Below are 60,948 nucleotides of genomic sequence, written 5' to 3'. Positions count from 1 at the left end.
TTTCTGGAGGCTCTAGCTGAAAATCTGTTTCCTTGCCTTTTCCAGTTTCTAGAGCTTGTCTGCATTCCTTAGCTTATGTCCCTTTCCTTACAGATCTCCAATCTCTCCTTCCATAGTTCTGTGTCCTACTCCACCTCTGAGCTTTGTGCCTCCTTCTTATAAAAACCTTTGTTATTACATCAAGTCCACCTGGATAATCCAGGCTAGACTCCTCAGCTCAACATATTTAATCCAAAATAGTTTAAGTAGGGACTTCCCTGGTGGCTCAGACAGCAAAGAATCCCCATGCAATGAAGGAGACCTGGGTTTGATCCTGGGTCAGGAAGATCCCCTGGAGGAGGGCATGGCAACCCACTCCAGTATCCTTGCTTGGAGAATTCCATGGACAGAAGAGTCTGCTGGGCTACAGTCCATGGGGTTGCAAAGAATTGGACATGACTGAGTGACTACCACTTTTCACTCTCCCTGGTGGTCCAGTGGCTAAGACTCTACATTCCCAGTGTAGAGGCCCCAGGTTCAATCCCTGGTCAGGGAACTAGATCCCACCTGCTTCAACTAAAGATCCCACACAGGCAATGAGAAGATCCTGTGTGACACAAGGCAGATCGAAGATCCTGCATGCCACAACTAAGACCTAGCACAGCCAAATAAAAATAAGAAATTGGTTTAAGTAAATGTAATGTATCTGCTTCCCCCATTATTAGATGTCACTGTCAGAACAGGTCAGAACATAGTACATACTCACCATAATTATTTAAATGAATTTGTCAGTGAAAACAGCCACAAACGTGTGAATTAATTAAGCTATAAAATACAGCACATAGGAGCTGCTCAAAAATGATAGTTATCATTATTTCTGAACATGCCAAAAAATTCTATTTATTGAAGACTTGTTTTTGCAGTTTGTTTTGATCTTTTTTGTTCCTTTTAATCCTTCCTGACGTCTTTGAAATAATACTTACTAGTGCTTCTTTCTGTCAATGACTTTTTTTATATTTCTTTTTTTATATTTTATTTTATTTTTTAACTTTACAATGTTGTATTGGCTCCGCAACACATCAACATGAATCCGCCACAGGCACACACGTGCCCCGCATCCCAAACCCCCCCTCCCCCTTCCCTGCACCATCCCTCAGGTTCAATGCAGGATACTGGATGCTTGGGGATTTTTTTTCCTTTAAATGCAGAATGTAAGTAATGAGATGCTAAAGTAAGAATATCAGATGATATATGTAGTGAGACCTGCCTGTGCAGTCCTGTGTTGATCGTTACGTCACTTCCATCTCTTCCCCCTTCCAAGGGTGTAATTCACAGCAAGAAAGCTGTGCTTAATGTCTTTGCAAAAATATTACACTCAAGAGGTTTTCCTCAAGTGTATCAACTGCCTGAAAAAATTCATGCATTTTCTCTGGGGTGGGTTAGGAGGCCCCTCTGCAGCTAGGGATTCTGCTCTTGGCAGGGTTGTCATGCGGGAAAAGCTATTTAAATGGCTATTTGCTCCTGCTTGAAAAGGCTGAAATTGTAGATTTTCCCCAGCCAAGTGCCCCAGAAAGCAGTTCCATCAGTCAGGAGTTTTCACTTATCTCTTTGATGGGGTCTTGTAAAGGCAGGGAACTTTTTCCTCCAGTGAATAGCAGGTATGGAGATGACAAAAAGAGAAGATGTGGGGGAGAAGCACCAAGGTCACAGAGAGGTGGGGAAAGCTGGAGTAGAAATATGAAAGAGAAAGAAATATTTCTTTCCTTTCTCTTTCTAGGATTGGGGAAATAGTGGGGAAGGGGCTGGAAATGGGAGGGGAAAAAGAAACCCTCCAGCAGTGCTCTAAAAGTTTAAAATACAAGTTAAGTATTGAAACTTTTCCTGAAACTCAGAATCATTAAAATTCTTTTTAGCATCATTTAAGAGTCGGACACGACTGAGCGACTTCACTTTCTCTTTTCACTTTCATGCATTGGAGAAGGAATGGCAACCCACTCCATTGTTCTTGCCTGGAGAATCTGGGGTCACACAGAGTCAGACACGACTGAAGCAGCAGCAGCAGCAGCAGAGAAAGTTGGAATGAGAGGTCATCCAAGGATAGCAACTGCTAAAGGTCAGTACTACAGGGAGGGGAGTGAAAAACTTAAGGGGACACCAAAAAATTTAGCAATTATGATAAATAATGTTTTAATGCAGTATTTTAATCTAATCTAATCTAATTTTTTAGTCCATGATCAATAAAACGTCAAAGTTTTAAATAAAATTCTGTACCATGCCAAGTCATATTACAGTTTAGTGCAAAAGAAAAAAATGTGAACCCTTAGTTTTAATGAAAGCGAACTTATCAACAATATATTTTTAAACCTACTTTTTTGCTTACCTTATTTTCTTTCTTTTCTTTTTGGCCATACTGTGTGGCCTATGGGATCTTAGTTCCCCAGCCAGGGATTTAAGGATCAAACCCCAATCCCCCTGCATTGGAAACATGAAATCTTAACCATTGGACCACCAGGGAAGTCCCATTTATCTCATTTTCAGTTGAGAAAATTGCCATATTGGAGATTCGTGAGAATTATAAATAATTTATAATTAGCTGAAGTAAAATTATAATTCTATTATTATATAAATAAAATATTTAAATATAAAATAATAATGTGAGATTTAATACAATTACTTTTCATTTGTCAACATTTTCAAGTTATGTTAATGTTCTGCAAAACGTTAAGTATCAAAAAATGCATAAAAACATGTACATAGTGATGTACATTTTTCATTTTGCTTTGGACTCCAGTGTGGTTTGACACAGCTCTGGTTCAGAATTTTGATGTTCTGTTTGTCATGGATATTTTTGCATTGATTTTGACTTTTTTAAATATTGCATAAAAATGGTATCTATCCAATTGCTGTGAGTTGTTTTTTTTTAGCACCATCCTTATATTCCATTCCCAAGGCAAATGTCTTACTTGCCTCACCCTAGCTTCAGTCCTGCTGTTCATAGCATATGCTAAGTATGACAGTTAGGAAAAATGACAAGTTTGAGTCACACTGTCTTTTACTTGTTTAATGGGTTAATTTAATCTAGCTGAAATTTATCTGTAAAATAAAGATAATAGATAAAAGCTACTTCTAACTCTGTAGGGACTACATGAGGTATAATAATTAGAACAATTATCAGAATATCTGACAGACAGTAGTTTCGACTCAATGAAATGTATCATTGCAGGAACTAAGTGAAGAATACCATTTCACTTAGGCCACCATGCTGTCAATTGGTAATGCCACTTCCCCAACTTTCTTCTTGACTGGAGTTCCAGGGCTAGAAGATTTTCACATCTGGTTTTCTATCCCCTTTTGCTGCCTTTGTGTGATTGCCCTTTTGGGGAATACCACCGTCCTATATGTAGTGATCACAAACTCCAGCCTCCAGGAGCCCATGTACTACTTCCTGTCCATGCTCTCCACCACCGACATTGGCATAACTATTTCCTCTCTTCCCACAACACTTGGTGTCCTCTGGTTCAATGCCAGGGTCATCAGCCTGGATGCTTGCATTCTGCAGATGTTCTTTCTGCATGGATTCACCCTCATGGAATCTTCTGTGCTTTTGGCCATGGCTTTTGACCGCTTTGTTGCCATCCGCAACCCCCTAAGATATGCTATGATTCTAATCAACTCTAGAATCATCAAAGCTGGTGTGGTAATTTTTGTACGAATGCTGGTCAACCTGATGCCCTTGCTCCTGCTCCTTAAGAGGTTATCCTTCTGTGGTCCTAATGTGCTTTCTCACTCCTATTGCTACCACCCTGATGTGATTAAGTGTTCTTGCTCAAGTATCAAGGTCAACAGTATCTGTGGTTTAGTTGCTCTCATTCTGACCTCAGGTATAGATATTCCCTGCATTTTCCTCTCCTACATGCTGATCATCAAGTCCATCCTTAGCATCGCCTCCCCAGAGGAAAGGCGAAAGGCTTTTGGCACTTGCATCTCTCACATTGGGGCTGTTGCCATCTTCTACATCCCCTGGGTCATCTTGGCTTTGGTACATCGGTTTGGGCATAGTGCTCCTCCATATGTCCATACACTGATGTCAAATCTCCATTTTCTATTTCCCCCAGTGCTGAACCCTATTATATATAGTGTGAAGACCAAACAAATCCGTAAAGCTTTCTACCAACTATTTCCAAACACAAAGTAGCAAGTCTGATCATGCAATGTCCTAGATAGAAATAACCTTACTTTCTTCCTCCCTTCCTTCAACATTTTATTGTGAGTAACATTACACTTTTCCTTAGTGGTGGTAATACAAGTTTATATAAGAAACATCCTTGTCCTCTATAGTCTAGTTTATATAGTCTAGTGTCAGGGACATAAAGTTAAATATATATAATAATGGCAGTGAATAGGAGTGTTACCAAAGAATTATATCCAGAAGGCTATATGACACTGAAGAAAATATCTAGATCAAATTGCAGACTCAAAGAATTGTTTGAAGAGCTAACTACTTGAACTAAGAATAATATGTAACATGTGAAAACGTAAGGATCTTCCAGGCCCAGGGCACAGGTCTCTGAAGTCAATGAAATGTGACATAGCCTGATACACCAAGGATTGTACATGGTTACTATAGCTGGAGTAAGGGATGCGTGAGATGGTGAAAGGAGTAAGAGAGGTTATATGTGAGGTTATAAAATAACCTTTGTGCCTGGTAAAGTGACAGTATGAAAGCTTGAAGAACAATCAACTGGAATTGGAAGTTTTATTAGATTCTCTTTTTAAAAAATCCATGATTCCCTGGAAAAAAAAATTATCTCTTTATTCTTCTGATTTGAGGGAATCTAAGAAATGTTAACCTTCAATCCCTTAATGTCATATAAATGTATTTTTTGTCCTGGTTTATACATAGGGATTCTATAGTTCTGGCATTATGATCTACTATTGCTGAACTTGAATTCTAAACTTTCTAGCACCAGCTCTAATTCTTGGGTACTCAAGGGTAGATAATGAAGATTACAAGACTCTAAGAGGGAGGATCCCATGGAGAAGGAAATGGCAACTCACTCCAGTATTCTTGCTTGGGAAATCCCATGGGTTTTGGAGTCTGGAGCACTACACTCCAAGGGATCACAAAGAGTTGGACATGACTGAGCAACTGACACACAAGGGAAAAAACAGAAACGGTAGTAAAATTTAGTGCTTTCCTGTCTCTGCTGACAATATTATACATCACCTTTCAGTTCAGTTCAGTGGCTTAGTCATGTCCAACTCTTTGCGATCCCATGAACCACAGCACGCCAGGCCTCCCTGTCCATCACCAACTCCCGGAGTCCACCCAAACCCCATGTTCATTGTGTCGGTGATGCCATCCAACCATATCATCCTCTGTTGTCCCCTTCTCCTCTTGCCCTCAATCTTTCCCAGCATCAGGGTCTTTTCAAATGAGTCAGCTCTCTGCATCAGGTGGCCAAAGTATTGGAGTTTCAGCTTCAACATCAGTCCCTCCAATGAATACCCAGGACTGATCTCCTTTAGGATGGACAGGTTGGATCTCCTTGCAGTCCAAGGGACTCTCAAGAGTCTTCTCCAACACCACAGTTCAAAAGCACATACCTTTTATTCCCTCACAAAAATCTTCTGACATAAGATTAGCTTGCCAGGCTCCTCTGTCCATGGAATTCTCCAGGCAAGAATACTGGAGTGGGTAAGCATTCTCTTCTCCAGAGGAATTTTCCTGACCCAGGGATTGAACTCATCGCCTGAATTGCAGGCAGATTCTTTACCGTTTGAGACACCAGGCAAGCCTCAAGACATACGAAAGAAGGATTAGAATTGGGTAAAGAGTATGAAATAATGCACTGAAGGAAAGATATTGTGTGCCTTATTTCATATCTTGTAGAAATATTTACATCTTAAGGTGACTGGATTTAGGAGTTTAATAGCATTTGAGCTTTTTGTAAACAGTATTAATTGTTTCCTTTGTTATTTTCCCCTGAAAGTTAGTAAAACTGAACAATGGTAGAAAAATGATGTTAGTAAAGTTGTAATATTAATTATGTACATACAATTGTGCCTCTGTCACCACCTTGCAGCTTCTATTATGCCTTACCCTACTTCCACCCTCCACAAATAAAGTCTTACACTTTTGTTTGTTTTTCTTCTGTTATAAAGTCTTTATATATTTCCTCTTCTTGCCATTTTCTTCTCCAACAAATGAAAAATAGAGATAAAGCTAAAACTGGGCTTAGAGAGAAATTTTAGTAGAAAATGAATGTTTGTTACTTAGTCACTGTCATGTCTGACTATTTTGTAACCCCATGGCCTTTATAGCCCACTAGGCTCCTCTGTCCATGGGATTTCCCAGCCAAGAACACTGCAGTGGGTTGCCATTTCCTTCTCTAGGGGATTTTCCTGACCCAGAGATCAAACCTGCATCTCCTGCATTGGTAGACGGATGCTTTACCACTCAAATCAGATCAGATCAGTTGCTCAGTCGTATCCGATTGTTTGTGATCCCATAAATCGCAGCACGGCAGGCTTCCCTGTCCATCACCAACTCCCGGAGTTCACCCAGACTCACGTCCATTGAGTCAGTGATGCCATCCAGCCATCTCATCCTCTGTCCTCCCCTTCTCCTCCTGCCTCCATCCCTCCCAGCATCAGAGTCTTTTCCAATGAGTCAACTCTTCACATGAGGTGGCCAAAGTACTGGAATTTCAGCTTTAGCATCATTCCTTCCAAAGAAATCCCAGGGCTGATCTCCTTCAGAATGGAATGGTTGGATCTCCTTGCAGTCCAAGGGACTCTCTAGAGTCTTCTCCAACACCACAGTTCAAAAGCATCAATTCTTTGGTGCTCAGCCTTCTTCACAGTCCAACTCTCACATCCATACATGACCACAGGAAAAACCATAGCCTTGACTAGACGAACCTTTGTTGGCCAAGTAATGTCTCTGCTCTTGAATATGCTATCTAGGTTGGTCATAACTTTCTTTCCAAGGAGTAAGCATCTTTTAATTTCATGGCTGCAGTCACCATCTGCAGTGTTTTTGGAGCCCAGAAAAATAAAGTCTGCCACTGTTTCCACTGTTTCCCCATCTATTTCCCATGAAGTGATGGGACCAGATGCCATGATCTTCGTTTTCTGAATGTTGAGCTTTAAGCCAGCTTTTTCACTCTCCACTCTCACTTTCATCAAGAGGCTTTTGAGTTCCTCTTCACTTTCTGCCATAAGGGTGCTGTCATCTGCATATCTGAGGTTATTGATATTTCTCCCGGCAATCTTGATTCCAGCTTGTGTTTCTTCCAGTCCAGCGTTTCTCATGATGTACTCTGAAGAGAAGTTAAATAAGCAGGATGACAATATACAGCCTTGACGTACTCCTTTTCCTATTTGGAACCAGTCTGTTGTTCCATGTCCAGTTCTAACTGTTGCTTCCTGACCTGCATACAAATTTCTCAAGAGGCAGATCAGGTGGACTGGTAATCCCATCTCTTTCAGAATTTTCCACAGTTTATTGTGATCCACACAAAGGCTTTTGCATAGTCAATAAAGCAGAAATAGGTGTTTTTCTGGAACTCTCTTGGAAGCCCAAAAAATGAGTCTAATAGGAAATAAAAGAAACTCTGAAAACAAGTTAGTTAAGTATTTACCTCCAGAATTTAGAAAAATAAGTAAAGAACACATCTTCCCCTCCCCCAGGAAAAAAAAATGAGATAAAGTAATAAATGTTAGTGCAAAAAGATTTGTTTAAAAACTATTAACTAATAAATAAGATTAAAAAGACAAACGTTAACTCATTAGAAAGACTAGTAAACTTGACTTGAAAGAATTATCAATTATAGTTGAGGAAATGCATAAAAAATCAAAATTAGGAATGAAGAAATGACATCATTACTAATTCAGCAGACACTTTTGAAGATGTAAAAGAAAACAATTTTTAAAACCAGGGTACCAATTTTTTTGAAAATTCAGATAAGATGTGAAAATATCTAAAACTCACAGTTTTGAATAGTAATAAAAGAGAAAAAAGGCTCAATAATCCCATAATTATCAAATACATTATATTCATATGTACAAACCAACACAAAGACATAAAAGTAGAAGGGAAGAAAGATAGACAAAATGAAGAAAGGAACGCAGGGAGAGAGAAAAAGGAAGGAAGAGAAGGACAGTAGGAAGGGAGACGGACAGAAAGAAAGCACAGAACAATTTGCTTTAATTTCCAAACTATAGGCTCCAACTACACAAACTCTTTGAGAGAACAGGAAAATAAGGAACACTTCCTAATGAGTTTTATAAAACCAATTTTATTCAACACCGCAAAGAAGAACCCAGCCAATCCAGGCACCCAAAGGGAAGTAACACACACAGAGAGAATAAATGGAAAGGAAAGAAGAAAAGTAAATACTATTATTTATTGAAAGCCTTATAGATTAAGTAGAAGACTGAAATGAATCAACAAATAAGATTTATGGTATGTCACCACAGAAAGAATATTTTTCATCTTTTCCACCAACAACCGTAAGAGTAGATTTAAAGGATTACTGTTTAAAATACATGAAAAACCACATATTTAAGAATAAATTTCACAAAGGTATAAAATGCTTCTACTCTGAAAACTATAAAACAGCATTGAAACTAAAGAAACCAAGTAAATGGAGGTATAAATCATATTCATGGACTGAATAATTCAGTAAAGTCTTGTGAAACATTCTCCCCGGGATTGTCCAGTGTAATCCCACTGAAACCTCAGAATTCCTGTGTAGATTGGTGTGTGTGTGTGTGTGTGTATTAACTAGTTATTCTAATGTCACAATAATTTTTTAGAAATAAAGTTGTTTTACTCTATTCAATAACAGAACTGTTACAAAGCTACAATAATTATGACAATGTGATTTTTTCCCAGAATTAGACAAATGTAGTATTAAAGCAGAAAAGAATCCAAAACTTATACACTACATATATGGACACTCTATATGGAGCCATATAACAGTGGAGAAAAGATGGGTCTCTTCAATGAAAGTTGCTAGGTTAATTTTATATTCCTATAAAGAAAATAAGCATCACCTCCACCTCATACCTTAAACAAAAATCTCTTCCAAATAAATTATAGATGTAAATGCAAACAGTAAAATAATAAAGTTCCTATAGATAACACTGTGAAGTATATTTAAGTTGTTGGAATAGAAACCACTATTTCTTTAACATATAAGGCACTAAATATAAAGCAAAAAAGTTTGCTCTAAATTAAAATGGGAAATTCCATCCATCAAAACATACTTTCAAGAAAATGAATATTAAGAAGAGGATATATAAATAACTCTATAAAATTGATAAGAAAAATCAAACAAGCCAATAGAAAAATGGAAAAAAGTTTGGAATGAACACTTCATAAGAAACTAGATGAAAAGTGCTTTGGGGGAGGGTTTACATTTTATTTTATTGGAGTATAATTGCTTTACAATGTTGTACTACTTTCTGCTGTTCAATGAAGTGAATCAGTTATATGTCTACATATATCCCTTCCCTCTTGGACCTCCCTCCCAGCACCCCTCCCCCATTCCACCCATCTGGGTCATCAGAGAGCACCAAGCTGAGCCCCTTGTGCTGTACAGGAGCTTCACACTTGCTATCTATTTTACACACGGTAGTGTATGTCGATCCATCTCTCCCAATTCCTCTCACTCTCTGTCCCTTGTTGTGTCCACATGTCCATTCTCTATGTCTGTGTCTCTATCCCTGTGTCCTGCAAACAGGCTTATCTGTAGCAAAGTGCTTAAACACATGAAAAGATATCTGACGTAGCTAAACAATAGATACTGGAGAGAGTGTGATGAAAAGGGAACACTCTTACACTGTTGGTGGGAATGCAAACTAGTACAGCCACTATGGAGAACAGTGTGGAGATTCCTTAAAAAACTGGAAATAGAACTGCCGTATGGCCCAGCAATCCCCTTGCTGGACATACACACCAAGGAATCCAGAATTGAAAGAGACACATGTACCCCAATGTTCATTGCAGCACTGTTTACATAGCTAGGACATGGAAGCAACCTACATGTCCATCAGCAGATGAATGGATAAGAATGGTACATATGCACGATGGAATATTACTCAGCTATTAAAAAGAACACATTTGAGTCAGTTCTAATGAGGTGGATAAAACTGAAGCCTAATTTTACAGCGTGAAGTAAGTCAGAAAGAAAAACACCAATACAGTATATTGCACACACACACATATATATGGAATTTAGAAAGATGGTGATGACAGCCCTATGTGCAAGACAGTTAATGAGACACAGTTATAAAAACAGATTTTTGGACTATGTGGGAGAAAGTGAGGATGGGATGATTTGAGAGAACAGCATTGAAACATGTATATTATGATATGTGGAATAGATGACCAGTCCAAGTTTGATGCATGAAACAGGGCACTCAAAGCTGGTGCACTGGGACGACCCAGAGAGATGGCATGGGGATGGAGGTGGGAGGGGAGTTTGGAATGGGGGGACACATGTACACCTGTGGCTGATTCAATGTCAATGTATGATACAATTTGTCAATGTATGGCAAAAACCACCACAATATTATAAAGTAATTAGCCTCCAAGTAAAATAAGTTAATTAAAAAAAAAAAAGGTAGCATCTCAAAGTGACCTAGAAATTATACTTGTAGAATATAACCAACAAAAATGTATATAAGCATGCTTGAAAGACATAATAGTCTTCATAGCAGCATCGTTTTTATAACCAAAACCTGAACACAATGAAAGTGTCCAGTGAAATAAAAACTGATAATTTTGAGTATGTTCATACAATTATAAGAATTGAAAAGAATGAACAATTCCAACACTGTGAGCAGGAATCCCCTGGAAGAAATGGAGTAGCCTTCATGGTCAACAAAAGAGCCTGAAATGCAGTACTTGGATGCAATCTCAAAAAATGACAGAATGATCTCTGTTCATTTCCAAGGCAAACCATTCAATATCACAGTAATCCAAGTCTATGCCCCAACCAGTAACGCTGAAGAAGCTGATGTTGAATGGTTCTATGAAGACCTATAAGACCTTTTAGAACTAACATCCAAAAAAGATGTCCTTTTCATTATAGGGGACTGGAATGCAAAAGTAGGACGTCAAGAAACACCTAGAGTAACAGGCAAATTTGGCCTTGGAATACGGAATGAAGCATGGCAAAGGCTAATAGAGTTTTGCCAAGAGAATGCACTGGTCATAGCAAACACCATCTTCCAATAACACAAGAGAAAACTCTACACATGGACATCACCAGATGGTCAACACCAAAATCAGATTGATTATATTTTTTGCAGTCAAAGATGGAGAAGCTCTATACAGTCAGCAAAAACAAGACCAGGAGCTGACTGTAGCTCAGATCATGAACTCCTTATTGCCAAGTTCAGACTGAAATTGAACAAAGTAGGGAAAACCACTAGACCATTCAGGTATGACCTAAATCAAATTCCTTATGATTATACAGTGGAAGTGAGAAATAGATTTAAGGGACTAGATCTGATAGAGTGCCTGATGAACTATGGACGGAGGTTCATGACATTGTACAGGAAACAGGGATGAAGACCATCCCCATGGAAAAGAAATGCAAACAAGCAAAATGGCTGTCTGAGAAGGCCTTACAAATAGCTGTGAAAAGAAGAGAAGCGAAAAGCAAAGGAGAAAAGGAAAGATATAAGCATCTGAATGCAGAGTTCCAAAGAATAGCAAGGAGAGATAAGAAAGCCTTGCTCAGCCATCAATGCAAAGAAATAGAGGAAAACAACAGAATGGGAAAGACTAGAGATCTCTTCAAGAAAATTAGAGATACCAAGGGAACATTTCATGCAAAGATGGACACAATAAAGGACAGAAATGGTATGGACCTAAAGAAGCAGAAGATATTAAGAAGAGGTGGCAAGAATACACAGAAGAACTGTACAAAAAAGAGCCTCACAAGCAAGATAATCACGATGGTGTGATCACTGACCTAGAGCCAGACATCCTGGAATGTGAAGTCAAGTGGGCTTTAGAAAGCATGTTGATGTATGGAAAAAGCAATACAATATTGTAAATTAAGTAACCTCCAATTAAAATAAATAAATTCATATTTTTAAAAAATAAATAAAAATAAAATGTTTTCACTGCTATGATCAGAATGAATTAAGAAGTAAAACAAAACAAAAGAAAGCATCACTACAAACAAAGCTCTTAGAGGTGATGGAATTCCAGTTGAGCTATTTCAAATCCTGAAAGATGATGCTGTGAAAGGGCTGCACTCAATATGCCAGCAAATTTGGAAAACTCAACAGTGGCCACAGGACTGGAAAAGGTCAGTTTTCATTCCAATCCCAAAAAAAGGAAATGCAAAAGAGTGCTCAAACTACTGCACAATTGCACTCATCTCACACACTAGTGTAAAGTAATGCTCAAAATTCTCCAAGCAAGGCTTCAGCAATATGTGAACCATGAACTTCCAGATGTTCAAGCAGGTTTTAGAAAAGGCAGAGGAACCAGAGATCAAATTGCCAACATCTGCTGGATCATCTATAAAGCAAGACAGTTCCAGAAAAAACATCTATTTCTGCTTTATTGACTATGCCAAAGCCTTTGACTGTGTGGATCACAATGAACTGTGGGAATTCTGAAAGAGATGGGAATACCAGACCACCTGACTGCCTCTTGAGAAACCTATATGCAAGTGAGGAAGCAACAGTTAGAACTGGACATGGAACAACAGACTGGTTTCAAATAGGAAAAGAAGTACATCAAGGCTGTATATTGTCACCTTGCTTATTTAACTTCTATGCAGAGTACGTCATGAGAAATGCTGGGCTGGAAGAAACACAAGCTGGAATCAAGATTGCCGGGAGAAATATCAATAACCTCAGATATGCAGATGACACCACCCTTATGGCAGAAAGTGAAGAGGAACTAAAAAAACCTCTTGATGAAAGTGAAAGAGGAGAGTGAAAAAGTTGGCTTAAAGCTCAACATTCAGAAAATGATCATGGCATCCTGTCCCATCACTTCATGGGAAATAGATGGGGAAACAGTGGAAACAGTGTCAGACTTTATTTCTGGGGGCTCCAAAATCACTGCAGATGGTGACTGCAGCCATGAGATTAAAAGATGCTTACTCCTTGGAAGAAAAGTTATGACCAACCTAGATAGCATACTCAAAAGCAGAGACATTACTTTGCCAACAAAGGTTTGTCTAGTCAAGGCTATGGTTTTTCCAGTAGTCATGTATGGATGAGAAATTTGGACTGTGAAGAAAGCTGAGCACTAAAGAATTGATGCTTTTGAACTGTGGTGTTGGAGAAGACTCTTGAGAGTCCTTTGGACTGCAAGGAGATCCAACCAGTCCATTCTAAAGGAGATAAGCCCTGGGTGTTCTTTGGAAGGACTGATGCTAAAGCTGAAACTCCAATACTTTGGCCATCTCATACAAAGAGTTGACTCATTGGAAAAGACTCTGATGCTGGGAGGGATTGGGGGCAGGAGGAGAAGGGGATGACAGAGGATGAGATGGCTAGATGGCATCAACAACTCGATGGATATGAGTTTGGGTGAACTCTGGGAGTTGGTGATGGACAGGGAGGCCTGGCATGCTGCAATTCATGGCATTGCAAAGAGTCGCTCATGACTGAGTGACTGAACTGAACTGAATGTTGAAAAATCTCTTAAAGATAATGTGAAATGAGCCAGAAATAAAAGTATGCTGCTGCTGCTGCTAAGTCACTTCAGTTGTGTCTGATTCTGTGCGACCCCATAGACAGCAGCCACCAGGCTTCTTTGTCCCTGGGATTCTCCAGGCAAGAAAACTGGAGTGGGTTGCCATTTCCTTCTCCAATGCATGCATGCATGCTAAGTGGCTTCAGTCGTGTCTGACACTGTGCGACCCTATGGACAGCAGCCTACCAGGCTCCTCTGTCCACGGAATTCTCTAGGCAAGAATCCTGGAGTGGGCTGCCATTTCCTTCTCCAAAATAAAAGCATACATACTGTATTATTCAATGTATATATTTATATTTCATTATATTATAGATGAAAATTATGAGCAAAACTAATCTAGGATGTTGAAAGTCAAGATAGTAGTTACTTTTGGTATAAGGGGATAGTTAATGGGGTGGGCTGGAGCTGGAGTACTAGAGGTTATCCAGTAAGGCTGTATATCAGGATTGGCAAAGTATGACTTGCCTGTCTAATCTGCCTGCCATTTGATTTACGAATAAAGTTTGATTTGAAAACCGCCATGCCCATTCAGTATGTTCAATGGCTGGATCATACAACATCAAAATTAAGTAGTTACTACAGAAAACTGTATGACCAGTAAAAGCCTAAAATATTTACTATGCAGTCTTTACAGAAAAGAAAAAAACTCCGTAGCCTCTATTCCATATTATTGGCTGGGTGTCAGTTGCATGTGATAGATCAATGAGCAAGCAGTATGCTCATGAAATGCATAATTTGCTGAATGAATATTATCTTTCTATTAAAATATTATTTATGATTCAGTGTATTGTTACTTTCTTCCTATGGTTATGCAGTTGTGTTCAGCTTGCTTTAGATGATTCACAAAGGATAAAATGCACAATCTTTGTTTTCAATAACATCAAAGCCTCAATAAAGACTCGTGGCATATCACTCAGGGCAGAAGTAAATGTCACCCTGTGTTTTAGTGTTTTTACATTCACTGGCAATCAGAGATAGTAAAACAAAGAACAACCAAAGCAGATTTTATTTTTAGCTTTTAAATAGAAGTTATTTATCACTTCATAACAATTTACCACAAATGCAGTAGCTTAGAAGTGTTTATCTCATAGTTTCTGTAAGTCCACAGTCTGGGCACAGCAGAGCTGAGTCCTCTGCAAGGCTGTAAGCAAGAGGTTGTCAGGGCCAGGGTCTCTTTTGAGGATCCACTGGAGAAAAATATTCTTTCAAGATCATGTAGCTGTTGGCAGAATTCAGTTAGTTCCTCACAGTCTGTTGGATTGAGGAACTGTGTTTCTTGCTAGCTGTTGGCTAGAGAAGGCAGCACTGAGTTTCTAGTTGGTTGCTGGCTGGAGACAACCCTCAGTTCTTTGAGTGTGGGCCTGCACAACTTGGCAGCTTATTTTATTAAAGCTAGATCCTATGTGACATCAGCACAGGAGTCATGCCCCACTATCTCTGCCACATTCTACTGGCTAAAAGAAAGTATAAATCCTACCCACAGTCAAAATCAGATAATTACACAAAGGCTCAAGAAAGAAGGGGCAATCAGAGACTATTTTATTATTTCATAATCTGTCTTCACAAAAGGATGTAGATGGAGAACCTAGTTAGATTCTAAACTATTGGAATTCAATAGTGGTGGACTTTTCATTCTTAACACTGACATTAGATTTCAAACATTAATTTGGTTCATTTCTGTTGTTGAAGTATCAGTCCAGACACTTGGGGTATGGAGTGGGGGTGGTAGTTCCAGGAAGAATTACAGTGCTTGAATTAAATCCCCCTCACAGTTTCTGCCATTAAAAGTTCTTACACAAGGAATAATAGCCAAATATGCATTAAAGAAAAATAGCTACATGAGAACACATTATTGGATTTATTGCTATCTAGGCAAACAAGCAGAGAAGCCGATGGCACCCCACTCCAGTACTCTTGCCTGGAAAAACCCATGGATGGAGGAGCCTGGAGGGCTGCAGTCCATGGGATCATGAAGAGTCAGACACGACTGAGCAACTTCACTTTCACTTTTCACTTTCATGCATTGGAGAAGGAAATGGCAACCCACTCAGTGTTCTTGCCTGGAGAATTCCAGGGATGGGGGAGCCATTTCAGGGGTCACATACAGTTGGACACAACTGAAGCAACTTAGCAGCAGCAGCAGCAGGCAAACAAGATGCCCTCTATTGTTGTGAGGCTTCTCTATAAATGAGATACATGATATCTGGGTGTGAATTTTCACCTTTCCTATGGATCTAGAATTTCTAGGTCCATACAGTAGTCTGTGTCCATTGCTCAACTGGCCACAGTGACAAGGATGACAAATTCTCTCCAGAGTCTAGATCCTTACACTGAGTACCACAGGAAAATGGCAAGTAAGACAGCAAGAACACATACACATGAAGACTAATCATTTACCCAAAGTGACCTCAGCCACTAGCAAAATTGGACCCAATTAACATAAAATACAAAATTCTCCAAGTCAGACTTCAACAGTATGTGAACTGTGAACTTCCAGATGTTCAAGCTGGATTTAGAAAAGACAGAGGAACCAGAGATCAAACTGCCAACATCCGTTGGATCATCAAAAAAGTAAGAGTCTCACAAAAACATCTACTTCTGCTTTGACTATGCCAAAGTCTTCGACTGTGTGGATCACCACAAACTCTGGAAAATCCTTAAAGAGATGGGAATACCAGACCATCTGACCTTCTTCTTGAGAAATCTGTATGCAGGTCAGGAAGCAACAGTTAGAACTGGACATGGAACAACAGACAGGTTCCAAATAGGGAAAGGAGTATGTCAAGGCTGTATATTGTCACCCTGCTTATTTAACTTATATGCAGATGAAGCACAAACTGGAATCAAGATTGCTGGGAGAAATATCAATAACCTCAGATATGCAGATGACATTACCCTTATGGCAGAAAGCAAAGAAAAACTAAAGAGCCTCTTGATGAAAGTGAAAGAGAAGAGTGAGAAAGTTGGCTTAAAACTCACATTCAGAAAACTAAGATCATGGAATCTGGTCCCATCACTTCATGGCAAATAGATGGGGAAACAGTGGCAGGCTTTATTTGTGGAAGCCTCAAAATTACTGCAGATGGTGACCACAACCATGAAATTAAAAGATGCTTACTACTTGGAAGAAAAGAAATGACCAACATAGACAGCATATTAAAAAGCAGAGACATTACTTTGCCAACAAAGGTCCATCTAGTCAAGTTTTTCCAGTAGTCATGTATGGATGTGAGAGTTGGACTATAAGGAAGGCTGAGCACCAAAGAATTGATGCTTTTGAACTGTGGTGTTGGAGAAGACTCTTGAGAGTCCCTTGGACTGCAAGGAGATCCAACCAGTCCATCCTAAAGGAAATCAGTCCTGAATATTCATTGGAAGGACTGATGTTGAAGCTGAAACTCCAATACTTTGGCCACCTGAAGCGAAGAGCTGACTCATTTGAAGAGATCGTGATGTTGGCAAAGTTTGAGGGCAGGAGGAGAAGGGGATGACAGAGGATGAGATGGTTGGATGGCATCACCCACTCAAAGAACGTGAGTTTGAGAAAACTCCGAGAGTTGGTGATGGACAGAGGCCTGTCATGCTGCAGTCTATGGCGTCACAAAGAGTCGGACATGACTGACTGAACTGAACATACCAGAAAGTAACCCATTTATTGGGCAAAAGCAAGTGAGTAGCTTGAGAGAGATGGATTTGAGAACGGATATATCATCATCCCTATGGATCAATATGGTAGTGAAAAGACAGAGGCTTGGAGACTGAAGTACATGTTTTCTTCTCTCTTCATTGTCTTCATAATTGTTCCAGTGAAAATCGATTTGCTTTCTTATTTTTCTAGCATACTGATAATCTAGACATAGTAACGTGTATCTCTCTATTCCCCAGTGCCTAGAACAATGCCTAAGCTTTCCTTTTATATGGATGATTTCGTTTATTTTGCTTTGCAATATTGTCTCTGTGGACCACTGGTCACTCAACTTAGTAGCTAAAACCCTTCTGAGATTACACAGCACTATATTATATTAATAGATGGAGATAGAAGGATTTCTGCTTTTCTATATATGCAGCCCCAGGGATATTCACATTTTACCAATGGCTCCACAATTAAATTCCACTTTACTATAAAATCAATGGCTCCAGAGCTGTAACTTGTTCACTCTCTGCTGATAAAGACAGAGAAGGCTTGTTTTTCCCCATAAAGCTGGTAAGAAGCTAGAGAAAGGTGTTTGTTGTATTGATTTTATGCTTTGTCACTCTGTGTTCTATTTACAATTGTTCAAATGAGCCTACAAAAAAGTCAGATAACATTAGGTTTTACCCTGTCCTCAGAAATCCATATAACACAGACAATTGAGATTTTTCTACTTTATAGTCAAATATTATGATGATGATTTTCTCAGATTGAATGCTATCTTGAGAACTGGCAATTAAAGGAAACTATAGAAAACTAGCATAAAGGGAATAGCAACACATATACTTGTTGCAGGGAATTCACTTTTAGGAAGTAAGTTTTATCTAATAATTTTTAATGCTTGATTGAGAAATATTAATGTTATAATAACTAATATTGTTATTCTTTGATTTTAAGTTTTCCTAGAATTTATTTTGACAGTGGAAATTTATTACTTTAAACTTATTTTTTAAATTACAATTGAACAAAAATTCATAACATTTTTAAGTTGCCCTTTCTATTTCTTGAGTGTCTATTGAAAAAGTCTATTGGTGGCTCAGACGGTAAAAGCATCTGTCTACAATGCTGGAGACCTGGGTCAGGAAAATCCACTGGAGAAGAAAATGGCAATCCACTCCAGTTCTATTGCCTGGAAAATCCCATGGACAGAGGAGCCTGGTAGGCTACGGTCCATGGGGTCACAAAGACTTGGACACGACTGAGTGGACACGACACGATTGTATACTCAAACCAATATTCATTACCTAATACTCCCTGAAGAGTAGTAATTTCCTCCTGATAAGTCAGGTAAGAAAAAAAAAATAAGCACTGGTTAATAAGAAACAAAATTCTAACATATGCTGAAACATGGATGAAACTTGAGGACATTATTTCTAGTGAAGATAAGCCAGTCACAAAAGAAAAAATATTGTATGATTCCCTTATATGAGACACTTAAAGCAATCAAAATCACAGAGACAGAAAATAGAATGGTGGTTGCCAGGGACTGGGAAAAGGGGAGACTGAGGAGTTATTGTTTAATGGATATAGAGTTTCAGTTTTACAAGATGAAACAGTTATGGAGATGGATGATAGTGATGGTTGCACGGCATTATGAATGCATTTAAGTCCACTGAAATGCACACTTTAAAACCATTAGAATGGTACATTTTATGTTAGTTGTTCAGTTCAGTTCATCCCGTCAGTCGTGACTGACTATTTGCAAACCCATGAACCGCAGCATGCCAAGTCTCCCTGTCCATCACCAACTCCAAGAGTTTACCCAAACTCATGTCCATTGAGTCGGTGATGCCATCCAACCATCTCATCCTCTGTCATCCCCTTCTCCTGCTGCCCTCAATCTTTCCCAACATCAGGGTCTTTTCAAATGAGTCATCTCTTCACATCAGGGGGCCAAAGTATTGGAGTTTCAGCTTCAACATCAGTCCTTCCAATGAACACCCAGGACTGATCTCCTTTAGGATGGACTAGTTGGATCTCCTTGCAGTCCAAGGGACTCTCAAGAGTCTTCTCCAACACCACAGTTCAAAAGCATCAATTCTTCAGCGCTCAGCTTTCTTTATAGTCCAACTCTCAGTCCATACATGACTACTGAAAAAACCATAGTCTTGACTAGACGGACCTTCGTTGACAAAGTAATGTCTCTGCTTTTTAATATGCTGTCTAGGTTGGTCATAACTTTTCTCCCAAGGAGCAAGTGTTTTTTAATTTCATGGCTGCAATTACCATCTGCAGTGAAATTTAGTTGTATTTGACCACAATTTTAAAAATTGTGGAACAAAACAAAAACTAGTAGCACTGGATGATATATGTCCCCCAGAGCCTTACACCAACGTATCCACTTGCACCTACCCTCTAGTGTCAGTGGATGTGCTGATCCTCATCTTTGTGAGGGCTAATTATTTGGTTGGCAAAAAAATTAATTCCGTGTTTTTTCCATAACAGCTTACAGAAGACCCAAAGGAACTTTTTGGCCAACCCAATACTGTCATGCTTTATATTCAATCTCCACAGTTATAAAGAATCTACCTGCCGATTCAGGAGATGCAGGCATTGTGGGTTCGATCCCTGAGTCAGGAAGATCCGCTGGAGTAGGAACTAGCAACCCACTCCAGCATTCTTGCCTGGAAAATTCTATGGACAGAGGAGTCTGGCGGGCTACAGTCCACAGAATCGCAAATAGACACACACTGTTTCCTTAGGGAATTTTCTATGCCAATTAACTCCTGTCATTCTATAGTTTTAATCTCTCACTATGTAACATTTTTAACTTTAGTTTATACATATGCTCAGTTCTTTTTCCTATATTACAAATATCCTCCACCCACCTTATGGTCACCCTTAGTCATGGCTTATTTTTCTCCTTGCTTTTACTGACAAGTTTCCAAAAGTAATGTATACCATGACTCCAGGACTTTTCCATTTATTCCCCAAGCCACTGTGGCAGATTCTCAGCTTTTATTGCTGGATTTCAGCTAGTTTTTTTTGTTGTTGTGGTTGTTTTTTTCTTAGAGTCATTCATGTGTTCTCAGCAGCACTTGACATTTTTGATCCTTAGAAGACCCACTCAAGCAGTTCAGTACTATTGTTCATGTAACACCCAGACATGACACTAGACTCTCTTGGTTTTAGTGGTTCCAGGAAGGCTATCCAGCCTCATCTTGCTTTAGCCTATATAGTCCTTTCCAATAACTTCTATCAAATTCCATCTTTATTGGTTTTCTCTCATAGAAATCTCCTCCCTGAAGGTATCATCCACACTACTGAACTAACATGACACTGGATTAACAGGCACTCCTGTGCTTCCAAACATGTATTACTAGCAAAAACCTGGAAATGTTTGCCTGGAAAGTCATGCCTACTTGGGCACAGCAGACTCAACATCTTTAGCTGAATTTCTCTTTGTCATTTCTTACATAAGATATTCAAAATTGAATGTATTCAATGTATTGATTTTTCTTAACTCTCTATCCATTTAATCTTATAATATGATGGAGCTAAAAATTCTATCAATATAGAAAATAATTATTATCAAAATGTATGGAATTGTTTGGATGTATTTTCTTAAATTTAAGAATAAATATGTTTTATATATATCTACAGTGAAAGCTATAAATCAAACTCTGTTATATATATATATATATATATATATATATATATATATAATATAAATAATCACTTACACATGACCTTAGATAACTCTCCTAACCAAGAGAACATTTATCTAGATATCTTCATGTAACAATATAATGTATTATTTCTATAGGATGTGTGCATTGTGAAGATAAATGCTACCAGTCCAGGAAAACATGGAAATCTTAGGTAATTCAACATCTAAATTTCCAACTTTCTTGTTGACTGGAATTCCTGGCCTAGAGTTTGCCCATGCTTGGATCTCCATTCCCTTCTGCTGTCTTTATGCCACTGCCCTTTCTGGGAACAGCATGATCCTGTTTGTCATCATCACCCAGCAGAGTCTCCACAAGCCCATGTACTATTTCCTGTCCATGCTGTCAGCTGCTGACTTGGGTTTGACTGTTTCTACAATGTCAACCACATTAGGTATCCTCTGGTTTGATGCAAACGAAATCAGTCTAGATATGTGCATTATCCAGATGTTTTTTCTTCATGGGTTTACCTGCACAGAATCTGGGGTGCTGGTGGCTATGGCCTTTGACCGCTGTGTGGCCATCTGTGATCCTCTGAGGTACACTAGCATTCTCACTAATTATAGAATCATTCAGATGGGTCTCTTGATGGTTATACGCACTGTAGTATTAACTGTACTACTACTTTTGCTTCTTAAGCCCCTCAATTTTTGTGGCGGGAATGTGCTTTCCCACTCCTACTGCTATCATCCAGATGTGATTAAATTAGCATGTTCAGATACTCAGGCCAATAGCATCTGTGGATTAATTGATCTCATCCTGACCACAGGAGTAGATACGCCATGCATTGTCCTGTCTTATATCTTGATCATTCACTCTGTTCTCAGTATTTCCTCCCCTCAAGAACAACACATAGTTTTTAGCACCTGTGTCTCCCACCTTGGAGCAGTTTCTATTTTCTACATCCCCATGATTAGCTTGTCATTGGTGCATCGTTATGGGCGATCAGCCCCCAAAGTGGTCCATTCAATGATGGCCAATATGTACCTGCTTTTTCCTCCTGTGCTCAACCCCATCATCTACAGTGTAAAAACAAAGCAGATTCGCAAGGCTATACTCAGTCTTCTTCTTATGAAATAGACAGAGATAATTAAGTTTGAGAAAATCATGATAGAAGTGGCTTTCACTGTAGAAAAGCAGTTCTGGTAGGTTACTGTCTTTTGGACATTTTTTTTTCTAATCTTTCCCTTTGTTCCACAAATATTTGGTAAGCATTTTTGAGTTTTCAGTCATAAAATACATATATAATATACCTTAAGGGATTTACAGTCCAATAATAGAAGCAGAAAAATAATAATAATGACATAATTTAAGTAATGCCTATAGTAACTAACATTTATTGTCCATTTTATACTAGGCATTCTATTAACTACATTTAATATATACTACTTATTCTTCAAAACTGCTCATTGAAATGATTAATTAGATTTTAGAGGTGAAGAAATAGACAAAGACATTTAGGCCATCAAAGGCAAGACATCTAACAGAGCAGGACTGAGGCTTGAATTCATGCTTTTTGTATCTTAGATACTGTGTTCTTCACACACGTATTGTGTACTCTTCCCAAAGCAACGACAAAAATGTCACAAGATCAGAAGAAGGAACTGGGTCTTCACATCTGTGTGTCATGCATTTAAAATACTTTAATGAATTTCTAGCAGTATATTTTAGCTTTTAGTCTTTATTCATAATTAATAGTACAAAAAGTAGAAATAGATATGCCATGGCATGCAAGCCACAGGTCATTATCTAGTACTGAACAACCAATAGAAAATCTGCAAGGATTAGGGACATTAGCTAATTCATTACAGCAATTTAGAGAACTGGAGACATCATGAAGTGGCATGTAAGGACCTTTGAGGTAGAATTTGTTAACTTTCTTGTGTTCAAAGGTCCTTTTGAAACCTAAGGAAATCCGTCAACCTTTTTGCAGAGAACAGTCACATATAAAAGAACTCATATTATTTTCCATAGAATGTCAGAGGATTCACAAAATGCCATGAAGGGCCTACATGACTCTCTTAGTCAAAGAACCAAAGTAAAGAATTCATAATTTTTTGGATATAAATGGTGATACACAGCTGGACTTAAAAAGTTTGGTTCCTGAAAAGAGATGCATGATGACAATATCAATTTAAGAGATGGAGAGAAACTTAAAACTCAGTTGCACAAAATGGTTGAAAAATACGGAGGAAAAGGGAGATGGAAACCTGATGGGAGACCCATCAATATAATTGCTGTTGAAAAAGTGGTCCAAGATAGGAGGGATGAGCCATGAATCCCAGAAACACTGGGGGAAGCTGTGAGCTGGAGCCAACTCACACTAGTTTGCCCGAAGCCATAGTGTGCATCTCTTCTCAACTCCGCATTAATGATGCCACATTGACAGCTAGAATCACCATTGATACTACGGCATTGGTAAGTACTGAAAATGAGTTTCGTTTCTTTTTTCCTAGGATTTCAGTTTGCCAGCACACCAGAGACTGGGGTCTGTCTTACATTTGGCTTTGTGAAAAGCAATAGAAATTAAAAGACAATGCCCTTAAAATCTAATGTGTGAAATAATTATAGAGACAAAAAAGTTATAAAATAATGTATGAAGTGTTGCAATAGTTGCTAATACAAAATTATACCCCTTATTTGTGCTGCCTTCTAAGCTGAAAATGTTTCCAAAGGTAAATGGAGAAGAGTATTCTGGAAGCAATTCTGTGGAACAATGTAAGAGGTATTGTGTCACCATTTCACTCTTCATGGAAGAATACTCTCCTGAATTTTAAATTCATAGGTCCTATCTAGGCACAGCATCAAAGAATATGAAAACACAAAATATTTCCTTCTCTTTCCTTCTGATTTTTTCCCTCAATCAGATTCTTCCAAGTGAATTTAGGTTACAAGATTTTCATTAGTTGCTTAAAGAACATCTTTTGCTTAAACAATATTATTTTAAGAAGAATTGATTTACAGATTTGGTTTAGAAATTCCATTGTTCTTCCTGAATTGTATACATAGGGGATTTTTGTTCTGAGAGTTCTACATGCCTGTTTCCTGCATAGAACTTCAAAAATATAGAACACACAAAAATGTTAAAGTTGAGGAACTTTCACTTTGAGATGCCCAAAGGACTACAGCATTATAAAGTGTAATCCTAGCTAAACCTGCTAAAGAAAAGATTTTATATCTCTTTGGGATACTTCTGGCTGGACCTGAACGTGTGCGCACACACACACACACACACACACACACAAGATGATGGGAAGGGAGAAATATATTGGGAGATTTTATGAGGTGCAAGCAGAAACTTGGATAATTTTATTTAGCTTGAGTGTATTGATCTACAAATTATCTAAGATACTACATATACATGCTGCTGCTGCTGCTGCTGCTGCTAAGTCACTTCAGTCGTGTCCAACTCTGTGCGACCCCATAGATGGCAGCCCACAAGTTTCCTCTGTCCCTGGGATTCTCCAAGCAAGAATACTGGAGTGAGTTGCCATTTCCTTCTCCAATGCATGCATGCATGCTAACTCACTTCAGTCGTGTCTGACTCTGTGCAACCCTATGGACAGCAGCCCACCAGGCTCCTCTGTCCATGGGATTCTCTAGGCAAGAATACTGGAGTGGGTTGCCATTTCCGTCTCACATATACATGCTATTTACTGTAAATCAGTAAAGGAGGTTGGCTTGTGCTTTGCTTAGATGCAGAGTGGACTTGAGGTAAATTTACTAAATTAGCATTCTAATAAAATTCAGTACTTCAAGGAGGCTGCTTTTAAAAGATACTGAGGAGAATCTTGTAGATCAGAGTAGCTCATTCCCTAGGTCACAGGTAGAAAGAAAATAAGCTGACAAGGGAAAAAAAAAGAGAGCTATGTGAATGTGAAGGCATAACATTGTTTCATTGTGTTTTTCTGTACCTTACGTATGCCCTGATTCTTTCATTTATGTACATCTGTTGTGTTCTCTGTCTTTCCCTTTTTCCAATTCTGTCCAGTAATTCCAATTTGATCAATTTATGGAAAAAATTAAAATTTTTCCTGCAGAAGGATGGATCTAGTTGACATCCCTCAGCCTCGAAATAAGTTGCTTGTTTATCTACTTCATTGGCCAGGATTCTAAATAGCTTGAATTCGAATTCTCACCATTCTGCTGATGTAAGAGGTTAACTCCACATTGAATCTTACTACTTCCCACTCTACAATATCACATTCATTCCTCTTTGGTTTTTATCTACATTGTATTCAAATTCTACCTCTTTTATGAAGCATTCTTTTTTTATTTTATTTTATTTATTTAACTTTACAATATTATATTGGTTTTGCCATATATCAAAATGAATCTGCCACAGGTATACATATGTTCCCCATCCTGAATCCTCCTCCCTCCCCATACCATCCCTCTGGGTCGTCCCAGTACACCAGCCCCAAGCATCCAGTATCGTGCATCAAACCTGGACTGGCGACTCATTCCATATATGATATTATATGTATTTCAATGCCATTCTCCCAAATCATCCCACCCTCTCCCTCTCCCACAGACTCCAAAAGACTGTTCTATACATCAGTGTCTATTTTGCTGTCTCATATACAGGGTTACTGTTACCATCTTTTTAAATTCCATATATATGCGTTAATATACTGTATTGGTGTTTTTCTTTCTGGCTTACTTCACTCTGTATAATAGGCTCCAGTTTCATCCACCTCATTAGAACTGCTGACAAAAGTGGGCAAACTGCTATGAGTAGATTACATAAAGCCATAAGACCCACCCTTGAGTGTGTCCTTGAAGAGGGTCTAGAGGACATGTCGTTCAAAGGCTATTAAGGAATGACATGTGAAAATGATAGCATCACTAAGAAGTTGAGAAGTGGCTGTCCTCTGCTGACCAGGAGTGACCACTGGAGATGCAGTCATAGAGCCAGGCTCATTAATATCCATGCACATGTTAAGGCCTTGACATAACAGAGGCCACAGATAGCAGTGATTAATCAGAAAAAAACAGGAGGCTGCAATTATAAGAACCCCCAACGTCTGAAGGGTAGACAAGAGAGATTAATGTCCAAGCAGTAGTGGGACATTCCTGGGACAAAATAAACAAACAACCAACAAGGGGTGAGCTAGGTAACATCTATAACAAAAACAAGACAAGAATGGATGACAAAGGGGCTAGAAGAATTGTCATACTTTGCAAGCTTGACCTTGAGTTTGGGAGAGAAGGATGGAAGAAAGTTTTGGTAGAAAAAAGCATCTTAGATGATTTGTTGCTGTTTAGATGCTAAGTCGTGCCCAACTCTTTTGCAACCACATGGACCATAGCCTGCCAGGCTCCTCTGTCCCTGGGATTTCCCAGGCAAGAATACTGGAGTGGGTAGCCATTCCCTTCTCCAGGGGATCTTCCCAACCCAGGAATTGAACTCGTGCCTCTTGCATTACAGGCAAATTCTTTACCATCTGAGCCACCAGGGCACCAGGTTGCCAAATTTTTCTTCTTGTATGAAAAGGGCTACATTCATGGAGCCACTTGACTTTGTAATTCTGTTTTACTGCTTACTTCTGAATTATAGGAATGTATTTGCTCATTTTAACATTTAATGCATATCCACTATGACCCTGCTACTACGTTATTACCTGGAGATACTTTCAAAGCAACTATTATTTCACTTAGTTGTGCACGAAAAGCTGCGTGATAGATTCTTTAAGAGAAACACAAAGAATGAAAATTAAGGGTTACTGGATCCTCATTAAATGACATACCCATGCTCAAATAATGATTCAATTTCATTTTTAATTAAAGCATGTAAACACAGATTTGCTGTGTCGATATTCATTCTTCTGGGTTCTTTTGTGTCTGTCCTAGCATCACATTTCCTGGTGCCAGCAAGATAACCTGGGGGCAGGGAGGTAAAGCACAACAGAAGGGCACAGAAATTCCCCTGGGGTGTATTTATTCCCACTGAGTAAATTCCTGTATCAGCAAGTTTGCTTATAAAATTCTCCATTCTTAGAGGTAAATGGGTAGCCTTCATATACTCACCCCAAATAAGAGTAAGAGAAGTCTTTCCTCTTGTCTAAAGGCCAATTCAAGCAGCTGCTTTCAGATCAGAAACAGTACTTGGTTGTGTCTACAATAAAATACATCTGATGAAATAAGGCTGACTCATGAGTGATTTAGCTTAAATAAAAGGAAGACTTTTTTCAGAAGTGAAAACAACAATTTATCTAGTCTTCTGGCATTGCTACTTCAACATCTTTCTTTGTGTGCCTTCTAATTTTCCACATCTTGAAAGGTAAGGCATTCTTCCACTTACCATGGTACCTGATCTCTAGGCCCTCGGAGCTCCTGGTTATTTTTACTTCCACTGTTTTGTTGACTTCTATGGCTCTTATATCTACTCAGAAATCCCAAACCCCATATAGATGTTTTGTTCTTATCTGTTTAGTTAATCATGGCAAAAAAAAAAAAAAAAGTGCTTCTTTTATGTGTGTATTTCATGACACATATAATAACAAAACCTCAAAATACAATCTTTAAACTATTTTTATTTTTTTTTTAAAGTACTTTCAGTCTTTATTGAGCAAATGTTTTTTTGTAGAAAGGACTAACACATTTTGATATCTTACTTCAGGAATTAACCTCAGTTCTGATTTGAATTACATCTAATATTTGCTGTAATTCTTTATGTTAATAGTATCTCATTATTTTGGCCTTTCTTTTCCCATTTTTTTTTCTTTCATAATGCTTTATGGTCTATTACCTGAATTACCTTAGGATATTTTCTTCTTCATTCTACAGGGGTTTTAACAGCTTTGATACTGATGACTGAGATGCTATTCTCTTTTTATTTTTATGCAATATTTTAAAGATTTTATACTAGCATTTTTTTTTTTCTGTAGTGCAAAGAAAGATCTTTTCACACCTTTTTACCCCCAATAAACTACTCATGCAACTTGCTTCTGGATGCTGTCTCACAAATTGTGATCATGTAGAGTGCAGGTTCTGACCCATTTTCCAGTTTCTAGAACCTACAGTCCCACTAACACCCATGCTACCAACACTTCTAGCTCTTTGCCACTTTGGAAAGAGAGGCAATTAAAACCTACATTCCAGAATTATGCTGTTGCCAAATTTTCTTCTGTTTTCACTTCTGCTGACAAAGATGTACTTTAGTGGATATGTCAAAATTCAACATGTCTCTACTAATGACACCCCTCACATCATCATCTTTGCCTGTTTTTCTTGAGATGAGATGTCTGGGGAAGCAAAACTCCCTATGTCACCTTATGGTTAAATATCCTTTAAAAAGAGGTGATTTTTTTTTTTTTTTTTTTTGGATACAGACTCTGGATTCCTGAATGTAGTCTGTCAAAACGGCATTAAGTGCTGTCCTATGTTTTGACTCAATTCCTGTCTATATTCCTTAGTTAGGAGCAGTTAATCACCTTCAAAAAATTCTGGATGAAGACTATCTGTCTTTAACTTTCGTGTTTCTTTAGTCTATTTGTCTTCCCCTTCATCTTTTTTTGAAAACTTAATAGAAAATTGGGAGAGACTGGTTTCAGTTAGTACTGGCTAAAAATACTTTAAAATGGAAGTCTATTCTATTCTATTTTTAAAAACAATTTATTGAAATATAGTTGTTTTACAATGTTGTGTTAGTTCCAAGTGGAGAGCAAAGTGATTTAGTTATACCTATATACATACATATATGTGTGTGTGTGTGTATATATATATATATATGTATATATTATCTACATTTATATTCATATTCTTTTTTAGATTCTTTTCCATTATAGGTTATTACAAGATATTGAGTATAGTTCCCTGTGCCATACAGTAGGTCCTCTTTGGTTGTCTATTTTATGTATAGTAGTGTGTATGTTTTAATCCCAAAGTCTATTTTAAATCTTAGAAAACTCTGAAAGCAATATGCTATACAAATTAGAAAGAGTTGCAACATAGATAGATATTAATGATCTACAGATGGGAGGTGAGAGTACATTCAGATTTCTGAATTAGGCAACCTGATATATTAAGTTACCATAGACCTATAGATTGACAATAGATGTATAGCTGTTAATCAAAATGGGAAGAAATAGAATATACAAGTTGTGGGAAATAATTCAGATGCCATCATTTGGTGCTTGAGTTGACTTTGAGATACTTTAAGGGAGAAATCCATGAGTTAGGGAGATGGATCTAATACTTAAGAGATTTGTTGTTGTCTAGTAGCTAAGTTGTGTCCAACTCTTTTTGGACCCCATGGACTGTATAGCCCACCAGGTTCCTCTGTCCATGGGATTTACCAGGCGAGAATACTGGAGTGAGTTGCCATTTCTTTCTCCTGGGAATATTCCTGACCCAGGAGTGGAGCCCATGACTCTTGCATTGGCAGGCAGATTCTTTACCACTAAGCTACTAGGGAAGTATTTAGGAGATTAGCTTCAGATTAAATAAATATTTTAAAGTTGGAAAATAAATGAATAAAATAACATTATCCATGAAATGCCTATGGAATTGAAAGTATGTATAAATAGATAACAACATATTGGAGAAATAGTCAAACTAAACTTTGACTACATCCATAAGTAAGTTATGTAGTTAATTTCATGATAAAATTGTGCAAAAATGGATATACTTTATGGAAATTATCTTGGATGGCTTTTAAAGAAAAACAGAAGTCTTAAATGAGCTCAAAATATATTTTGGACAATAGCTTTATTTTTACAATAAATTTATGTCCACTATAGATTAATTTGAATTAATGTATCCCATATTATGCTTAAGAGTTTCCTGTTTGCTAAATTGTTTGCTAAATTGTTTGAATAAATTATCTACATGTCCTCCAAAACATATGCAATTCAGAAATACAGTTGCGTCATCTCTGAACCATAAAAATATTATATAGGAGATTTGAAAACATAGATATCTCTAACATGGTTGCCATATTTATTAATAGAGAATTATATTACTGTTGAAATATAAGTAATTATCATTATTATTATTAAAATTATTATTTTCATAGGAAGTATAGTGTAGTTTTTAATAGCACAAGTTCTAAAGTCTTATTTTCTGATTCTCAGTGTAATCGCTTCCAGATTTTATGACCTTTAGTAATTTATAATAACTTCTGAACTTCTCTTTGTTTTATCTGTAATAAAAATATCTCTCTCAAGTTTATCATAGGTTCAAATAAAATAATCTTTGTAAAATACCTATAACATTATATAGAACACTGTCTTAGATTCACACAATATTGTATACCTGAACAACCCTATAAGAGCTCAAAGACTAGATTAAGGACCAGGGAATATGCGACACAAAAGAAGATTTTTCCCTATTGATTTTTAGCACAACAAAGATAGACTCTATAATGGTAAACAAGGCAGTATTTTAATGTTACAAATTAAAAACAGTATCAAGCTTCAGATTCACAGGACCTGAAGCATCTTCCCTCTAGTTCACTTTAGTAAATAAATGTAATGAGGCAGGATAAACTGATGTTATCTGGGATAGAGTCTTTGGTATATGTGGAACCTGACAAAGAGAGGTTTCCCTGCTAAGTCAAAATGACTTTTCATTTATAATCTGAGTTTAATAATTCTAAAATTCCAAAGCAAAATTAGTCAAGTGTTTTCTTAGACCAAGTTCTGCTCATGGTTAAATAGAGTATTTCAGGAAGGCAAATAAAATATAAATCAATTACCAGAAACATATTGAATATCTACTATGAGCAATGAATTCTATGAAGCAAAGATTAGCTAAAATTCACTCCTATTCTCACATAGCAGAATTAAGATTAACTCTCATTCTCAAGTAGAAGTTTACAATCCAGTTGAAGAATAAAATATGTAATAAAAATGTTGGTTAGAGTATAGGATAATAAGTGATAAACATCAAATAGATTTAGCTAAGTAAATTGAAATTAAATTGAACTCAATATCTTATTTCAGTGATGAACTTCACAGACATAATATTGGTGAAAGAAGCAAGATGCAATTAGAATATACTACATGATTCTATTATATCAAGATCAAGAACAGAGAGAAGTAATTGTAGTACTAGAAGTCAGAACAATGGTTACTGCAGGAGAAGACATTGTTAAGGATGAAGCATTAGGAAGCCTTCTGGGTTGGTGGTAAGGATGTATCAGTTGATCATGGAAGTGGTTACTTAGGTATACATAGATGCCAGACTTAGCTGTACTCTGAAGTTTTGTGAACTTTACTACATTTATAGTAAACTTAAGCTAAAAATAAATTTTAAATTTAGAAAGTCAAGATCAAACAAGAGAATTCCACTCCTGCATACATTAATGCCAATCCTCCATAACTCCACTTTGCCAACTTTCCTCTTGACTGGCATCCCTGGACTTGAATGGGCCCACACCTGGATCTCCATCCCATTCTGCTGCCTTTATTTGACTGCCCTTTCTGGAAATACTTTGATCCTGTTCATAGTCCTCACTGAGCCAAGCCTCCACGAGCCCATGTACTACTTCCTGTCCATGTTGTCCACCACCGACATTGGCTTATGCATCTCAACACTGGTGACAGTACTGGGAATCTTCTGGGTCAATGCCCGGGAAATCAGCTTCAATGCTTGCTTATCACAGATGTTCTTCATTCACCTCTTCACTTTCATGGAATCTTCGGTGCTCCTGGCTATGGCCTTTGACCGTTTTGTGGCCATTTCTAACCCCCTGAGATATGCTACCATTCTAACACACACGAGGATTGCACAGATTGGTCTAGCGGTCATCACCAAGGGGACAGTCATTCTGACACCACTAGTCCTGCTTCTTAAACATCTATCGTTCTGCCATAGTCATGTGCTCCATCACTCCTACTGCTTCCACCCTGATGTGATGAAGCTCTCGTGTTCAGATACAAAGATCAATAGTGTATTTGGACTAACTGCAATTATCTCTACTGCTGGGGTGGACTCTGTCTTTATCCTGCTTTCCTATGTCTTGATCATTCGCTCGGTTCTCAACATTGCATCCCCAGAGGAGAGGAAGAAGGTCTTCAGCACCTGCATTTCTCATATCACTGCTGTGGCCATATTCTACATCCCTTTGATCAGCCTGTCTTTTGTTCACAGATTTGGAAAACACGCTCCATCTTATGTGCCCACACTCATTGCTAATGTATACTTGCTCATCCCTCCTGTGATGAATCCCATCATCTATAGTATAAAAACAAAGCCAATTCAAAAAGCTATGTTCAAACTTTTATGTTTCAAGGGAACTCATCTTTAACAATTCTGCTATCATAAATATCTATTTCAAAATCAGTGAAGATTTATCACAAATTGGAGTTGTCAGTTCAGTTCACTTCAGTTGCTCAGTCATGTCCGACTCTTTGCGACCCCTTGAATTGCAGCACACCATGCATCCCTGTCCATCACTAACTCCCGGAGTTCACCCAGACTCATGTTCATCAAGTTGGTAACGCCAGCCAGCCATCTCATCCTCTGTCATCCCCTTCTCTTCCTGCCCCCAATCCCTCCCAGCATCAGAGTCTTTCCCAATGAGTCAACCTGTCCAATGAGGTGGCCAAAGTATTGGAGTTTCAGCCCCAGAATCAGTCTTTCCAATGAACACCCAGGACTGGTCTCCTTTAGGATGGACTGGTTGAATCGCTTTGTAATCCAAGAGACTCCCAAGAGTCTTCTCCAGCACCACAGTTCAAAAGCACCAATTCTTCAGCACTCAATCATCTTCACAGTCCAACTCTCACATCCATACATGACCACTGGAAAAACCATAGCCTTGACCAGATGGACCTTTGTTGGCAAAGTAATGTCTCTGCTTTTGAATATGCTATCTAGGTTGGTCATAACTTTCCTTCCAAGGAGCAAGCGTCTTTTAATTTCATGGCTGCAGTCACCATCTGCAGTGATTTTGGAGCCCCCAAAAATAAAGTCTGACACTGTTTCCACTGTTTCCCCATCTATTTCCCATGAAGTGATGGGACCAGATGTCATATTCTTCGTTTTCTGAATATTGAGCTTTAAGCCAACTTTTTCACTCTCCTCTTTCACTTTCATCAAGAGGCTCTTTATTCCTCTTCACTTTCTGCCATAAGGGTGGTATCATCTGCATATCTGAGGTTATTGATATTTCTCCTGGCAATCTTGATTCCAGCTTGTGCTTATTCCAGCCCAGCGTTTCTCATGATGTACTCTGAATAGAAGTTAAATAAGCAGGGTGACAATATACAGCCTTGAAGTACCCCTTTTCCTATTTGGAACCCATCTGTTGTTCCATGTCCAGTTCTAACTGTTGCTTCCTGACCTGCATACAGGTTTCTCAAGAGGCAGGTCAGGTGGTCTGGTATTCCCATCTCTTTCAGAATTTTCCACTAAACATGTGCAATTTTATAGTCCAGTAGAATTAAATATTATCCAATTCAGTTATCTCCATGATTTAGTTAATCCCATCTAAGGCAATCTTACCTTTTACACCACTAAAATATGAATTCAGAATCTCACTATCTCTCAGCCTAATTTTACAGATGACTAACGAAATCCCTTTCTCTAATCATATTTTGGCCCCAAAACACCCATCATTCATTTTGAGATACTTTTCCAAATAGCTGAATCAATGTGTATTAAAATTTAAAAACAAACCAACAAGCATCTCTTTCATGGTTGTTCCTCATACACCAACTAAATGAAGAAGAAATTCCAGTCTGTGATGAATTTCTCCACAATTCTGGTTCAACTTTGCTATAAAGTTTAATCTGTCTTTTTATCTCTTCACATATTCTGCAATTCTTACAAAATCAGTATGCTAAATGTACACACAACTTTCCTAATGGTGTGTTTTACTGTTGACTCCACTTCAATCCTGACAACTCCAACTCCAACTTGAAACTCTACTGGTATCTCAAGGCTCCTCTTTAAAAATCTTCATTAAGTTTTTCATGATTATTTCGGTGACATCTGATCTCTCCTTCCCATAGTTTACCTTTTAAGTGCTTTATCTGTACACTTTTTGCCTTTAAATGTTTTGACTATACATTTGTATATAAATATGATACTTTCCACAAGGCTATAAATTCCTTAAATTAAAAAAAAAAAGCTTTGATTTTCTTTAAAACTTCTACAACACATAGCAAAATGTCTCTCACAGAGCAGACATAGTGATAGTTGTTGAGTTGAACTGAACATAATAGACTATCAAATTGTCCTTCTGAACAATTCCAGCGATAAGTTTTCAATTCAGTGTTTGGCATGTATAACATAAGAAATCGCTCTTATAACTTATCCCAGTTTTTCTGCCTGTGTTATCTAGTAATTGATCAGTTCTGAATTTCTCCATCATATAGAGAAAGGGTTGCTTTGGAACTTGAGATTGCACTCTCAGGAACTTATCCCAGTTTCCATAAAGCTCAATTTGACTAAGAATAATTTAAGCCATTTTTAAAAAATTGAATATGTTTTCCAGAACTGCTGCTCTTAGGTAAGTTTGGAAATTTTTTCCAATGCCAGAGACAAAAACTTATGAACCATCTTCAAATGCACACTTTCCTTTTGCTTCTGCAGGCAATGAATCTGTATTTCTTGACTGTTGTAACACCAAAATATCTCTTTCATCTCCAACACTTAACTTTCTACACTAAATCTTGGCTTCCTTTTAAGTTTATAGACCTCTAACATTGTCCCTTTTCCTCCTGTTTGCTGTCAAGTAGTCAGAAAAAACTTTGCAAATGGCTTTTGAATTAAATTTTAGTTACACAAGAAATAATAATAAATATATTCCCACAAATAGAAGATTTTATAGAAAAAAACAAAGTCCTCCTTGATATAGTCCCTCAAGTTCAATCATTCCACCTTCCCCATAGGTAACCACTGTATGAATTTTATTTTTATCCTTTGTCATTTATGTATGTGTACTCGTAAACTTAGAAAAAATAAAATGTAAAGCAATTTGTTTCATTTGTATTTCAGACAGTACTTTCCTAGGGATGTTCTGCCTGTTATTTCAAGAACTACATAAAACCAAGTAGAGAAATTTGCCATTGCCCAAAATTCCTCTCTCTCACTCTTCCTACATATCTCCTATTCAACACATTCCTAGGTAATAGCCCAGTGTGGTTTCAAACCTCATTGTCTATTTATGTATATGTCTGTGATATCTATTTGGTAAGTTAGCACTGGGCTGCTACTTTGTATAGACATAGAAATGCTTCGAAATGCTATCTCGAAGATTTATTTCCCCAGACTCAATTAAATACCCTCCCTCAATTATTCTAGTTCATTACCAAACAATGCCCTGGATTTGCTAGTCTGATTGGTCCCACTCTACTTCACTCTCTCGCTTCTTCACTGATGGTGATAAGACAGTGGCACACTACGCCATCTGAGATATCACCAGCTCAGAGTATTGCAGCCACAAAAGTAGAACAAATAAAACTAAGGACATGGCCATCCCAAATTACATTCTTATTCATTTTCCAGTAGTAACATGCATCTAGTATCTCTAATAAAACAGACTTTAGGATGTCTATTGAGACTATAAACGTGAACAAGATTAGCTTCTTACTTTAAGTGAGCTATTTCTTAGTAAGGAATATAATTTGCAAAGATGTAATTGCATTAAAATTCTTATTATAGATGTTCCTGGTTTCCGGGATACTTAGTAAAAGACATAAACATTGACTAATTCAATTTAAAAAGATCTTTAAATAGCAATTCTACTTTATTATAACCATGGTATGAAATCACAAGCCATGATACAGAATTTGATAGGAACAAGCAAAACAAAAATGATAGGAGCAAGATAAAATGAGAAGTAATAATGTGGCATATTAATTGAATTAATAATTCAATGGGAATGTTGTATCCACTATATACAATTTTAACTGACATTCAAATTTTAAAGAAAATCCCTCTTATCTGTAATATACTCCCCAAAGGCCTTTCCATAGGATTATAATACAGGATAGATACATATTGATGGGCATAATACAGGATAGATAAATATTGATGGGCATAATACAGGATAGATACATATTGATGGGCATCTTATTAAAAATACAGATCCCTGGTTCATCCACACAGTGGTTGCTAAGAAGAGCTATCAAGCCACAAAAGACATTGATGAACCTTAAATGGATACTGTAAAGTGAAAGCAATCAATCTGAAAAGGCTACATATTATATAATTCCAACTATATGACATTTTGGCAAAAGGTAAAACCACTGAGACAAGAACTTAGGGAGAGGGAAGGATGAATAGATGGAGCAGAGAGAACTTTTAGGGCAATTAGATACTATGATGGTGAATACATGTCATTATACATTTGTCAAAATATGTACCATGAACCACACCAAGAATGAATCCTAATGTAAACTATGAACATTGAATGATAATGGTATGTCAGTGTTGGTTTATTGATTGCAACAAATATATCACTTTGGCGAGGGATGTTGAGGGTGGGGGAGGCTGTGCATGTGTTGGAGTGGGTTGTATATGGCACTGAGTAATTTCCAGTTAATTTTTAAAACTAATTGTTGAAACTTCTTTTCAGCTGTGCTGGATCTTCCTTGCTGTGTGGGCTTTTCTCTAGTTGGAGCAAGCAGAGGCTACTCTCTCCTTGTGGTTCCTGGGCTTCCCACTGTGGTGGCTTCTCTTGTTGAGCGGCACAGTCTCTACATTGAGTGGGCTTCAGTAGTTGTGGTTCCTGGGCTCCAGAGCACAGACTCAGTAGTTGTGGTGCATGGGCTTAGTTGCTCTGCAGCTTGTGGGATCTTCCCGGACCACAGATGGAACCTCCATCTCCTGCATTGGTGGAAGGATTCTTTACCACCGAGCCACCATGGAGGTCCTTCACTTAATTTTGATATGAAACTAAATCCGCTCCAAAATAATCAAAATCTAAGGATTTATCTGGCTCTAGTGGTTAAGATTTTGCCTTCCAATGCAGGGGATCTGTGTTTGATCCCTTGTTAGGGAGCTAAACTGCCACCTGCCTCATGGACAGAAAACTGAAAACATAAAACAGAAGCAATGTTGCAACAAATTCAATAAAGACTTCAAAAAAATTTTTTTTTAATCTACAAAAATTCACCCTCCTTCAACCCCCCTCCAGAATATATTATTTTATCAGTTCTGGCTTAAGAATCTATATCTATAATAAGATTCCTCAGGTATATCTAAAAGTTAGCCAGTTTGAAGAGCCACTGAGACATAACAGGATACAACAAGGTGTTGTACAATATCTGTGGTATATTTATTATCTCCAATTTAAATTTATTTGTTTTGATGTCTACCTGTGAAGGAAAATTTAAATCTTCCTCTATGTGAAATGTGTGCTATGTGATAAGTCGCTTAAGTCATGTCTGACTCTCTGCAACCCTATAGACAGTAGCCAACCAGGCTCCTCCATCCTTGGGATTCTCCAGGCAAGAATACTGGAGCAGGTTGCCATGCCCTCCTCCAGGGGATCATCCGACCTAGGGATCAAACCCGAGTCTCCTGAGTATCCTGCATTCCAGGCTGATTCTTTACCACGGAGCCACTGCGGAAGGCCTGTCTGTGGAATAATTGGATCTAAAATCCTAGTATAGGAGGATGGTATTTTTTCTTCTCCAAACATGCATGGAAACTGTATTTGCAGACTTTTCATGTTTATTCAATATTTATATTTTCCTGTCATATAATTTCAATATGAACCATCGTAAGTCAAAAAGAAAACAACCTCAGCAATCGTAATACACTAAACACTGTGGGAAAGCAAGCCAATTTAGGCACGCAGAGTGACTCTGAAGAACAAAGGCAGCAAAACAAGCAGATACAACTGGCCAGAGAGATCCCTTAGGAATAGGGTTTTATGATGGGTAAATGAGTCTCCCCAGAATGGGTTCTTTATAGAGAACCTCTACTCTGGGAACTGAAGGAGATCACATAGCCCTGTCTCTTCCTCACCCTCTTCACTTGATGTAAGTACAAGGGCATCAGAGAGACATGGATGTGTATTAATGTTGGAAAGTTTATATGGACTCATTTTGCTGTAAGAGATTTGGCTTCTTCAGGGGAAGTACTTTTTTTAAAATTTTATTTTATTTTTAAACTTTACAATATTGTATTGGTTTTGCCAAATATCAACATGAATCCGCCACAGGTATACATGTGTTCCCCATCCTGAACCCTCCTCCCTCCTCCCTCCCCATACCATCCCTCTGGGTAGTCCCAGTGCACCAGCCCCAAGCATCCAGTATCGTGCATCAAACCTGGACTGGCGACTCATTCCATATATGATATTATATGTATTTCAATGCCATTCTCCCAAATCATCCCACTCTCTCCCTCTCCCACAGAGTCCAAAAGACTGTTCTATACATCAGTGTCTCTTTTGCTGTCTCGTACACAGGGTTATTGTTACCATCTTTTTAAATTCCATATATATGCGTTAGTATACTGTATTGGTGTTTTTCTTTCTGGCTTACTTCACTCTGTATAATTGGCTCCAGTTTCATCCACCTCATTAGAACTGATTCAAATGTATTGGGGAAGTACTTTTAAGAGGAAATTATAATAGCCATGCAAACAAAAGATATTGTAGAATTGCCTTTGATTTAAGAATTTACCATACGATGTGCTCCTGAAACTATCACAACATTGTTAATCGGCTATATTCCATTACCTGAGAACAATAAAACGCTATTTTATTGTTTTAAATGACATTTTATTGTTTTCAGTGCAGCTTAGAAATAAAGAACAGATATTCTTTCCAATGTACTGAATCTCCATTCTAAAATATTTATAAACAATAAAATTCTGAAAATCAAAAAGTAATCCAGGTTATGTGGTCAATTTGAAAACTGACTAGGAGTCCTTAGAAAAGATATCTAAAATATATTATTCATGGTACTGAACACGGAGAGTTCAAAGAGCCCAAAGAGCTGAATTTCAGTCATCAATATATAATTTTGCCATGAAAAAGTGAGATTTGATTTCTTTAAGGGAAAATATTGCCTATGGGATATCTGGGGTCATATGCTCAAATCCTAGTGTTGAGCTTCAAAGATATAAATAATTTATCAAAAACTAATAGTAATTTATTAGTAGTAGAGCATGACAGTTTCATTAGTATCTTCCTTGTAACAATATTGTTCCATTCAGAATAACAGACTATAATACTCTTCAAGAGATCAAGATATTCAAGCCAGACTGATATCAAAGAGATGCATTTGAAGTCACTTAACTTAGGTTAAATATGCCAGCAGTGACTATGGAAATGAATAGGACTAATTTTTATTATTTTAGCTCAAATCTATGATTCCAGCAGGTCTCATTATACAATGTTAATCTTACCAGTCATCTTAATAATTTAGCATGTGAGCAAATAATGCTTTTTCATCTCCCTTGAATGTTGATAAGGAATTAAGTTTTACATAGAACAATAGAAATCAGAACACACACCAAAAAAGCTATAAAAGCACCAAGTGTTTGAAATGCTAATGTCTATGCATTTACACAATTATTTAGAGACAAAGAAAGATGACAGCATATGGCTGCTAAAGAAAAAAATCACATGAATAATTGACATTTTAGTAATCCGCATATATATGTAACATAAAAGTTAATTTATTTAATGTTATTCTACCAATTTTACCCCCATCGAGAAGCATTGGTATGTACCATGGTGGACTTTAACAAATTTTGAATCTACCAAGATGGAATTCAAAGCCTAACTTTTCCATTGTATGAAATATTACAAAATTTATTTCTCTAATTTTTACTTTTCTGGATGAAAAGCCTGAGTCTTAAAAACAATATGATTTTCAAATTAAATAAGATTCTTCACTTAAAGAGCTAAATAACAGGCCTGATATACTGTGGAATTCTATGAATGATAGGTCTTAACTTCCTTTCAAAACAACTCTAACTATTAACATCTCCAGTTTACCAATGTTATCAAGATTATTATGTCCTCTGATTTCAGAATTTTTGCATATTAATTTTTCATGATGCCAGAAAACTGAGTGAGAAATTGATTTAATTTTACTTAATGTACCTTTCCATCAAATAATTATAAAATTAATAGAACATTAATCATTTTATATCATGACAGTAGCCATTCCATAATCAATAAAACATGCACTTGAATCTTTCTGTATGTGGAGCCCTTTAGAATCTCTCATATATTTAAGATACTAAGTAGTGTCCATAACCATGTACCAGTGAAGTCTTTTTAAATTGCAACTGCATAGAATAAGAAAAGAATCACAGAGATGACTAATTCAATCACCTTAATATATTAACACCAAATGACAAGACCAAAGACGTGGCTATTCTGAACAAAAACTGAGCAGCCTCAGATGTAAGATATGTTAGGGTCTCAGTAGCCTATAAGAACAGGAATAAAATTTGAGACTGGATAGCAATAATAGCTGGGGATTAAAAATAAAAATAGTCACAAGAGGCACCTCAAACTAAGATTTGGAGCCAAAAATATTTCAATCACTAAGGAAGTAAAATTGTGTAGGCATAACACAGCTATAGGAGTATATTCTCCAAATTAAATGGTTTGAGAATCATGTTTCCAATATTCATGAGTGATCAATGGAATTCCAGTCAATGACTGGGACTATGAGGAAGTCATCCAATCTTCAAGAGGCAAAGAGAAGAAAATTAAGAATATATACAGCACCACCAGATGGGCTTAGTGAGGATCTTAGCAAGAGTTTGCAGTACATAAGGGGACTAGATCAGAGTTAAGTCAATATGAGAAAGGAAAAAAAAAAACATTCAGGACATAACTTACCTAACAAAAAAATCTACTGGTGGAACTGGAAGTTCAAATATGTTATTTACTTTGAGGAAGCCAGGCTCTGTAAGGGTATTGTTCTGAGACTGTAGGCAAGTAAAGGGTGGCGATAATTGCAACAAGACTAGGCTGAAGAGGGAGTATCTAATACCAGGTATCTGCACACCTTACTCTTAACCCTGATATTTAATACAGTTGTCTCTGAAAGAAGTAATTGCTAAAGGCAATATTACAGAGTTATCTTTACTAGGTACGTTTCAACACAACTACAATGATAACAGACATAAAAGGAAAAAAATCAAGACCAGAAATGTAACTCTAGATTAGAAATGACCCAATCAAGTCAGGGGTAAGATCCACTGATCAAAAAATAATAAATTAGGACATTTCAACATGTATAAAATTATTTCCTTAAAAAATTGCTTCCTAGAAAGACTATATATTTTTAAATGTATGATAAAGTTCCACAATAATGCACTAGAATTAATACAAATATTCTAGCATATGATGTATTTTTATTAAGTAATACATCTTTCTTTTATAACCTATTATTACTTTGAGGTCTCCATTAACTTCTTGGTATTTTCAGATTATCTTGATCCAATTCTCCTTTATGTGGGGAGTATAAAGAAAGGGGGAAAAAACGCTTAGGGTCAAAGTGGAAGATGACAAAAAGTACCTTGAGATATTATTAAAAATGCCCTCTTCTCTATTACAAATCAGGAGACAAGAGAAGTTCAGCACAGCAAAGAAAGCCTAAAGACTAGGGAGCATAAAAGTGGAGATAAGGTCCTAAGGAAAATCTCCAATTTGATTTATCTAACTGTAGTTAATAAAAATCATAATTAATTTACTGTATGGTGTTTTCTTTTATCATTATAAGACATTTTATTTCAACACTATTATTCATCCATAGTATAAATGTCACCTTTTCCTAACATTGCTTCCTCTCCTCTGATCATTTTACTGACGGGAGTTCCAGGACTAGAAGCTGCCCATGCCTGGTTTTCCATCCCTTTCTCCTGTCTCTACATAACTGCCTTATCTGGGAATGGTGTAATTCTATTTGTCATCATCCCTGAGTCAAGTCTCCCACCGACCTGGGACTGTGTATTTCAACACAAGTAACCATGCTGGGCATATTCTGATTCAACGCAAGACAGATCAGTTTCAATGCCTGCGTTGCCCAGACATTCTTCTTTCAAACTTTTACTGTCATGGAGCCTTCAGTGCTCCTGGCAATGGCCTTTGATCACTTCATTGCTATTTGTAACCCTCTGAGATATGCTGCCATTCTGATTGATTCCAGAATTATCAAAGCATGGTTTGCCATCCTAGTCAGAGGCACAGTGATCCTAATGCCTATGGCCCTACTTCTTAAATATCTATCCTTCTGAAAAATCCATGTGCTCCATCATTCTTATTGCTTCCATCCTGATATAATCCAGCTCCCATGTTCTGACAATAAGATCAACAGTGTTTAAGGACTTACTGTCCTCATAGTTACTGCAGGAGTGAACTCCATCTTTATTTTTCTCTCCTATGTTTTGATTATTAAGGCCAAGCTGAGCATTACTTCCCCAGAGGAGAAGCATAAGGCCTTTAAGACATGTATCTACCTCATAGGGGCCATTGCCATCTTCTACATCCCTCTCATTAGCTTGTGCTTTGTCCATAGATTTGGGGAAAAGGTACCTCGTTATGCACACACTCTTATGGCCAATGTGTATTTGCTTATTCCACCAGTGATGAATCCCATTATCTACAGTGTGAAAACCAAACAGATCATTAGGACAATTAAAAAAGTCCTTTTTCCCAAGAGATTTGAGTTTGACTCTAACAACTCTGCAATAAAAGCTACTCCTTAGCTATGACTCCTAAAACCTAGTTTAGTTAATATCATCTCTTCTATCTGTAACTCGAAAGCAAAAAAAGCAGAAGGTTGGGTGGGTGGGGGGGATGTAGTTTGGTGGAAATTTACATTTTTTAGTGTTTAAATTTTATTTATTTATTTATTTTAATTGAAGTATAGTTTACAATATTATAAAAGTTACAGGTGTGTGATACAGTGATTTACAATTTTTAAAGCTTATACTCCATTTATCGTTGTTATAAAATATTGACTATATTCCCCATGTTGCACAGTATATTCTTGTACCTTATTTCATATATACTAGCTTGTACCTTTTACTCCCCTAACCTTATATTGCCCCTCATCCCTTCCCTTTGCCCACTGGTGAACACTAGTTTGTTCTCTATATGTGTAAGTCTGTTTCTTTTTTTTATCATATTCACTAACTTGTATTTTTAGATTCTACATTTAAGTGATATCATACAGTGTTTGTCCTTTTCTCTCTGACTTATTTCATTTAACATAACCCTTGAAGTCCATCCACATTGTTGCATATGATCTGATATTTTAAGAAATCTATTCTAAAACTTATTAAAACTAATAAATCACATCAATAAAGTTCAATAAAACAAGATCAATATGTTAAAAATCCATTGTATTTCTATACACTAACAAAGAACAATTCAAATTTGAAATTAAGGAGTAATTTCATTTGCAATAGAATCAAAAAGAATAAAAATACTTGGAAATAATTTTAGCCAAGGAGGTGCAAAACTTATATACTGAAACATTGTAGACAAAGGCACTGCTCAAAGAAATTAAAGAAGTGGGAAATAAAAAGATATACAATGGTTATGAATTTAGAGACTTAATATGGCTATATTTCCGAAATTGATTCTTAAGTTGTAATGAAATCCTTACTAAAATTCAAGTTTGCTTCTTTACATAAATTGACAAACTGGTCTCAAAATACATATGAAATTTTAAGGCATCCAGAATAACAAAAACCATAAAAAGGCAGCAAAGTTGGAAGAGTCACACTAAACAATTTCACAATGTGCTATACGGTTACAGTAATCAAGGTGGTCTAATACTGGCATAGGATAGACATATAATTTAATGAAATAGAATTGGGAATATAGAAACAAAAGCTCACATTTCTTTTCAATTGCTTTTTGACTCATATATGCATAAAGTTCAATGAGGAACAGTGTTAACAAATGTTTCTGCCACTCAAATGTCCCTCAACTGAAAAATGCTTATATATAACACAATAGATTTATACAATGGAACATTCTTTGACCACTAGGAAGAGTGAAGCACTTGCACTTACCACAAGATAGATGAATCTTGAAAATATTATGCTAATTGAAAAAAGCCAGTACCAAAAGACTACCCAGTGTGTGATTCAATTTATATGAAGTGTCTAAAGTAGGCAAACCTACAGAGACACAAAGCATTGGGTTTGACAAAAGGTTCCTTTGTTTTTCCCGTAAGATGGTTCCAGTAGTGCTTAGTTGTCTTTGACCTCATCCACAATTCTGTTAGATTGTACTGTGACAGCTATCATACCAGCATGCATTAAAAAACACTTCTCAAAATTGAGAACTTTTGTGAACACATTTTATTATTGAAGCTGGAAGAAAAAAGGCAACATTTTTGGCACACTATGTTTTATTATTTCAGAAAATGTAAGAATACAACTGAAAAGCAAAAAAAAAAAAATAAAAAATTTGTGCAGCATATGAAGAAGGTACTGTGACTGATCAAACACATCAAAAGTGGTTTGCATGGACTCAGTTCTATCCCCTGCATTACCAGCGCAAAACCTGGGTATGTGATAGATACTTAAAGTGCTTTATGAAATAATTAATGACATTTTAAGAAGAAATGTAAAGTTTTCTTAGAAATGTACAAAATCCATGCACTTGATATTGGAGGCTGATAGATTTCGCAGCTGGGTGCGGGGTTGTGTGGGGATCACGAATGAGCCTGGGCATAGAACAGGTGGTTTGTTTTGGATGTTCTACTCACAAATTTACTTTTAACAAACTTTTACAAGGATACAGAAAGTCAAGGAACTATCATACCACTCCTTGCATAGAAATGAAAAAAACAAGTGTAACAAATCTTTGTACAGACATAGGTTTTCAATCCTTCTGGGTATATACTAAGGCGTACAACTGCTGGATTGCATGGTATGAGTATGTTTGTTTAGTTTTGTAAGAAACCACCAAGGTGTCTTCTAAAGGGGCTGTACCATCCTGCATTCCCATCAGAGTGAGAGTTCCTGTGGCTTCAAATCCTCACAAGGATTTGAGGGTTAAGGAATTTGGCATTTCTAACAGATGTGTAGTGGTATCTTATTACTGTCTTATTTTCATTTCCCTGATGACATATGATGTGGATCATGTTTTCAAAAGCTTGTTAGCTGAGTTACTGTCTTGTAAATTGTACAGGGGTAATATTGGTTTTGAATGAGAACTACAATCATAATCCATTTAGGATTCTCTTTGGAGGAAGGAAAAAAAGTTAGACTGAAATGAATTGCCCTCCACAGTCAGTTGTTTGGGGCAAAAGTGTTAGAAGGACACAGCTGGATGGAGTTCTCTCTTAGGAACGGATGGTTTTTCTGCTAGGTAAATGGCTTTCCCAGGAAGCTCCTGGACTCCTGATAAACTCTTTCTCGGATCTGAGAGTTCTCTCATTCCTGAAAAATGCCTGTGAGTTCTAACAAAAGAGAACTTTGGAGATGGATTAAGGAGGCAGGACTGCTCAGGAACTGTTTCCTAAGCCTTAGGGCAGAGACATTTTTGCCAGTAGGTTTCTGAGTTTGAGATTTTCTCTCTCTCTAAGAGACTGCTGCTGCCTGGGATGGCTTTCAAAGGGTCAAATGATCTCCCTTTCCACATTCAAGAAGTCTTCTTTGCATGAGGTCAATGTTTCAGTGCACTGAAGTCTTTTCTAAATATATGAGGAACTATGTAATTTTCAGATAGTTTATAAAGCCAAAGTTCAAAAGAAATTGGTGCATTTGGTAGTACATATTCAAGAGATTAGTATATTATATTCATATATATCAATTTAAAAACAGTTGCTGTGTTGTTCAACATAGTTATTAAAATAGTGACTGAAGTCATGAACATGTGTTCATTATTCCACATGTTTCATTAAGTTCTTTTTAAAATAAGAAGTGAAGAGAACAGAGTGAAATCAGAGAGAACACAGTTCAACTCCTGGATTTTCCATGTGGATAAATGTGAGAAAGTAACATGATTTTGCTGAGCCTTGGTTTTGTAATCTTAGCCTCAATGTTTTCATCTGTAAAAAGGAGCTGATAATATACTATGCATTTGTGACTGTGCTGGATGTGAAGCTTTGTGATAGGGCAATCTATTTACAGGGTCTTGGTGGTCTGGTTACAAGGATGCTTAGGTTATAAGGATTCTTTAAGAATTTAATAATTCTTAAAGATTCACCATGGGGAAGAAAGAGACATAAATGTATTTTTCCAAGATGAGTGATTTATCATTTGCTCATTAGTTTTAGTGCAAGAACAACTAAGGGTAGTTTAAGAACCACAGAATTAAGAAAGGGAAAGCCATTCCTGCCCACATTTTTTACTAACAGAGTTCCCCAAATTAGAATAGCCCTACTATGTTTCCCTTTCATTATACCAGTGGAAAAAAAAGACATCATAAGCTTAGAGAATAGTGGAAAGAAGGATTCAAAGAGGTAAAATGATATAACTTGTTTGGCCCATAGGAGACAACGAAACATTATCACTATTGTTAAGAAGACTAGCTTTGACACTTGGACAATCCATGAGGTCACTTAATTTATGTACTATAATTAAAGGAGCTATAGCTTGAGAGCCTGCTTCTGCTATGGAACCAAACTTAGGTCCCCTTGTCTTTGAGCAGTACAGCCCACTCACTGGGTGTGGTGAAGAAAGTGCAGCATTTAGTTCAGGGCGCTAAGCAAGGGGTTCTGGACAGCTTGTGTTCAAACAAGCAAACTCCCATATCTGATGGATTTCAGGAAAGCACCTTTAAGGCAAGGTGAGGGAGGGGTGTCCCGGGTTCTGTGATCAGCTGGTGCACACTACTCTAGTTGGTTGGTAGTGAGGAAAGAGTTTGGTGTCAGAATTGTTAACATCAATCCTCCAGCTCCAATATATCTGGGGTCAATGTGTTCATCATAATTAAGTAGTTAAGTTCTTCCATATGGTGGGGGTTTAGCATCTGTAAAAAGAAAAGAAAAACAATTCTGGAAATGTGCATTAGGTACTGTTATCTCTCAGGGTTACTTCAGATGCCACCTCTCTGGCTTGATGTCCTAACAATATCCACTGAGTAAAACAAAACTCTCAACTTTTCAGTTGTGAATATTTTTTAAGTTGACATTGGGAATGTAGAGATTAAGTACATGTTCTAAAGTCAAATGTGAAAAAGTGTGCCTTCTCTTTCAAATGAGGTCAATGGATTTTACTTTTTTATGCATTGCCTATTAATTCAAAATTTCCACCCATTTTTAAAAAGTAAGTCCTCAAAGGGATGCCTTTATTGAACATATTTCTCTTTTTTTTCTCAAATGCTCTCTTTAGTACAAGTCCTGTAACTAGTTATTCCCACTCAGTTTGAAGCTATGCCAATGTTCTTTAAGGAGCTGGCATGGAACTCATCAAACTAACTTAAACTGAGATTTTTTTTTTCCCCATGTAACACAAACTATCTTTATGCACTAGGCCTAATTTTAATTCTGTTCATTGCACTTTGGCATTTTGTCAGTCATTTACATATTTCTTGAAAGGGTGCATACATGAATGAGAGAAGGAATATATACATACTTTAAAATCCAGGCATTCTTTCTACAGATAAAAATAGGGTGTCAGAAAACTTAGGGAAAAACCAATATAAAGGAACTTATTTGATCCTAGAGATTTCTTGATCTGGGTTGAGTATATGCTCATAACCTCAAACAGAGAAGGTGGTTCAGAGTCATCAAACACCATCCAAACGGAAATGCATCCAAATTTAATAAGACTTTCTGATGGACCATACATGCACCTCAAAACCCCTCAATTCATTTTCAATGTCCTTTTGTTTTAAAGGAATATTCTTACTAGATGATTCTGCTCCAATTATTATCTCTTAGTTTGCAATGACTTCCTTTGTTCTCACTAAAGTTAACTTAAGCCCTATTTCTTTAAGGAGAATTTCTCTTAAACAATATCAGATTCATAACTACTACTTGAACAAATGCTTTCCGAACTATATACACTATAGTCCATATGTACTGATTGAATTACGTCTTTCTTAATATTTAATTTTTATCAGTGTTGTTGTTCAGTTTCTCAGTCATGTCTCTTTGCAGCCCCATGGACTGCAGCATGCCAGGCTTCTCTGTCCTTCACCATTGCCCAGAGTTTGCTCAAACTCATGTCCATTCAGTTGGTGATGCTGTCTAAGCATCTCATCCTCTGCTATCTCCTTCTCCTCCTGCCCTCAATCTTTCCCAGCATAAGAGTCTTTTCCAATGAGTCCGCTCTTCACATCTGGTAACCAAAGTATTTGAGCTTCAACTTCAGCATCAGTCCTTCCAATGAATATTCAGGATTGATTTCCTTAAGGATTGACTGATTTGATCTTGCTGTCCAAACCCTTATATATTTAAACAAGTAGTTTTTTGTAAAATATTTTAAAATATCTTAACTATACTGCTTTTATTGGGTATGCAAACTCTTAATGGTCCTCTTAAGGAATATTTTCCTTGAAAAGTGAGAAGTAAAGAAACAGGATGGATTGGCTTTGTGTTATCCTATATATGTGTGCAAATGCCCTATCTTCCCATGAACATAGAATCATAGACATGGGAAATATATTACCATTATCTAATCTAACTTATCTAGTCTAACATCCTCTTTTATATGTGTGTACCTGATGCGAAGAGCTGATTCATTGGAAAAGACCCTGATGCTGAGAAAGATTGAGGGCAGGAGGAGAAGGGGACGACAGAGGATGAGGTGATTGGATAGCATCACCGACTCAATGGACATGGGTTTGGGTGGACTCTGGGAGTTGGTGATGGAAAGGGAGGGCCTGGGGTGCTGTGGCTCATGGGGTCGCAAAGAGTCGGACATGACTGAGTGACTGAACTGAACTGAACTGAATGAATATATTTAGGGCTTCCCAGATGACACTATTGGTAAAGATACTGTCTGTCAATGCAGGAGATGCATTTCAATCCCTGGGTCCAATCCCATGCTGAAGGAAATGGCAACCCACTCCAGTATTCTTTCCTGGAGAATCCCATGAACAGAGGAGCCTGGTAGGCTACAGTCCATAAGGTCACAAGAGTCGGGTACAGCTGAAGCAACAGCATGCACACAAGCATGGATATATTTAATATACTGAAGCCTAGAGGTAACAAATGAGAATCTTGCTAAAACCCATGTGCTCTGGATTTAGTCCTCTCTCTCTTCCACTAAGTCATCAATACAACTCTGAATCTAATAAAAGAATAAATAGTAAGGCACTTGCATTTAAAAACAAGACAAGGTTCATTAGTGATTCAAAATTGTAAGATTTGTAGAAGAAAATAAAACATTTCTCTTCCCTGTTTTTGCAGGACATGCTCCTTTTCCTCAGGGAACTCTGCCTCCTGCACTCATCATGCCATCGTTCAATCAGAGCACTTTCCACCCTACAGTCTTCTTTCTTACTGGCATCCCTGGTTTTGAAACCTACCATGCCTGGATTTTCATCCCATTCTGTTGTCTCTATGTCATTGCTATCTCAGGGAATGGCATGATCTTGTTCATAATCATCACTGAGTCAAGCCTTCATGAGCCCATGTACTATTTCCTCTCCATGCTATCCTTCTCAGACCTAGGATTATGCCTTTCCACATTGGTCACCATGGTGGGTATTTTCTGGTTCAACACTCGAGAAATCAGCTTTGATGCCTGTATTGGCCAAATGTTCTTCATCCATGGTTTTACCTTAATGGAGTCCTCGGTACTCCTTGCAATGGCCTTTGATCGATACATTGCCATCTGTAATCCACTGAGATATGCCACAATCTTAACCAATTCAACGATCATCAAAGTGGGCTTTGCCATTGTTGTTCGGGTGACAACAGTTGTAGTGCCTTTACTCCTGCTCCTTAAGCGTCTGTCCTTCTGTGGAAGTCATGTTCTGCACCATTCATATTGCTTCCACCCTGATGTGATGAAGCTTTCATGCACAGACACCAGGATCAACAGTGCATTTGGTCTGGCCATCGTCATCTCTACCGCTGCCTTGGACTCTGTCTTGATCCTCCTCTCCTATGTCCTGATCATCCGCTCCGTGCTCAACATTGCCTCCCCAGAAGAGCGGAAAAAGGCCTTTGGAACATGTGTATCCCACACAAGTGCCGTTGCCATCTTCTACATCCCCACGATCAGCTTGTCACTGGTGCATAGATTTGGGAAGCACGCCCCTCCCCTTGTGCATACTCTCATTGCCAACATGTATCTGCTCATCCCTCCTGTAATGAATCCCATAATCTACAGTGTGAAGACAAAGCAAATTCGCAAGGCCATGGTCAAAATATTCCTTTCCAAGCTAATTTAGGACATTTTTCGCTGTGTTCTTTCTTTACATTGTCCTGATTACTTTGATCATTCACTAATGTGTTACCACTATACATTGAAGTATAGTTACACATGCTTTTATTCTTCTGATGAGCCAGTAAAATACAATTTGAAGAGTTCTAGACTGAATTCTTTAAGAACAGGGAGTATGTCTTATGTTATGTAAGCCTATCACAAATACTGTACCTGACACAGAATAGGATGATAGTTAAAGTATGTCTGCAAAAGGACAAATTAACTCATAAATTGCAGTCCAAATAGTCTCACCACTTCTACTGCATGCAGTTATCAAGACATGTATGATATAATTTTGATCAGTAGCAAAGTCTAGGTTTCAGTGATTCTTAGTTATTGGAAATTCTTACTATTTCCCCAAATAGATTATTCATGGCTGAGAATCATGAATAAGCACAATAAACTAGAAGAAATGTGAATTAAAGTGTACTTTTTTTATTCTTAACGGAGTTCCTCAGAACTTTTGGTAAATTTTTTAACATTTTGAGTATCTAATGTCTAGTGATTCATCTTCTAAATGTGTGTCTAATGGGGGCAAGTGGCAAGAATGCAATGATGTGTTGTCATGTTCAACACATCATTATATATTCAAAGATAATTTAGAAACTACTTAAATGTTTATTTGAGAATATTGGTAAAATATTATATGAACTATCATCCAACAAGTTAAATACTAATATAGATATGAATGATTTATTAAGAGAAACGGTAATTGGTATACAGTGTACTTATCACTGTTGTGTGTATATTTCTTGTGAATATACACAAAAATGTCACATACATGTACATAACACATTTGATATGGAAATATATGTTCAAAATGTCAATTAATTACATTTGATTTATATTTTTCCTTTTTTGTAACTTAAAAATGCTCATTAACTAGGTTTTTGTCATTGCTGTTTTTTAACGTCAGACAACAAAATAATATCCGTTTAAACAGCTATCTAAAAATACAACTCGTTTGCTCTTCATCTTCCATAGGCTCTTCGTTCCTGTGTGTCCTCACAATCAGTCTTCATACTCCTGCTGGATACATTTAGAACATGACATCCACTTTCCTTTAGCCTCCTTCACTGTTCTCAGTGTGGTCCAGCACCAGGTCATCAAAACCACTTGAAATTCTTTTAGAAGTGCAGATTCCTCAACTCCACCCCAGAACTGCTTAATCAGACACCCATAAGCACAAGAATTTGCATTTTAACAAGCTACCTTATACAATATCACATACATTGGTGTAACACTCTTGTAAGACATTTTTACTTCTGGATAACACCATGAATAACCCTAACTCTGGTCCATCATCTTTGATCATTTTGCTCTCTCTGTCTACATTATCCACATGCTGTTACTGATTTTTGAAATTTTAAAAATATATTTATTTTATTTCTTGCTGGTATCGCTTTCTTTCCTTCATCCAGGTGCTATTAAGGAATCTTTTTGTATATAGGTCTTTAGTTTCTTTAGGTAGATATATTCCTAAGTATTTTATTCTTTTTGTTGGAATGGTGAATGGAATTATTTCCTTTATTTCTCTTTATATTTTCTCATTATTAGTGTATAGGAATGCAAGGGATTTCTGTATGTTGATTTTATATCCTGAAACTTTACTATATTCATTGATTAGCTCTAGTAATTTTCTGGTGGAGTCTTTAGGGTTTTCTATGTAGAGGATCATGTCATCTGCAAACAGTGAGAGTTTTACTTCTTCTTTTTTAATTTGGATTCCTTTTATTTCTTTTTCTGCTCTGATTGCTGTGGCCAAAACTTCCAAAACTATGTTGAATAGTAATGGTGAAAGTGGGCACCCTTGTCTTGTTCCTGACTTTAGAGGAAATGCTTTCAATTTTTCACCATTGAGGATAATGTTTGCTGTGGGTTTGTCATATATAGCTTTTATTATGTTGAGGTATGTTCCTTCTATTCCTGCTTTCTGGAGAGTTTTTATCCCTTTTCAAGTCCTGTGGCCACCGCTGAGTTTTCCAAATTTGCTGGCATATTGAGTGCAACACTTTCACAGCATCATCTTTCAGGATTAGAAACAGCTCCACTGGAATTCCATCACCTCCACTAGCTTTGTTGGTAGTGATGCTTTCTAAGGCCCACTTGACTTCACAGTCCAGGTTGTCTGGCTCTAGGTGAGTGATCACACCATCGTGATTATCTTGGTCATGAAGATCTTTTTTGTACAGTTCTTCTGTGTATTCTGGCCACCTCTTCTTAATATCTTCTGCTTCTGTTAGGTCCATACCATTTCTGTCCTTTATCAAGCCCATCTTTGCATGAAATGTTCCCTTGGTATCTCTAATTTTCTTGAAGAGATCTCTAGTCTTTCCCATTCTGTTGTTTTCCTCTATTTCGTTGCATTGGTCGCTGAGGAAGGCTTTCTTATCTCTTCTTGCTATTCTTTGGAACTCTGCATTCAGATGCTTATATCTTTCCTTTTCTCCTTTGCTTTTCACTTCTCTTCTTTTCACAGCTATTTGTAAGGCCTCCCCAGACAGCCATTTTGCTTTTTTGCATTTCTTTTCCATGGGGATGGTCCTGATCCCTGTCTCCTATACTCTCTTGTTCTTTATATTCTTTTCCTCTTCTTTCCCTTTCATTACATTCTTTTCCCTTCTCCTAGGCCCTTTTTCCATCCATCCTTCCTTCCTCCTTTTCTTCTTCTTTTCTTCCTTCCTTCCTTCTTTCCAGGTATGCTAGTGGGTATATATTTGTATATCATTGTAGTAATATTTGAATTGAGAAGAATGAAATTTGATTTGAATGTTCATTCTTGGGTCCATTTTCACTTTTTTCTTGAGGACGCAGATGTGGAAATTTCTGCACTTCTTGTTTTCCCAAAAATCCTGTCAGACTTTATCAAGCCGAATAACATAAATCTTGTTTGCAATTCCTCTGCATTTTCTCTACACTCATATCATAAGTATCAGATTTTTTTTTGTTTCTCATTAAATTGTTCCCATTATCATGCATGCTCCATAAACCTAGTTCAGTAGCTGCTAGAAAGACAATATTTATTATTTTTCATTAACTTGATAGAGCTTTATTTCAATGACAGAATGGGTGAAAATCGAATTTTGTGGCCCAAAGTATACCTCTTATAAATATTTACAGAAACAGAGTGAAGCTCCATATAAAGTCAACTTGATAAATTTTTTGCTTTCTAAGTCTTAGTTTTCATGTCTATGAATTTAACTTTTTAAATTCATAGATAAAATTTAATTCATAGGTTTAAACTGTAAGATACATTACACAAGATCAGACTAAAATATTTATGCATAAATGAGACTGGGACTATATTTCTAGAGGGAATGGATGGATGAAGGAAATGAAGCTAAGAGATAAGAACAGGGAGAGTAGAGTTTCTGAGTCTAGTCACACTGGATCAGCCAATCACAGATGAAGGGCACTGAGCAACAAGAGTTCATCTTACATTCCCCCAAACCAATGAACTTGTATTATGCCCTGGACTAATCTACTCTCAGAAGCAGGGAGGGCAGGAGGCTGGGTGGGGCTCACAAGGAAGACCAGGACCCCTGCTGCTTACACCTGCTTTTGACACAACTTGCAGCTACACAAACACACATCATGGTGTATCTGACTCTTGAGAAGAAGGCTACTGTCATTGACTTGTGGAGCAAGATGAGGGTGGCTGAAGTTGGTCCGGATACTGTAGGCAGGCAGGTATTCAGTTTACAAGGCAGGCTGAAAGAGAATGAATGTCAGTTGGGTGTGTGGGGACAGAGCCATTGCCTGAGATTCTGGCAGGCACTGACTCCCTCTGACCTTGTGCTGTTTTCACCCCCTAGGCTGCTGGTTGTCTACCCCTCCACTCAGAGGTTCTTTGACTATTTTGGGGACTTGTCCTTTGCTGATTTATGGGCAATGTTTTACCTTCTTTGTTTCCAGGCATCATTTCCTCTTATTGATTCTTGTTTTTCTCTGATCTCTGCAGTATCTTCTTTATATTTAAACATTTTGACTGTTTAAGTGTTTGAGTATTAAGACTTTCTTCTTTTATGTCACTTAAAAATTTTGTCTCATGATTTTCCCTTATCTCTTCCTTTCTAAGCTAGGAAGACAAAATGATGTATTGCTTCTTGAAACAGTTAAAAAAAATAAAAAATGATAACAAGTTCAGAATTAAGACAGAAAGAGAGAAACATCTCTAAGTATAAAATCAGTCTGATATGGGTGGCTTCACATCAGTAGTAACATCTACACTTCAGCCATCTTTCTGCTTATATTCTAGGGGCACAGCTTGAGATGAGACTGAAATACTAAGTCCAAATTGGGTGCCTCTGCTAACATTGTCCTTGTTTTTTATCTCTGCCACACAGCTCCTGGGCAATATACTGGTGAGTACACTGGCTTAAAACTTTGGCAAGGAATTCACCTCAGAATTTCAGGCTGCCTGTCAGAAGGTGGTGGCTGGTATGGTTAACGCTCTCACCTACAAATACCATTGAGATCCTGTCCTATTTTTTTTTTTTTTTCAAAATGAATGTTTATTTCTAATTGATTGATGATTGGTTTACAATATTGGTTTGATTACTATCATACATTAATATGAATTAACCATAGGTGTATGTATTTCCCCTCCCAGCTGAATCTCCCTCTCACCTCTGGCCCATTCCCACCCCTCTAGGTTATTACAGAGTTCCCATTCGAATTCCTTGAGTTGATGACCATTGTGATAGCTTATGTTGAATGGTGTCAGATTTTTGGCTTCCAGAGCAGACAGTTTCGATCCGGGGCCAGAGACAAAATTTGATCACTCAGAGCTTTTGCGTGGCAGTTTTATTACAGTGAAAAGGGGACAGAGAAAGCTTCTGATATAGACATCAGAAGGGGAACAGGAGACTGTCCCACTAGCTAGTCTCATCAAGACCTTATATAATTTTTCAGTTGGTTACTAACAATGGAAAGGTCTTATCAAACCCTCTCCCTAAATCCTAAAATAACAGGATTAGTCAGAAGTTCTTAAGAAGGAGAACCATGTCCTCAAGCAACATCCATTGTTTTTATATAATCATTAGTGGACTTCCCTGATGGCTCAGAAGGTAAAGCCTCTGTCTACAATGCGAGAGACTGGGGTTTGATCCCTGGGTTGGGAAGATTCCCTGGAGAAGGAAATGGCAACCCACTCCAGTACTCTTACCTTGAAAATCCCGTGGATGGAGGAGCTTGGTGCAGGCTACTGTCCACGGAGTTGCAAAGAGTCCGGAACGATTGAGCGACTTCATTTTCACTTTCACTTTCTTTCAATCATTAGTGCAAAGTTTAAAGAAAAACATATTCTTTTTTTTTTTTAATTTTATTTTATTTTTAAACTTTACATAATTGTATTAGTTTTGCCAAATATCAAAATGAATCCATCACAGGAAAAACATATTCTTGAGCAAGATGAATTGTTTTGTTGTTTAATCATTCAGTTCAGTTCAGTTCAGTCACTCAGTCATGTCTGACTCTTTGAAACCCCATGAATTGCAGCACGCCAGGCCTCCCTGTCCATCACCAACTCCCGGAGTTCACTCAAACTCACGTCCATCGAGTTGGTGATGCCATCCAGCCATCTCATCCTCTGTCGTCCCCTTTTCCTCCTGCCCCCAATCCCTCCCAGCATCAGGGTCTTTTCCAGTGAGTCAACTCTTCACATGAGGTGGCCAAAGTACTGGAGTTTCAGTTTTAGCATCATTCCTTCCAAAGAAATCCCAGGGCTGCTCTCCTTCAGAATGGACTGGTTGGATCTCCCTGCAGTCCAAGGAACTCTCAAGAGTCTTCTCCAATACCACAGTTCAAAAGCATCAATTCTTCGGCGCTCAGCTTTCTTCACAGTCCAACTCTCACATCCATACATGACCACTGGAAAAAACATAGCCTTGACTAGACAGACCTTTGTTGGCAAAGTAATGTCTCTGCTTTTCAATGTGCTGTCTAGGTTGGTCATAGCTTTCCTTCCAAGGAGTAAGCATCATTTAATCATTAGCTCTGGGCTTAAAGAAAGTTAATCTTCAGACTGTTGTCAAAACAACTCAAAGTTTAAGAAAAAATTTCTTATGTGACTAAGACAATGTAATGTAGAAAAAAATAGTTTGTCCTTTTCTCCTCCTTGAGAGCTCCAGACCCCTTGATGGCCCTGGACTCCTTATCAATCTACCTAAGAGTTAACTCTCTCAACTGGAAGATTCTATTTCCCTACATTCTTCTATTGTTTAACAATTCAAAAAATTTAAAGTCATTTTTGAGTTACAATATTGTTCCTGTTGTTTTTATGTTCTTGTTTTTTAGGCCACAAGACATGTCAGATCTTAGCTCCCTGAACAGAAATAGAACTCTCACCCCCTACATTAGACCAAGCCTTAAACACTAGACTGTCACGGAAGTCCCAGTATTTCCCCAGATTTTATCTTCTGAACTTGGCGAAATAATGTCCACCCTCAATGATATGACTTCTTCCAAATAAAGAACTTTCAGCTCAATTTCCTGATTCATTTTACTCATTTTTTTGGTTTGTTTGTTTCTGCTAAGGATATGGGAAAGTCCCTGAGGTCTACAGATAGAAAGGCTTTGTGTCTTATACAGAGAGAACAAGGGAAATGAGAAAAGTAAGGGGACCACACAGTCAATAACGGATGACATTCCTGTCTCAAAGCATAAGAACTATAAGAAGGTTTAAAATATAGTGAGGATACTAGCATTACAGGGGCTCATGGGAAACTTCAAATTTAGACAGAAACTTCAGGATAACACTGTGATCCATATCCACTAAGTATCAAGAAATAATGTGCTCAGAGACAAAATGATTGCTCAAGAAACTGTTATTAATGATTGCTTTTTTCCTACTTCCCTTGCCTGCACATTTAGGCAACAATGCTATGTTAAATCAGGTGTTCCTATTCTAATGTATAATCTCCCTCTCCCACTTGCCCCAAAACACCTCTAAAATTAACCCCAACCTCCGATTTCAGGTAAAGCTCAGTGCTCACATAACACTTGCTTGAATCTTTTGACCTTGGCATCAGTGAAATTTCCAGTATTGCCTAAGGAAATTCTTCCAAACTCTCCCACTCCAAACTTTTCACATTTCTTCCTGTCTAGCACACCCTGTGTCCTGTATAAGTGTTTCTGCCTTTTGTACTATCCTACATGATTACCATGTCTTACATAGCAGATCCTCCATAGACAGTAAGTGTATGTTTACTAAGTGTAGTAATCAATGAATGAACAATTATTTCTTGTCCCAAAACTCCTGGGAGTAGAGGACAATCTGAAAAATATGCTATTGCGTAGTGTTTCTTTGGTGCTAGTTCTACAATATACAATGAGGAAGCACACAGGAAAGTAAATCACTGATTAGATATTTGCTGTCTGATTATAGGTAGTACTTTTAAAAATTTTTAACTATTTAATATGGAGTATATCCAATTAAAACAGTTGTGATAGTTTCAAGTGCACAGCAAAGTGACTAAACCATTTATATCCATGTTTCTGTTCTTCCCCAAACTCCCTCGCATCCAGGCTGGCACATATCATTGATTGACTTTCCTGTGCTATTCAGTAAGACCTTGTTGGTTATCCATTTTAAAGATAGCAGTGTGTACTTGTCCATCCCAAACTCCCTAACTAACTATCCCTTGTGAAATTATTTTTGTCATATATAAAATTGGAAGGACTTCAGGAACCTTCTAACTTGCATGCATTTCTTTAAATCTATATCATGCTCCTGTTGATTAAATTTAGACTTGACTACCTGAAACAGAACATGTTGCTTCCTTCTATAAAATGTGCATTCAGAATAATTTTATCTTACTGCCAGGTTATAGGCAGTGCATTAAAGTTTACTGTTTCACCACTGTATTTTGAACTGTCTGAAGGCAAATGAGCTTTTAAATATTTATTTGTTTCTTCTCATGTTTTTATACATAGTAGGCAATGAGAATCCTTTACACCCCAACACTATGTTTAATAACCACAGGGTCACATCCCAGAATCAGAGACATCTCAGGAAAATCTTAGCAAGTTTCCTTTCACACTCCTGAGCACAGAAAAGTCATCATAAGAATTAGACATTTTCAAAAGATTTTAAAGAGGGTAAGAGAGACTGTGTGTTTCACAATTTGGAATGAGAAAGCAAAGTACCCTTCTTCCTTCTAAATGTTCATTAAAAAATGAAAGAATATCTGAGGAACTTACTGTACTGTCTTTTGTTCCTTCACCTTTGGAACTGACCAATGAATCTAGATAAAAAGTTGGGACTGAAAATCCCAATGCTGGAGAATTCAAGAGAACATCACTGGGGTGGGATTTGGATCAAGTTCAAACAGTTGCTGTATTGTTGGTGTTGGTTTCTCTGTTAGGAGTGAGGGAGTCAAAGGATGGAAAGAGACTTGGCAGCTTGTTATATGTTTTGATTCTTTGTTAAAGCGGAGCTTCTGTAAAAGTCTAAAAGTAAAATTAATTCCTTAATATTTCATTTTATTTGATAATTTACCCAATAGTTACTTCTAGTTCCATCCTATCACGTTGCTTCATAGATCATGTTCAGTATGTGTTAATGCAGATGGTATATATATATATATAGAAGAAAGAAAGATGGAAAGAGACCAGAGGCAAGGAGAGAAGGACAATGACAGGGAGGCAGACACAGAGAGTCAAAGAGAGAGAAAGGGGGAGGGGGGAGGGGGAAGGAGAGGAGAGAGAGGGAGAAGTAAGTAATGTTGTGCATTGATTTCCATAATCATTTTAAAATCAGCCAGTTGAATGTCATGGGAATTTAGAATGCTATTCTAGATTTTCCATCTCTTAAGCCTCAGAGCAGTGCTCTGAAAGTTGGCTTTGGGAGTTAATGCCTTATATATTTGTCAAGGGTGCCCAGTCTGAAGTCACGATTCTGCCTTTCCAGAGATACAGCTTCAAATTTCACTTGAGAAAGACTGCCCCTTTGTTCTTGATAAATCAATATCATAGCCCACTTTTGAGGTAAATAAAAGCTAATTCTGAATGAATTAAAACCTGAGGCCAGTGCAGGAAATATTAATATGCAATTGATAAACTGAGACATTAACTGTCCTGTAATAATTAGGATATATTTTATCAAAGTTATTACTATATTGACTTTACTGGTTTTAGAAAAAAAAAATATGACCTTTTAAAAATGAGTTAAATCGCACCATTTCTAAACTATTCTGTTTATAACCTCTGTTTCTATGAGTTCTGCTCTTCAAGAAGAATTTACTTCATTTCATTTTTTGTTTTATTTTATTCTGCTTTATTTTTGAAACAATGCTAAAACTGAGGTAACTAAGATATTGTACATCTGAGGAAGAAGAGTAAATGATAACCACTTTATCTTGTAATAAACTTTAATGGAAAATAATCAAATAAATAGCTACTTTACCCAGAAAAATACAGATGGGTTTGGTGAAATATTTTACTTGGGTAATTAAAAATTGAACATCCGATGTATAGAACAGTCTTATGGACTCTGTGGGAGAGGGAGAGGGTGGGAAGATTTGGGAGAATGGCATTGAAACATGTAAAATATCATGTAAGAAACGAGTTGCCAGTCCAGGTTCGATGCAGGATACTGGATGCTTGGGGCTAGTGCACTGGGACAACCCAGAGGGATGGTATGGGGAGGGAGGAGGGAGGAGGGTTCAGGATGGGGAACACATGTATACCTGTGGTGGATTCATTTTGATATTTGGCAAAACTAATACAATTATGTAAAGTTTAAAAATAAAATAAAATTAGAAAAAAAAAATTGAACATCAAAGCATGTACAAAAGAATTCTAGTTGAGTGAAATTTTTGAACCAAATGATGAAACCACACATCTCTGGATGAATCTCATGATTCTCTTGAAGAAAGTCAATATTCACCCACTTAATAATACTCAGATTAGGTCCATCCTGGTATAGAACATTAGGAATTAGGTCACCTTGCCAGACTGCAATAAAGGGAAAAAAAAAAAATAAAACAACAAAAAACTGTCTATTTCTCTCTGTGTGGACTTGTATGAGTGTGTGCTTGTGTGTGTGTGTTCAGTGCTCAGTGGGGCTGGAATCAAAGTAGAGTAGACATGCTGTGGATCCCTTCACAGAGTACAAGAAAGCTCATGATGGTGAAGATGGTAGTGGGCCTAAGAAGCATTCCAAAACCTTTTTAGTGGTGACCTGGATTTGCACTTTAGGCTCTGAACATAACCCTACTTATATAACTATTCACGCTTCCTTTTTTTTGCCTGAACTTTTGATTGTCTTATAACAACTTGCAGCCTTATCCCTACAGAGTTATGGTAATAGAAAGAAAAACCTGTTTCACTCTTTAATCATACCAAGTAGACTGAAGCAACTTAGGCAGAAGCAGCAGCATCAATGGTGAAAGACAACAACTCTTGCCCTGACACTTGCATGATGGTGGCTGCAGCAGTCAGTACAAAAGAGGGGCTCATAGACCATTCATGGCAAAGAAAGACATAAAAAAGAAGACACAGTAGAATTATTTGTAAATATATATGTGTGTGTGTGTGTGTGTATACACACACATATATATACTGTAATACTACTCAGGTATAAAAAA

At 37.4% G+C, this 60,948-nt stretch overlaps 4 protein-coding genes, 1 non-coding gene and 2 pseudogenes across 5 annotated transcripts; all 7 read left to right on the top strand.

The window, feature by feature from the left end:
• The first annotated feature begins 462 nt into the window (after positions 1–462).
• Positions 463–535, top strand: TRNAG-CCC (transfer RNA glycine (anticodon CCC)). The gene has a single exon. It is a non-coding gene; the product is annotated as a tRNA-Gly (tRNA).
• A 2,703-nt stretch (positions 536–3,238) lies between these two features.
• Positions 3,239–4,174, top strand: OR51F16 (olfactory receptor family 51 subfamily F member 16). The gene has a single exon (NM_001390030.1). It carries the CDS (start codon positions 3,239–3,241, stop codon positions 4,172–4,174), a length of 936 nt encoding a protein of 311 aa, NP_001376959.1.
• Positions 4,175–21,199: 17,025 nt separating this feature from the next.
• OR51F1 (olfactory receptor family 51 subfamily F member 1) lies at positions 21,200–22,159 on the top strand. Its single transcript, XM_003586971.3, has one exon. It carries the CDS (start codon positions 21,200–21,202, stop codon positions 22,157–22,159), a length of 960 nt encoding a protein of 319 aa, XP_003587019.3.
• A 9,229-nt stretch (positions 22,160–31,388) lies between these two features.
• Positions 31,389–32,333, top strand: OR51F4 (olfactory receptor family 51 subfamily F member 4). The gene has a single exon (NM_001390051.1). It carries the CDS (start codon positions 31,389–31,391, stop codon positions 32,331–32,333), a length of 945 nt encoding a protein of 314 aa, NP_001376980.1.
• OR51F17P (olfactory receptor family 51 subfamily F member 17, pseudogene) lies at positions 41,775–42,697 on the top strand (annotated as a pseudogene).
• OR51F5 (olfactory receptor family 51 subfamily F member 5) lies at positions 49,380–50,324 on the top strand. The gene has a single exon (NM_001390370.1). It carries the CDS (start codon positions 49,380–49,382, stop codon positions 50,322–50,324), a length of 945 nt encoding a protein of 314 aa, NP_001377299.1.
• Positions 53,717–54,839, top strand: LOC100124406 (beta-globin psi-2A pseudogene; annotated as a pseudogene).

This window comes from Bos taurus, chromosome 15 (assembly GCF_002263795.3).
Source record: "Bos taurus isolate L1 Dominette 01449 registration number 42190680 breed Hereford chromosome 15, ARS-UCD2.0, whole genome shotgun sequence".
In the NCBI taxonomy this organism is placed as follows: domain Eukaryota; kingdom Metazoa; phylum Chordata; class Mammalia; order Artiodactyla; family Bovidae; genus Bos; species Bos taurus.
This window is presented reverse-complemented; position numbering and strand designations above follow the sequence as displayed.

What these genes read in the sequence shown, in the direction of transcription:
- OR51F16 (NM_001390030.1), top strand. Translation starts at nt 3,239, where the DNA reads ATGCTGTCAATTGGTAATGCCACTTCCCCAACTTTCTTCTTGACTGGA.
- OR51F1 (XM_003586971.3), top strand. Translation starts at nt 21,200, where the DNA reads ATGCTACCAGTCCAGGAAAACATGGAAATCTTAGGTAATTCAACATCT.
- OR51F4 (NM_001390051.1), top strand. Translation starts at nt 31,389, where the DNA reads ATGCCAATCCTCCATAACTCCACTTTGCCAACTTTCCTCTTGACTGGC.
- OR51F5 (NM_001390370.1), top strand. Translation starts at nt 49,380, where the DNA reads ATGCCATCGTTCAATCAGAGCACTTTCCACCCTACAGTCTTCTTTCTT.